The following is a 57,312-nucleotide window of genomic DNA, read 5'->3' on the forward strand; positions in this document are numbered from 1 at the left end:
GACTCTGGTATTTCAAAGACCATCAGTATGAGTACTCTGTCCATATTTTAGTGATTTTTTTTAAAAAAATGAATTAGGTCCAAAATGTTCTTCACTTGGTGAATCATTAGGTTTATAGCTAAATCAATTCTCAGAATCTTTGCAAATTTTCAGAACTTGAATTCATCTAACTTTGCCTTTAAAAATTTGTGGTCATCTGAGGCAACCTGGTATAATAGAAAGAATGACTTTGGAGCCAGCAAATCTGCCCTGAAATAATAATGTCTAATAATTGACATCTAATAATATCTAATGATATATACACATCTCACTTTAAGGATGGAAAAGCACTTTGCCTATATAACTTTATTTGATGGTGCTATTATTATAATACAGATGAAGAAACTAAGAATTAAATAATTTGCTAAATAATCACATTGACTTAGTGTCTTAATTAGTGTCTGAGGCAGGATTCAATTTCTAGTAAAATCCACAACCCTATATACTACCTCAAAACTCCTATTACTATCTGAATATAAGCTCTAGGAGGATAAGAACTGTTTTTCTGACCCTCATTTTTCCTCATCAGTAAAATGAAGGGAGTACATGATCTTTATAGGTCCTTCGAAATCTCTAACTTTGATCCTATGATTACCTACACCAGAAAAGAATTAGTTCCCCAAAGACCTGTCAATGTTTAATCAAATAGAAAGAAAATAAAAAGAAAGAAAACAGAGGGAATTAAAACTAGGTAGGAAATTAAATCTGGGGCTAAGGAATTTCCCATAGTTTATCACTGTTTGACAATAGTCATTAACCTTGCTACATCTACTCATGATGAAGTGTTGGAATAGAGCTCGTAGGGAAAGAAAAGAACTGAAAGGAATGACTAGAGCTGCTACCCCTTCCCCGATTAGTGGCTATTCTAACTTGTAGAATTAATATTTTGAACCCACTAATGTCTTGGGACCCCAAGAGTTCCAGGGTCACTTTGAATAAGACTTAGACCTCAGATAATTCACAAATTGAATAGTCAAATGAATTAGTATATAAATATTATGTAAATGTCAAGTACTATTGTTATTATAACTATTGTCTTTGGAAGAAAGAAGAATGTATTAATTACTACTTAACGAAACTTAAACATTTTTTATCTAAGCAGTCAGGACCTTGTCATTTCTTTCTTCATATTGATATTATATAAGCGCTCTATCCATTGTGTCACCTAACTACCTCCACAATACTTTCAAGTGTTCTTAACAACTAGAGTACAAATACAGTCATAATACCTTGATGTTGGTTAGCTAAAGAAGTTTGACAATAACTGTAAGCAACAGTACTCTCTTATTAAATTTTATCCTATTTTTTATTTTGCAGGAAAAAGGAAACTGGCCTTTTTCTGGGGATTTAAGCATACTTAAGTTCCTTCAATTCTGATACTATACCTTGGAAAAACACAAAATGAAAAAATGATGGTGTTCAGAGAAGGGAGAAATAAAAGTAGACTTAAAGAAGGAGGGACTGAAAGGATTGTTATGTGCACAGGTTTTCTGGATGCTTTCTTCAAGATGCCTTCCAAGGCCTGAGGATGGATCATTATACTGACTGCCAGTCTTGACAAATTTTTTTTCTTTCTTTTTTCTTTTCTTTTCTTTTTTCTTTTTTTCTTTCCTAGAAGAAACAAAGGATCATTAGTAGTTTGTGAGTGCAGTACCAGGTGTGAATAGAATGCCAGATGTGAAAAGACTTGCTGAATTAATGGATCTGTAAATGGGAATGATCCCAGATGGAATTTTTGATGGAAGTGATGTAGGTCATATTAAGGTCCACTCAGAATCTTTGATCGCAACTCTACTTTATTCTAAAGTTCCTAGACCAGCTTCAATTTGGCTAGAATATTCCCAGTTTAAAAAAAAAATCATATCAACATAGACAGCTGCAAATTGAAAAGTATCAGACAGTTTTTGCTGTGGGATTCAGAGGTTCAGCATGAAGCTCTTGGCAATGATGTGTTGCTAAATGTTTATAACCAGCTTTCTGCTGGATATACTTTTAAGTTTAATCTGCATTATAAACATTTCCCATTACCTTCTTAAGTCTAGAATCTAAATAATAAAATAGCAAATCATGTTTGACTTGTAGGTTTGCCAATTTCCTAGGTATGAGTGTTCATATTAAAAATTTAACAATTGATTATTGCAAGTTAGTTCAAGCTGACTCCAATACACTGTTGGTTGTAAGTGTGGAATAAGGCAAAGTGAACATATCGAAGAAGGCATTGGCAGGGATGTTTTTTTTTTTTTAAATCATTTTTATCTATTGCATTTAAAAGTTATTGCTTTCTTTGTAATGTCTTTGACTATCAGTCTTATTCATAGCAAAAAAAAAAAACTACTCAATACAAATACAAGAAGAATAAAATACAATAAATGCAATACTAATAGTCTGTACTGGAAGACTAAATGTCTATTTACAAAGTGGTTTTTCATAGATTATCTTCTGAACATCACAATATCACTGTGATATGGGTGGGAAGATTCTTATAGCAGTTTTAGAGAGAAGACAACACACAGCTAGAGATATGTCCAAGCTCACATAATTAAATAAACAGGGGCAGATTATCTTGGACATTTCAGAATCTTAGAGTTTGTAGATGGTAGCAAATTTTCAAATATGAAAAATAATCTCAACAAATTAATTTGGTGAATGATTTTCTTTCAATAGCTTATCTCCTTTTTTCCCCCTGCCCACACCTTCTCCAACTTATTCAACAAGCATTTATTAAGTATTTACTATGTTCTAAGTGTTAGAGAAACAAAAGCAAGAATTTCTCAGAACCTTTCACTAGTTACTAAAATTTCACAAATGGAACTAGAAGTTCTCAATCTAGGGTCCATGAACTTAAATACATTTTGACAACTAGATTTAAACACAATTGGTTTCCTTGTAATTTTATTTTATTTATTTTAAAACATATTTTGAAAAGGGGCCACACACTTGACTAGACTGACAAAAGAGTTTATGACACAAAGAAAGGTTGAGATCCTCTGGGTGTAGACGCCAATCCTTTAATTTTACAGAGGAGGAAACTGATTCCTAGAAAAGGAAAGAAACTAGAACAAGATCACTGACCTTGTTATTACAAGAATAAGATGTATATGTGACCATGGCTACTATGAGCATTTGCATGGGTTTTTAGAAATGTAACTCCAGGAAACATTAATAGATCTATTTGGCATTTTGCCTATTCCTTTAAAAAAAAAAAGACTATGGGTCTGATTTGAGGGGAACAGTAAAAAATTAACAAGGTTGGAGACTTTGGTCTCCAATCTGTGAAAGAGTTACTGGGCTAGAATTATATTGCTAGTCTAGCACCACATAGTTTATATTCAAAACAAATAAAACATTTCCCTTGTCACTAGTCCTTTAGGTTACACTCATCAGTTTAACTCCTTCCTACTAGATGTTTCACATCTAATTTCACAAAAGACCATCACAAATAGTGAAATGAGTAAATCCATTTATCTTATTGCTTAGATAAAAATGCAAGATACCATGGTTTAGCTCCTAAATGAGAGGGGCAGAAGGGAGAATTTGGCTGGCTTTGTTGGGAGAAACTTAAAGATGAAGAACAGAATTTGAATTTGGGAGAAAGAAGAGAGGCAATGAAGAGTTCTAAGGGTGGAAAACTATATGAAAAGAAGAATGAAGAAAGGAAGAGAGGAATCAACTATTTATAGACTATTCAAACAACAAATACTTAGCTCCATGCTAAGGAGATTCAGAAGTATAAAGGGGTCCCTACCCTCCAGCAACCTATAATCTAGTTGGTGGAGTCTAGGAAAGATAGGACTGATGATCATGAAACAATTAGTAAACAATATAAGACAATGTGGGGCAGCTAGGTGGTTGGAATGCCAGACTTGGAATCAGGTCTTCTCTGAGTTCAAATCTGACTTCAGACACTTAAAGCTGTGTGTACTCCTTAACCTAATAGTTTGCCTCAGTTTCCTCATCTATAAAATGAGCTGGAGAAGAAAATGATAAATCATTCTAGCATCCTTGCCAAGAATACTCACAAAGAATATGATTGAAAAAAATATATAGTTACAATTGGGTGGTACTGACTGAGGGCTTAGAGATGAAATATTTAATAAGGATAACAAAAGCATAACATATTTAACCAAATCAGATTGTTGTCTTAGGGAGGGAAGTGGTGAAAAAGAGAGAAAAATTTTAAATACAAACTTTTACAAAAATGTATGTTGAAAACTTATATGTATTTGGAAAAATAAAATACTATTAGAAAAAGAAATAGAAGCATAGAGTCTCAGGGTAGGAAGAAGTATTAAAAATCTTCTAGGTTAAGGGTTCCCCATGTTTTTTCAGAATGTCTGACTTTCAGCAAACCTTCCTGGACACACACACACACACACACACACACACACTTTAAAGAATATGGTGCCTTTTTGAGGGGGGGGAAATCTTCTAAGAGACTGCAATCTAAGAGGGAACAGGTAGGTGGTGCTAAAAGTCCAGGATCAACCCAGATGAGGACAATTCATCAGAACTGAGAAGTAGAGGGTTAACACATTTTTTTCATATTTCTGGCATTTAATTCAGGGTTAGGCCACTGATTTCTATGCCTTTGCATTGAAGTATTTTTGGGGGGTGTCCCTCCGCTGGAGAGCTTCTGAGGTTTCCTCCAATTCTCAAATTCTGTGATTCTTTTAATGGACTTCTTGTGTACCCCTGAAATACTTAACACATAATAAACAAGAAATTCTGTTTGGACCTAATTTAATTGAATTGTTATTCATCCTGAAATATCTTACAATTCACCCATATATTCAACTGAGTTTAAGAATGTAAGATATCAAAAATATCCAGTGTTTAATTTAAGCTAGGGTAGGCCATCTGAAACCAAAGGAAAACTGTTGGATTTTGTTTGATTCCATGATTCTACTCTTCAAAAGCTATGTTTTGAATGGGCCATTTTGAAACTAGGGAACAACTGGAGTTGTTTAGATGGCCGCTAAGAAATGGGAAGAAGTTCCATACTTCAAAGTTTGTGTTAAATGATAGCTGGCTAAGAAAAAAGATCTAGGCACTCAATAAAAAATAAGCTAGTTTTCTGAGAGGCAGTTTAATATAGAGCAGAGATGTCAAACAGAAATGAGAGAGACCATTAATCCTATATATGTCTACTTGTTGGCAGCATATTGAATTAATTTTTAAAATATAGTTTATGTTATATTTTTAGTTATTTTGTTTAATGTTTCCTAGTTACATTTTAATATGGTTTGGTTACAATAGGAGAGTAACACATTTTGTCTATTTGATAGAGAACTAATCTACAGTTAGGAAGACCTAAATTCAAGTCTTTTCATGGTACCAGCTTATCACTTATTCTTATAATAAGCGCCAAAAGCATTTTCACATTAATATTTCCTTATTGCAATATTTACATTACCAAAGGTTACTAAAGCATTTTCAGAATGGCTCATTCCATATATTCTGTGTATTATCTGTCTAGCTACTTTTATTCTTGTTGAAGACTCCCTTTCTTTTCTTTTTTTTTAATAATATTTTATTTCTCTAATTACATATAAAGATGATTTTCAACATTCATTTTTTTTCTAAGGAGTTCCAAATGTATGATCCTGAGTCAGTCACTTCACCCCTCAGTGCTCTAGGTTATGCCCTATTAATGTAAAGTACAGAGCAAGTACTGATCTGCATTTAGTAGAAGTTTCTCTACAATGTTGAAATCATAGAACTAGTAAAAAATTTTTTTGATTTTTAAAAAGTTAAAAATCAATTTGTTTAATAACTCTTCAACCAGGAGAAATATGTTGATGTAAATGGCTATTTGACCAAAGTCCACAAGGTGCACCAGTATGTGAGGTTCTAAAGCATTCTCTCTGAAGCTGGTGAGGAGGGAGGGAGTGCTTCACAGAGATCACAAATTCAGGGCTTGTGTCACTTTGAGCTTCAGTCACTAGTATATGGGAGTTGGGTTGCCATAATAATCTCTCCCCCAAATTTGGGTTTCTCTATTGTAACTTGACTGAAAGCATAGTTGCCTCTCACAGTTAAATCCTAGTACTATTGGGGACGGAAGTTTGAACCTGCCCCATTTTTATAAATTGGATCAATTAATTTTTTTGTAGATAACCTAACATACCTTTCTCCTAGAGTCTAATCATAGTGTTGTGTAGAAAGGTGAAGAATTTACAGATTAAGCACATATTAATCAGAGACTGTTAGTTAAAGTAAATCAGGCCTATAGGCCCCAGTCAGGTGATTTTAGACAAAGCCTCAACTGCATTCCATTGTCCAAAGAAGAGATTAAGGGCAGAAGCTGTTTATCACCCTGTCTACTGCATTCCACTGACCAAATAGGGGAATAAAGGTTTATGTGACCAATCGCAACATATAGAGGGTGGGATTTTGGAGGTTTTTTTGAAATGTATAAAAGCTGTGAAGATTTTCAAGAGAGTGGCTCTCTCCTGCTATGAATTTGGCTCACAGACCAAGATGGGGTCTGCTTCTGGAGATTCTAATAAATAATTTTGCTTTCTATGAGTGATCTCTGTAGTAGCCACTTTGGGTAGATCTTTTTGTCTCAAACAGTGGGATGAGACTTGAAGCAGAAATTCTATCAGCTTTAGCCCTATTACAACTCAGGATGCTGAACTCAAGTGATTCATCAATCTCTATCCCCATATCTTACAGTGGGGACTACAGATATGAATCACAGCTACAGTTGTGACTATTTGACAGGTTTAGAAACATATCTAATAATGAGATATTCCAGGCTAACTGCAAGGGATGATTCATCAATTTTCTTCTTCCATGTCACCTTTACTCTGCCATTTTCTTCACTGCCTTCCTTCTGCGATTCAATCTCTGTCCCTTGAACTCTGAATTTGAAGAAGTATCTCCATAGTTCTCTCTCTGGATATGGATGGCATTTTCTATTCCAAGTCTATTGGAATTGTCTTAGATCATCACATTGCTGAGAAGACCTAAGTCTATCATGGTTGTAAATCATATAATTTTGTTGTTTCCAAATACAATATTCTTGGTACTGTTCACTTCACTCAGCATCAGTTTATGACGGAGTTATTTATTAAAAAAATATTGTTTTCAGAAAAGCCTGAAACAATTTACACAATCAGCTTGCTCATCATTTCTTATGGAACAGTAATATTCCACTACCTTCATATACTATAACTTATTCGGCCATTCCCCAATTGATGAGCATCCACTTAATTTCCATTGAGGACTTCCTCTTTCATTCAGATTTTCATTAGAGGTTGAATGGAAACAAGGATAGGCCAGAAACCCATCATTACTTTACTATCCATCATTACTCTACTTTTCATTTACTTCTCCCTACCCTAATGATATGTAAGCTCCTTGAAGACAAGAACTTTGTATGTTTTCCTCAATATCCTTAGAAGCTAGGACAGTAACTGGCAGATGCTAGGCATTTAACAAATGCTTGTTGAATTGAATTTTCAGCAGTGATAAAAAGCTAGTGAAGGACATGTAGAAATTACTGTGAAAAGTGAAATTCCAGAATAATTTATTATTTTCCACTATTGAGTCAATAATCATCTTCATTTTTCATAGATAATCTAGAAGTGAACATGTCACAGTTTGCAAGTAAAATGACCTATGATAGTATGTCTTTTCTCAAAAGAAATTTACTCACCTTCAAACAACTGACTTACTCTGGCAAGCAATTCCCTGAAATCCAGGTCCACAGGCACACATGCATTCCCCATCCAACAGCATTGTGGTTCCTCCATTTTGACAGGGCTGGCACTTGTGGACACTGAACTCACTAAGATAGTCATTTACAGCTCTTTCCAAATTTTGTTTCTTTTCATGTGCATCTTTCATTCTCACTGGAACCAAATTACCTATTGGAGATAGCTATAGATAAAATAAACAACACATAAAAAATGTTATATAAAACCTTAAAGTGCTAAATAAATGCTATTTATCAACAACAACATTATTATTACTGTTATTGTCATGGACTGTGGGGAGCCGGCACTAATCTACAGGTGATAAGGCCATCAGGCCATACAGGTGATAAGGCCACATTCCAAAAGACTGCCCTAACCTTGAATAGGAATCTCTTAATCACATCATGGAGTTTCCTACATGACAAAGACCACCTTAACCTTGAATAGGCAGATATCTAGACATCTCCTAATCACATCCTGGAGCTTTCTACGTGACCAAAGACACCTGATCAGCTCATCGTTGGGTGGGAAACCAATCCTTTGTCTAGGACCCCCACCCTGTACTAAGTTTGCCCCACCCTGTTTCCTATTGCTATACATACCTGTACTATTGCACCAATTAAAACAAGGCTTGATCAGATTGTTTTGTCTTGCCTCCTTCTGTGCGTTCCCTCTCTCTTGCCCTGATCTCTTTTCTTCCAGGGTCCACACACTCTGCCTTGTCGGCCGAGGCAATGGACCTGGTTTTGGAATCCTAGGATTTAGAGCTGGAAGGGATCTTATAGATAAACTCATCTACCAATCTCATTTTACAAAGTTGGAAACTGAGACCAAGATAAGTTAGATGATTCCCCCAAGTTTAACATAATAAAAGAAGAACCAGAATTTGAATTCTATTCCTCTAACTAAAGAGTCATGTGCTCCTTCTTTTGCAATAGGCTGTCTCTTGTGATCTTGCGGTTTCCCCCAGGTTCTAGCCTAATTTTTTTTTTTTTCCTGAGGCAGTTGGAGTTAAGTGACTTGCCCAGGGTCACACGGCTAGGAAGTGTTAAGTGTCTGAGGCCAGATTTGTACTAAGGTCCTCCTGACTTCAGGACTGGTGTTCTATCCACTGCACGACCTAGCTACCTTCCTCTCCCCGCCTAAACATTCTTTAAACATATATTAAATATTTAATGAATATTTAAGTGAATGCTATATGTGTGGATTAAGTATTTCTTTTTGTTTGTTATTCATGGTATATTCAATTTATAGGTAGTTTAGAAATTGAAGGGTTTCAAAATTCCTTGCATCACTGCATTGTTGGTTTTTAAAATAGTATTTTATTTTTCAAGCTGATTTCAGAAAAGCCTACAAAGCCTTACTGATGCTAAGTAAAGTGAGCAGAACCAAGAGAATGTGTACACAGTAACAAGAAGATTATGTGATGATCAACTGTGATGGACTTGGCTTTTTTCAACTACAGAGAGAATCTAGACAATTCCAATAGATTTGTGATGGAAAGTGCCATTCCCCATCCAGAGATAGAATTAGGGAGACCAAATGTGGATCAAAAAATAGTATTTTCACCTTTTTGTTTGTTTGTTTGTTTGTTGTTATTGCTTTGCTTAATTTTTTTCTCATGGTTTATTATGCCTTATTTATGCTTCAAAAAGCAACTATTCCCTTCCTACACAAACAAAAAACTACATAAATAGATTGTATTCTACCCCTCTGGCAGATGTCTTCTTTCCCTGTGGGTCCTATGCTCTACACTAGCAAGTCACTTAACCCTGTTTTCCTTAGTTTTGTTATTTATAAAATGAATCAGAGAAAGAAATGGCCATCCATTCTAGTGTCTTTGCCAAGAAAACCCCAAATGGGGTCACAAAGAATGAGACCCACCTGAAAATGATTTAACAATAACAACATCAAAACATGGAAATTGATGAGATCACTACTGAGAAATTCATCACAGGCTCATAGATTTAGAGGGGATAGGAATGGAAGAGATCACCAAGTCTAATCCTTCATTGAGTTCATGAAGGTAAACAGTTGAGCCCAAATCACAAGAAAGAATGAATTCCAATAGTTCTTTTTGGGAAGTTCATTAGTTCTTTCTGGAAACTCTCTTTTAGAGCATTAAATGACCTCTCGTAGCAAAAATACATTAATAAACTTCATGATCATGAGCAATTTACATATACTTTTCTTCCCAGTATGGTCAATTACTTATTCCTAACTTAGTGAAACGGGTGGGAAACAAAGCCTACCAATGAAAGGAATGAACTACCAATCACATGACTAGAGAAGGGAAAACTTCTCCAATGTCACATTTTCTAGATTACATAATGGTAAACATAAAAACTGTGTTCAAAATTCACTTAACTGACATAGCTTTGAGATTAAGGCCACACTTCATTCTGTTGAATTCAACTTAAAAAAAGTGCCTACAACATTTGATGCCCTGGGCTAGGCACTGGAAGATGCAAAGACAAAATTAAAATACTCTGTGCCCCCAAGCAATTTACATCCTACAAAAGTCTTCAATTAAATTCTATCAGAGAAATAATTTTAAATCTGTACCCAAAGTTTTCTGCATATAAAAATTGATATATGGGAAATATACAGAAGCTACTGTACTGTCTTATTTCCTGGGGTTTATTAGGTGAAGAAAAAACTATTTCTTTTGAAGAAATAATCACTTTTGTTTTAAAATAATGTATAATACAGTTCTGCCAGAAAAGATTTATTTTGCTTTTTTTCTTAGTAGGTAAAAAGTCAGAAGCAGAGGTATATTATGGTAGAGGGGAATCTTGTTAGATTATGTGGTTTCTGTGGTCCTTTCTGACCCTGGAATTCTGGGGGAGGTCCTTTGGGGACTGAGCTCCATAAAACAAAGGAACATAGAATTCTAAAAGTCTTTCTGGAATCCAAGCTATTTAAGAGAGGAGAAAAATACAACCTCCTGTCCTTAAATTCCTTCAAGACATAATTATTGTGTTGTTGAAATTGTGACCTTAGAGATGACGCAGGGGTCCATCAATTTAAGTTTTCTATGAATTAAACCATAGGATGGAGACTTTCAACTCTGTTATATTTACTTGATAGAAAGAAAGATTCTTTCCCAAGCTGCCACATTGCCAGAAACAGTGTAAACAAAGACTGGAGCTGTATTGATTTCCTCAGAAGAGGAATTTATTCTGCTTTACTCTTCAGAGGAAAATGAGAGCCAGTGAAACCAGGACACAGGAACACAGGGGCCATGGAAACCATACAATTTGGTTAAATGCATCAACAATGTTTGAAGAGATAAAAATGAAAGGTATGCAATGAAGAACTAATTCTGAGGAATGCAAACCCCATAAAGTATAAGGACCCTACCAAGGAAATGACAATTTTCATGGTCCTGCAGTTATAGAAGAGATTACCGAGGAACAGTGCATTTTCCTGACTAGTTTATCCTTCTGTTAAACAAGAAAACTTCATTACCTACCTTTTATTTTTCAAGCTGAAGATGGTTGGAGATTGTATTATCCTATTTATCAAGACATAACAGAGCCTATTACCCTGCCAGACTGTATTAGGTGTAGGAGGTACAAAGATGAAAATGAAATAATGAGTGCCCTTAAGGAGCTTACATTTCACAGAAGACAACTTTTTAACTTTTAAATATTATAAAATATAAAATAAACAAAAGGTGGGGGAGTGACCTTGGCAGGTAGGAGGATCAAATAAGATCCTGTGTTGATTTTCACAATCAAGCTAAGCTTTGAATCAATCAAGCTTTGAAAGAAACTAGGTATTCTAAGAGGTGGAAGCAAGGAGGGGGATTGCATCCCAGGTAGCATAAAGGCAGATGGAGATAAGAGATGAAATGTAGTGCCAGAGGAATAGTAAGTGGCCAGTCTGACTGTACTGTACAATGCTTGAAGGGAAATAATGTATAGCAGTAATATATGTAAAAGATGGGAAGTTTTACTTCTTACACCAGGTAAGGCAAGAAATAAGATGGTGTAGCTCTGTTAACTTTATCAAATAAGAATATTTCTTTAAGTTCTAAGAATTATGAAGAAATTAAAGTTATCAATACTTATTGAGAAAATATTCTACATCACTATTGATTAGAAAATTGCAAATTAAAATAATTCTGAGGTACTGCCTTATATCTATCAGATTGGCTAATATGAGAGAAAAGGAAAATGATAAATGTTTAGAAAGGATCTAGGAAAATTGGGACATTAATGCATTGTTGGTAGAGTTGTGAACTGATCCAACCATTCTGGAGAGCAATTTGGAATTTGCCCAAAAGGCTATAAAATTGTGCATACCTTTTAGTTCAGCAGAATCTCTACTGGATCTGTAGTCCAAAGAGATCATAAAAATTGGAAAAGACCAACATTTACAAAATGTTTATAGCAGCTCTCTGTAGTGACAAAGAATTGGAAATCAAGGGGATGCTCATCAATTGGGCAATGGTTGAACAAGTTATGGTACATGAATGTGATGGAACAACACCATTATTCTATAAGAAATGATGAGCAGGCGGATTTCAGAAAAGTTTGGAAAGACTTACATGAACTGATGCTAAATGAAGTGAATAGAATCAGGAGAACATTGTACAAAGTAATAGCAATATTGTGTGATGATCACCTATCATAGATTTAGCTTTTCTCAGCAATATGTAATCCGAGATTACTCCAATAGAATTGGGATGGAAAATGTCATTCAAGTCCAGAGAAAGAACTATGGAATCTGAATGCATCAATTTTTACTTTTTTTGCTTGTGGTTTTTCCCTTTTGTGCTGATTCTTTTGCAAAGTGACTAATGTAGAAATATGTTTGCTATGATGGTATATGTATAATCATATTGCTTGCCATCTTGGGGAGAGAAGAAAAAAGTGGAAATAAAAAATCTTATAAAAGTAAATATTGAAAACCATATTTACATGTAATTGGAAAAATATTAAATTGGGAAAGAGTTCTGAAAATCATTAATTAAAAGTGCAGAATAGATGTGAAGAATTCCATCTTTATTGAAAAAAAATCAATCAAAGTATAAGCTAAATATTAAAGTATTCTCCTTCCCTTTTACTCTTTGACTAGAGAGTTGACATTAAGAGTTTCAAAAATTCAGAAGATTTGGACTTTCTATCAGTGATGGATAGTAAGAATGTCCCTGAAATAATAATGGCTCAAAGAAACATATACATCAGGAGCCAAGGTCAGAAAAGCAGTTTCAGGACTCTATAAGCAGGACCTACAAGAACCCATAATCTCAAAGTTCAACAAAGTACTGGATATTGGAGGAATACTCAGGAAGTTAAAAAAAAAAAAAAAAAAAGATTTCCATTGAGCCAGAAGATGTGAATTCCTTCTTTGCCACATGTGATCTCTAAGCTTGAGTCCACTTTTCCCTTTGACTCTCTGGTACTTTTGGGAGGTTGTGTCACAGACTTTTGGAGTAAAGTTTTATACCAATTGCTCTTATCATATTACCTTAGTACATATTTCTAAAAGGCAATTAATTTTGGCTAGCTAATTGATATTAGTTTCATGATCAATAGGTACCCTACCATCAAGACTTATGAGTAATAATGTTAAAAATCAACTCCAAAAGCACAAGGTTACTTCTAGAATCTTGAGGGGAAAAGGAGTAGCCATTCTGTAGCAGTCATTAAAACTAATAGAGATTCAACATGATGTGATGAAAAAGAACACAAACTTCTCTGAGAGTGAATTTCGTAATTTAATTTGTAAAGCAGGCATAATTATATTTATACTTGCTTCCTCACAGACTTGGGAAAACAGTGCTTTGTAAACCTTTAAGGATTAGATAAGTGTGAATTATCACAAATTGTCTGGAAAGGCAATGGGATCCTCTGTAAAAACAGAATAAAATCCCTTAAAATCTGTTCCAGCCTTTAGATTCCATGAGTCTGTGACTTGAGCACCCTCAAAACACTCCATTCTACTTTATGAGAATATGTATAGAAATACTTCATCAGAAATAATGCATTCCTTACCCTTTGATTGATGAGTACAGGTGCTTTCTCTAAGGAGGAGCTCCAGTTGAGAAAATCAGTCACATTAATTGCCTGAGGTCCTCGAAACAGCTTTTCCTTCAGTTGAGTGGCATATTCTCTAGTTCCTCCTTCTATGAGTGAAATAACATCTTCTATCACATGTTTGTGGCTCTTGTCATCTGCAGAGAGGGAGAGCAAGAGTATCATAATCTTTCATAAATTGAACCAGTCATTAAATAAGGAGTTTATGGAATATAAGGGAAATATGTGGAATGATAATTAAATATATGTAATGGGAATAATAGGATAATAATATGTTAAAAATAATAAAATATAAGGAAATTATCCCAAATCTTGACAATTTGATTGAGATGGCCTTTGAAGATTTCAAATCTTTTTGGATCTATATATACATACTATCAGTGCATGTCTCAATAAGTCATCATTCTAACCTGGCAAATAGTGGACATTAACATAGGTATTGGAGAATGATCTGAAAACACAAGCTGAAGTTTATTAAATATCTCAAAATTATAATAGTAATATAAATAAACCAAAAATTGAGCTGATGGGTCCCTGGCAAAGGAGGCAGGAGTAGGGAGGTAAATGTATTTCTTTCTAGGCTATTCTTTTGGAAATTCTTTCTGAAGATCCAGTTCTGGTAAGTTCAGGAAATCAGTGCTTAATGGACCTGAGACTAGGTTTTAGTGAATACTCTGTGATAAAGCAGCTTTGGTCATTTTCAGTCCTGCTCTCATGTTTTGGTTGGCTTTCATGGCTGTCTAGGTAACCTTATTTTCATCTCCACAGCCTTGATGACTCCAATAACCACCATATATTTCCTATCCCAGTACAACAAAGAGATCTAAGGGCAAGTATTCAGAGATATTTCTCATACTGTGGGCTTGCCTTGTACCATCTACATGATGATTGTGTTTCCAACTTAAGGATTTTGGAGTTATCTTCTAGTTTGTTTTTTTTTTTTTGTTTTTTAACTGAGTAGCAGATCCATTAGCTTAGCAAAGCTGGAAAATATGTGGCTATGTAGCAGTCCAGGATGGATGAATAGCTGATGGCAATAGGGTATAAATGGTTCATGATAACAGTTTGGGAAATAAAAAATATCTATCTCTAATAGCCAGTCAGTCTTATTGTCCTTAGCTACATTGTGCCTTTAGATGGCTTTCACATATACTTTCATATATACTATTACATAGCACAGGATATGTTTTATATGCCCTTATTGGACAGGATCATGAAAGTAGATAAATGATGGTGGAAATTATTGATATAAACTAGAAATTCTTGATAGAGATCAGCAAAAATCATGATGGAGCATTAAGAAACAGTATAGCCTAGTTCTTGCCTAAACTCCTTTCACAAAGATTTTAAAAGATCCCTATTGAGCTGGGTTGGAAATTTTAAGGGGAAATCACAGTGGGCCATTTTTCCAGGTCAAGATTAGGAATTAAATTAATAAGCAAAGCATCAAGAGACAAACCGTGAAACAGGGATTCAAATCCTGGTCTCAGACTAAGGGTAAGTCTACAACTCTGAAACTCTAATCATAATTGAGGATTTTGGATTTAATCTGTGGGCAGATGCAGAAGAGTGGCCAACAATTATGTTGTAATTCTACAGTATCTATCATGGACTCAGCCTAGAGGTAAGTGAGTAGGTCAGGCATTTTAGCACCAGGAGTCAATCTATATAGCTCAGTAAGACTGAGCTTACATTTCCTTCCAACTAGCTGATAAAAGTGTACAGAGACTGTTTCTAACACAAAGTTCTAATATAAGAAGTAAGACTAGAAGAATAAATAAACAAACAAATGAAGAAACAAACAAAAAAACCCTCCCATTATTAAGAATTATTATAGTGCTGGAAGAACACAAGCTACAAATCTAGAAAAAGGAGAAGAAATTCAAAATATCCACAAGCAAAGCTTCAAAAGCATAGCTTGGTTGCAAGATCAACAAGAATTTTTATAAGAAATAAAGCAAGATTTCCCACTTCCCCCACCAAAGTTTTAAAAACAATATTACAAATGAAATGAGAGTGCTAAAAGAAAATTAAAAAAGAGAGATTTAGAGGAAATACCTGAAAGAAGAATTAGTGACTTAATACAATAGATACAAAACTCTACTCAAATAACAGACTCTTAGAAATCAAGCAATAGTTAATGACAATATGAGACAATAAGAAATATGGAAACAAAATCAAAAGGCCAAAAAAATGAAAGAAAATATGTTACCTCATAAAAGACAGCTGACTTGAAATACATATCAAGGAGACATCATTTAGTAAACATTCAACTTCCTGAAAACTATGATCCAAACAAGAACTTGAATGTCATTTAGTATTCAAAAAAGTCATGAAATAAAATTTCCTATATCTATTAGAATAAAAGTAATGTGTAAAGTGTAAAAGTAATGTGACAAGTATTCTATTTGTCACCTCCTGAAAGGAAATCTAAAATGAAAGTTCCCAGAAATATTATTGCTGAAATCCAAAATATTATGAGCAGCCAGAGAGAAAAAATTCACATACAGAGATAGCACAATCAGAATTAAACAAGATTTGACAGCTACTACTATAAAGAAGCAGAAATCTTGGCATACGTATTCAAAAAGACAAAAAGATATGGATTTACAATAAAAATTAATTAGAACAAAAATCTACAGCAGAAAAAAAGTAGAGCTTTAATGAAACAGAAGACTTCCATATATTTCTTTCTTTTTTTTCCCCTAAGGCAATTGGGGTAAAGTGACTTGCCCAGGGTCACACAGCTAGACAGTGTTAAGTGTCTGAGGTCAAATTTGAATTCAGGTCCTCCTGATTTCAGGGGTGGTGCTCTATCCACTACACCAATTAGCTGCCCCTTCCATATATTTGTGATGAGAAGATCAGTAGAAACTTTAAAATACAAAAGAATCAATAAGAACAGAAAAAAGTCAATATGAGTGAACATTCAGAATGAACTAAATACCAGAATGAAGACATATATACATTCCAGTGAGGAGAGGGGGACTGATACAAGTATTCCCTTAGAAATGTTATCAGAAGTTATAAAAGTAGTTAAATAAGATAGAGAGCCTAGGAGTAGTTTTTTTTTGTTTTTTGTTTTTTTTTTTAATGGTCTGTTGATCTTCAAAGAAAGGAAAGGGAGAGAGAAAAAGAGGTTAAAAAGATTGATACATTTTTCTTTCTTATAGTTTTATTACTGACTTTTGTTTTAACATATTATTTTCCCTTAATCCTTGCCCCAATTTCCAACTGAACAACAAAAAAACTTGAACAAAATCATTCAATAGATTAAACACATTTGACAGCATGCACCTTGTTATCTCTTCATTGTCCTCATCTCTCTACTGAGATGAGGAGAGTATATTTCCTTATCAGTTCTCCAGGACTAAGATAATTTATTATAGCTCTTCAGCAATTGTTCATTAGTATTATTTTTTAACATATATTTTATTTTCATGGTTCTGCTTTCTTCACTCTGAATAACTTTATATAAATCGTCCCATGTTTGTCCTAATTTCCCACATTTGTCATACCAGTATTTGCTCATATATAATGATCTATTTGGCCATTCCACATTTAATGGGGACCTGTTTCATTTGAAAAAAAAAATATTGCCATAAAAGATGATGCTATGAATATTTCATAATATATAGGACATTCTTAGGATAACACTAATAGTGGAATTATTGCATCAAAGCAGCTGGGAAGTAAACCCCTGAGGATGACTCAACCTTGAGACTGGCAGGATGATTGCCAAACCCTTGTCTGGAATCACCACATCATGAGTCGCAGTCACTCTGTTTATTTCCCTCCTAGCTCATTCTCTGGTCTATTCTATCTACACACCACCTGTCTTGCTGCTGTATGGTTATCTTTCCTTCCACTTTTCCCCTTCTCTTTAGCTGCTGTCCTCCCCTACTAAAATGTAAGCATTTCAAGGGTAAGAATAATTTTTCTTGGTTTTATATTTCTCAGAATTTCACACAGTGCCTGGTAACAAGATAAGTGCTTTATCTATCTATCTATCTATTATCTATCATCTTTCTGTCTGTATAAGGATATAAACAATTTAGGGTATCTATTTAAGGGCATGAACAAATTTGCAAATTTTCTACCTCATCCTACATTTTCTAGATAATGTTTGTTACTATTTCATATATATATATTATTATACATATATTATTGGCAATATAATGAAACCTACTTTTCCCATTATATGTCTCTTCTTTATCTTCCTTCTATTACTCTACCATTGTTTCTGCAAAAGTGAAAATTGACTACCCAAGCCTGAGGATTTTTTGTATTTTTTTTCATATATGGGTTGTCATAGACAAAGAATTCATTGCATGATTGCAAAATTGCCAGTGATAGCCCTTAATCTTAAGAAGGCTGGTCCTTAAGTGACAAACACTATTTATTGCCAAGACAGTACCTGATATGTTTTAGCTAGCTAGAACCTGCTAGAGCTTGTGTTGAAGGGACATAGTCTCTGAGAACCTAAGGTGGCTTCCACATAAAACTTTTGTGAAGATGACAACCTTCTAAACCTTCTAAAACTGGTCCATCCAAGGAGAGTTGGATAAAGCATGTATTAAGCCCTTAATATGTGCCAGACACAGGTATATTCACCTTTTTTCCATTTTCTTTTTTTTCTCTCATGGTTTTGTCTTTTGTTCTGATTTTTCTCTCCCATGATTCATAAAGAAATATGTAAAAAACATCTATAACCAAAAGCCAAAAACCAAAAAAATTTGCCAGAGCTTGGGATAGTGATAAGCATTGGGAGGTATAAAAATAGCCAAGTAAGCCTCAAGAAGCTTACATTCAAATGGAGAAATGTAACACAAAAGAGGAGTTAAAAGTATGGGGAGAAAAATTTGGATGGAAGCATTTATTGCTGGTGGTGGGAAGTAGCATGAAAATCTAGTCCTGAACAAGATAAGGTGGAATCTTACCTATCAGAACCTTGGCAGGGTCTAAGGTTCTTGGAATTGAAGGTGGAAAGATCAGAATGGGGGGGAAGGGGGGGAGGGGGGGACATAGTTTGTAAATTGTGTCTGGAAAGTGTCCAAAGAAACTGATTAACTATACTATAGCTCCTTATCTCCAACTGAATCAATAAATTTGGTGCTTGAAATTTGAGTTTAAAAGAGGGCATTGAAAATCTTTCTGAGCTCCGCACTGTTTAAATAGTGACTCTTTCCTGTGAGGAAGTAGTGATCCAGAAGACAGTTTGAAAGGCAAGATACTATGAAAGCCAAAAGGAGGAACTCCACATGAAGTGCAATTCATAAATAGCTCTTTTTGGAACAGAAACCCTAAGAAGTCTTTCATCTAATGGCATAGCATTGATACCTAGTACAGATTCACTGTACTATCTTAAATAGGTTATCAAGGCAGCAGCTCACTCTATCCCTTCTGGACTAATCATTTCCTCTCCAACAAAGCCTTAAAACTCCCTGAAATACAGCTAATTTATAGGATCACAGATTTTAAGAAAAAAGGAAACTTTGGAATTATCAAGTTAAACCCTCTCATTTTGAAATTTAGGAAATTGAGTTCCAGAGGAGTTAACTAACATACCCCAAGTAAGTATAAAAGTTAGTATCATGGCTAGAATTTGAACCTAGCTCTTTTCATTTCAAAACTCATATTCTTTCTACTGTTCCTTCCTTCTGCAGATGTTTGGTTCAACTATTAAAGAAGTTCCATTTCTTGACTCCTTTTCTAGAGGCTCCAGAAAGAGGTTCCCTAGCATGGCTTGGAGCTTTCTTATAGTCTGAACTTGTACCTTGTAAGGAAGAAATAGGGAAGTGGGGGAAGTAGTATTTTGATTTCCAGTGGAATGAATAAAGAATTTTGGGGACATGACATCTGTGGGTATGGGGTCAACATGTGCCATAGTTAAAGACAACGAATAGGAACAAATACAGAGAGATTGCCTGGGGGAAGAGGGCATAGTTCATGCCATTACAGGGCCATTAAGGTATTTACAACAGGGAAGATAAATCCAAAGAGCTAGAAAGATGTCTGGAATTGAAACTGGAGCAATGGTCAAGCCAGCTTCTCTCCTTGCTCATTTGATGAGAATATGACATATGAAAATATCTTCCCTATCAATGGAAATCCCTACTTTATTCACTCCTTTTGCATGAAATCACTAAAAATACCATTAAAGTGAAAATAATATATTGATGGGGTACACAAGAAATCATTATCAATCCTTCACTTCATCTCAAATTTGTTATCAGACAACTTGGAAGAGTAAGGTAAGAATTGGATTTGAGACAGGTAACTTTTGAGATGGAGATATATCATGGAGATGAAAAAGACTAGAAGAAAGAGCTCTAGGTATGTGAGGCTTGAGACAAGTAAATTTTGAGTCAGGGAGAGGGCTGCAAAATCCCCAAGAAGTCAGATTAACAACTATTTATTAAGTGTTTATTGTATACTAGGCAACTTGATAAAAATTCTGAGGTTAAAAAACAAGAACAGTTCCTGCTCTCAATTAGCTTATGTGCCTGCCCTTGAAATCTGGGATAGGGAGAAAGAACTGATACTTTAACACAAGCCAGAGTGATGGCAGAGAAATTTAAAAAGTAATGCAGTGAGTTGGACAAACCTGGGACTTCTTACCCCAAACTACAGCACAATGAGGCAAACAGAACATTTAACCTACAGTCAGATAGATCTGATTTCCAAAATTGCCTTAGGCACTTACTAGCTGTATACACATGGGCAAATCATTTAACCTCTACCTCAGTTTCTTTATCTGTAAAATAGAGACAATAATATACCAACTTTCCTAGGCTTTTGTGAGGATCAAGTGAGATATTTGTAAAACACTTAACACACTGCCTGGCACATAATAAGTACTTAATAAATCCTTGTTTCTTTACTTGTACTGTCAGTGATTTCCTGTCAGATCCTATACAAAGTATTTTAACTTTTAAGTGGTTCTGTTCTGGTGTAAATCCAGAGAGACATTCTGACCCAGTTCCAAAAGCATAAAAATGTTGAGAGGGAAGAAAAGGTGGTAGGGATTCTTATTTCCAGAGAAAGGACGCAGATACATGGTGACACACAGTAGCCTGGATAGAGCCATACTTACCTAATTGCCTTGTATTTACTGCTGAACAATCAGAATGGTGTATGTTGGTTTGGAAATCAATTATACTGTGATAAGAAAAATCGAAATCATACCCAAGGCATTTCCGCACATCATGTACTTCAAGACCTACAAAAAGAATTCATTTGAATATTCCTGGAGGATTTATACATTAAACCAAATTCAAATTGTAATGCCAAAGGTCACTTTTAATGGGGTGACCAGTTCCTCCATTTGTCCTATTTCGTATTCTGCCTTAAGGTTATGACCATCCCCTCTTAATGGTTGAGATAAAGGTGTTATAGACATTCCTTAATGTCATTAGAATGTCATAGAATAGCATCTATGAGGCTATCCCCACCTAGGTCTCTGCATTATGTCAATGTTCTTGTTATTCCATAAAAGGCTTGCTGTCCGGGGCTAGACTCTTTGAGATGATCGTCTCATCTAGCCCTGGGATCCAGTGGTCCCAGTATTTCTCTCCATTTAATAAACTATTGAATTGGTCTCTAATCTCTGTCTTGCTCAGTTTCTTTTGGCATTACAAAATAACCTCTGACTTTGCTACTTGGAAAGAAAAAAAAAAGATTTATTTTGCTTCTGGGGAGTCATTGCTGCCTATAAAGGCATCATGGCTATCTTTCTGCACCTTCTCTTATTAGCATCACTCAGTCGTATTCAATGGAATTCTGTTGCTTGCCAATTTAATGGTGAATAGCAAACCTTGTTCAGCCATTCTTAGGCAGCAAAGGCATTGGATTTGGAATGAGGAAGGAGTGGCGGAGGGGCTATACTGAACCAGGGCATGGTATCATGGACACAAAATATAGTTCACGTCTAGAGAGGGGAATGCAAGAGAGAAGCAAGATAATGGACTTATAGCACTGGACCCAGAGGGAGGAAGATTGACATTCAAATTCCAAATCAGACACTGTGATCTTGGGCAAGCCATTTGGCCCTCAATTTCCTTATCTTCACAATGAAGGGATTGATTTTAATGACCTCTAACAAACCTTCCACTTCTAAATTTTATATCCTTTTTCATAGGTTTTTGTAGGAAAAATAATATGGATCATAACTTCATAGGAAACCCTATGATCCCATTTCTTCTGGATCATTTAGATCTTATTTTATACATGAGAAAACTGAAGCATAGAGAGAGAGGATATAGCATTTCCAGCAGTTTATGGAGATTTTAAATCTCCATATTCAATTTATCTCAAGACTCTCTCAAACTCTCTCATTTCAAACTCAATTTATCCAAGAAAGAGCTCATTCACTTTCTTCCCAATCTCATGTCTCTTCCAAACTCTCTTATTTCTGTCACTTTCCTTACAATCACCCAAGGTTCAGCATCTTGATGTCATCTTGCCTAGTTCCCCAAATCCTGTACAACTAATCCGTGGCCACATCTTTTTGGTTCTTCCTTCATAATACCCTTTGCATCTGTCTTCTCTCTACTCACACAGCCACCACTTCTTTTCTGGTACTCATCACTACACATCTGGATTATTGAAATAGCATCCTAATTGTTCTCCTTGACTTATCTACACCCTCTGTAATCCATCCATTCTTCACAATACTGCTAAATGTTTTTCTAAAGGGTGCTTCTGACATTGTCACCTCACCCTCACCTCAAACTAAATGAACTCGAATTCCATCCTATTCTTTTTGGTAATGTAAATTTATCTCTTTGTCTTTTAAAGCTCTTCACAGCCTATCTTTCCTACCTTATTATACATCACTCTCTGCCTGAATTCTGCATTATTTACTTAGCAGTGTGCTTGCTGCAACCCTTCCCTCCCATAGAAAGTAAGCTCTGAGAGGGCAAAAACTGATTTGGTAATGAATTTGTGTATATATAGTACTTAACAGTGTTCATTGAGTTTAGCTGAATTGGACAATATTCAATGTCCTACATGCTATTCTGTCAGTAAGCATTTATTAAACACCTATTACATACTATGCATGGGAATACAAGGAAAAGAAAAAGATAGTCCTTGCCCTTGAGGAACTTACAAATCCAACAAGAAAACAAATTATACAAAAAAGCTATTTAGAGGATAAGTTGGAAGTAATTAACAGAGGGAAGAAATTAGAATCAAGAATGATTGGGAAAAACTTCCTGTAAGAGATGGGGTATAAACTGGGACTTGAAGAAAACCAGGGAAATCATGAGGATGTAATCAAAGCAGTCTGTTGCTTAATAAAATAGATTTTAAAAAACTATGGGTTCTATAAAACTTCTTTCATCTTTTTTAATTGTATTTTTCTGGGAACAGTTTTGTTATCTGCTAAATGTTAAACAAGCTTCAGTTGCATATGTTTCACAATATTCTCTCGAGGCTCTGCTGGGAGGTCCATGACCAAATTGAAGAATTTCCAGGAGATAGTCTATTCTCCATTTGATTGATAAAGTTATTGAGCAGAGTATGCAAACGTATTTCTCCTCTTTCAGAAAATCAAGATAGTAGAACTTGTCTGCTGGAAACTTTGCCTTGCCCTTTTTTTTTTTTTTTTTTTTTTTTTGGGGGGGGAGGTGTGAAAGTAATCAGTGAATGTGGCTATGGCCAATTTCTGGTCTAAAAAACCAACAGAGACCAACATTAGACCTACCTCTCTTGCGCATTTCTTCTTTGTCTAATACGTATATCAATTCATATTTTCCTCCTATATTCCCAGAGCTACTGTAATGAGTGCCATACATTTCCAAGAACCCAAAATATTCTCCCTTTTCATAGTTGGTAGGCAGAGATTTTAAGTCATCCAGGAAAGTACTTTTCAACATAAAATCTCGATTTCGCATTTGGAATCTTCCAAGCTGAACCTCTCCTTTTACATGTAAAAAAATTTTTGCCTGCATTATAAAGTGGACAAAGAAGAGAAATGTGAATCAATTGCCATCATTTTTAAGATAAGTAATCAAAATCTAAGCACATTTCCATGAACATTTTATTCACAGGATTTTAGAGCTATAAAGGACCTCACTGACAATAAGATGCAGTTGAGAAACCCAAGACTCAGAAAAACTAAAATTTAATTTCAATTACATTTAAGTAGTTGTAAGTTGGTAAGAGGTTTTAAGTATGATTTTGACTACATTTCAGTTGACAAAGTTCCTTAGAGGTGGCATGTCACTTGAGAATTATTTTTATTATTTTGTGAGGCAAAGTTAAGTGACTTGCCCAGGGTCACATAGCTAGTGTCAAGTGTCTGAGTTGGTATTTGAACTCAGGTCTTCTTGACTCCAAGACAAGTACTCCACCTATTGTACCACCTAGCAGCCCCTCACTGGATAAAAAAGTATTAAAGCCAATTTACAGAAGACCAAAACGAGATTTGGAGCTTGCAGTGATTACACAAGGAGAAAGACTCTCAATAAATACTAAACTAAAATATGAAACATTTGTGAATGTCAAGTCAATATTACAGAGAAAATGTTCTAAAGAGGCACTTGTGCGTGGATAGGAGTGAGAATCCTTTGACTCAGAATGGATGTTTGTAGTCTAAAGGATTAGTGATGGTGAGAACTACCACTGGAGCTTCCCTTCCAAGTTCAGTTCTCCTTCCATTATAGCATGCTACCAACTTGAGTGACTTGTTCAAAGCTGCCAGCTAGTTAGCAAAGGCAGCTCTAGAATTCAGGTCTCAGGTACCATTTTGATATTTCTTCCATTAGTTTAATCACCTTTTATTTTTGAGGAGAGAGAGGAAGGAGAAGGAGATAGAAACTATTGGGTACTTTCTGGGTTTTTTTTTTTACACACTGTTCTTCTTCACATACTCCAGATTGGTTTTTTATTGCTTTTATTGGCTCAAAATGTTCCAAATTTCATTTCTGTACCTTTGTATTGGGCATCTCCTATGTTCTGAGGGCTTTCTCTTCTCATTTCCCTAACTCAGAATCTTTGGTTTCATTCAAAGATTACTTTAATCACCATCTCCTAATTGAGGTCTTTCCTAATATTCCCTAATATATAGTTACTAATGTCTCCCTTTTCCTCCTTCCTTGAAATTATCTTGTAAGTATGTGACATATTTTTATATACTTATTTGTGTATGTATTTTCTCCTGTGACTGACTTAAAGAAGAATCTTGTTGATTGATGGATGGATTGATTTCTAAAAGAAATGAAATTAGTTATCCAAGTTCAGGCAGTTAGCTAGGGATCTGGAATTTTAATTTTAGGGGGAGGAAAGAGGGAAAGAAAGGCAGGAGAAAAAGGAGGAGTAGAGAGAAAAGGAAGAGTGAAAGGAAAGAGGGAGAGAAAGAAGGGAAAGGAAGGCAGAAGAGAAAAGTGAGAAAAAAGGAGAGAAAGAAGTGGAGGGAAGAAGAGAGAAGGGAATGAGGGAATGTAAGAGGGAGTAGAGAAAAAAGAAAGAGGAAAATGAAGGCAATAGAGAAAGGAGAGGGTGAGAAAAGGCAGAGAAAGATGGGGGAGAGAGGAAAAAACAAGAAGGAGAGAACAAAAAGGAAGAAGGAAGAGGAGGGAGAGGAAAGGGTATAAAAAAAAAAGAAAGGCAGGCAGTAGACAGAGAAAAAAGTAGGGAAAGAAGAGAAAGGAAGGAGAAAAGAAGGGAGAAGAAGGAGGCCAAAAGAGAAGGGAAAAGTAGGACAATGCTAGTACATGTGTAGAAAAGCATAAGCTAACAACTTGGCAGTGAAGAATTCCCAGGGACCTTAACAATTGTCAAAGCAGAAATTTTGTGGCAGTGACAGAAGACTTTGCAATCCAAATATCTTGTTTCTATCTGTCTTAAGTGTGAGCTGGACCCGTTCATAGTTTTCCTGATATAGTTGTAGTTGGCACACATTATGTACAGAGATCTTTGAGTTTTGGACTCTGGACATAGAGTTTCAGGCAACTGGTCAGCCACACATGACTTCTGAGCCTGCAGGATGATGGGACTACCTGATGGGAATGAGTGTCATCAGTTCCAAAAATGTTTCAGGGAAGAAGAATTCACACTGTGCACAGAGTGAGTCATGTGAAATTAATGCTTCATTCTGCTGATTCCAATTCCAATTTATAACTGAGCCTCAAAGATACACAAAACATATTCTAATCCCCAGATCAGATTGCAAAGCATGAGTAATGTACTGGGTTTTTATGAAGGGTTCTCCCAAGTGTCCATGTTTGTATTTTTCTGAAGAATTAAATTAGAAGATGCCAAATTTGACTAGTTTATGATGCAGATTTATCAGTAGGGATTTTCTATTGGCATCTGAGGTACTCATTGTTTGGGATCTAAGAGCTATACTTGCATTATTATTGCCATTAAGATGCTATATAGTTATTGGGGAAAGTCTCAAGGTAAGAGAGCTTTTGGAGAAAGAACATTTGATATTTATCTCAAAGTGATTAGATCCACTTTTATCATAAAAACTCAGCATACACACAAACACACATAAGAAACATACATACAACACACACAAGATTCTTTAAAGGCACAGGTTGGACTAAATGGCTGAAACCTTGAACAATTTTAAAACTTGTGAAATAGGAAATATGAGATATGAGGAAGGCATAAGACTGGTTGTTTTTGGATTGAATCTCATTGCCTTATGCTCATAAACAACAAATGAATATTCTTTCTTCTTTATAATGAATTACAGTGAATCATCAGTAATTGCACACCATCTTTTATAAATATCTTGTTACTATTAGCTTATAAAATATTTAATAGATAGTCAGTGTCAGTGTTAGAATAGTATGTGATCATAGTCCCTGGTCAATATACCTGAACCCTGACATATGGTTGACAAACTTCAGTGAATGACAAAATCAGAGTTTAATGATGTTTGCTATTCTGAGTCAAACCAACTCTGAGTCAAAGAAAATTGCACCCTTGTTTACAAAAAGGGAGTAATCTCTCTTTGTGTCATTCTAGCTGCAATATTTACTTTTTTCACCAGTAATGCATATTCTAGTTTAATGTTTTTGAATATTTTTCTGTTTTTTTTTTTTTTTTTTTTTTTTTTCCAGCTCTAGATAGTAAAAATCACTGAAGCAATTCTCAGGTGACCTAGTAGATAGAATATTGAACTTGTACTCAGGAAGTCCTGAGTTCAAATTCAGCCTCAGACACTTACTAATTGTATAAACCTTAAAAAAGGGAATAGTAGATAAGAATACCAGACTTAGATAAGGAAGACCTTGAGTCTCAGGCACTTATTAGCTATGAGATCCTGAACAAGTCTCTTAACCCTGTTTATCTTAGTTTCCTCACCTATAAAATGAACTGGAGAAGGAAATGACAAGCGATTCCAGTATCTTTGACAAGAAAACCCCAAATAGGATTACAAGGAGTCAGGAGGTGACTGCAATGACTCAATAACAACAAAACCAAAACTCTCAACAAGTCACTTAACCTGTGTTTGCCTCAGTTTCCTCATCTGTAAAATGGGAAAACTAATACTGGTTACCTCCCAGGATTGTTGTGAGGATAATAAGATAAGATCTGTACAGAGTTTGGCATAGTTTAAAATTCTATATAAAAGTTATAATAATTAATGTTATTATAGATTATTATTATAGTTGGTTTAAAAACATTCCATATTGTGTACTTTCTTCATCCTACCTTGTCTGAGGCATAGTATTTGATAAGGTGGAGGCTTTCATTTTTTGAGTATCTAAATCGAAATGTTAGACCAGAATTTTGTGCCTTATCCTTTTGGCTAGACTCTCCTTCAGATGCTGCTTTTTCAGAGTCTCCATCCCCAGCTTCTTCTGCCCCAGGAACTTCGTCTTTAGGTGTTTCAGATTTTGGAGGTCTAGCTTCAGCTTCCCCAAATTCTGGAGCATTAGAATCAAATGATTTTACAGTATCGATTAAATTCAAAAGGCCTTCAGTAAATGTGAGTTTTAGAGACAGTCCAATGCCAAAACTTGTTCTCCTTTCTCTGAATGTCTCTAATATTTCAAGTACGTGTTCTTCATAAGTCTCTGTTCTGAATCTTTTTTCTGCTTTGGTCTGAAATAAAGAAAAACAACTGGTTATTTTGAAATCAAAAGAAAAAAGTAAGTAGATGATGTTTTCTTTGCTAATTTAACATTCATTTGGTATTTGTAGGGCTAATAAACATTAAAATGTGATCTCCCTCTATGGATCTTTTTAAAAAAAGGACAGGACATTATTATTTCTCACACAGTCCAGGCAGAAATCAGGAAAATGGACTACATGACCTTTCTCAGTACATTACAGATCTATTTTTTGTATCAGGTATGCTCAAAAAAAAAAAAAAAAAAAAAAATCCTCCTGAATCAGCATGGAAGAGAAGGTATACTATATAGGTTTTTTTTTTTTCCTTTTTCCTTCATCATTCTTCTCTTTCTTCTTTACCTCACCCTTTTCCATTCCAAGGTGACATAAGGTACAAGAAAAATGAGTTTTGTACAAACAAATGCTAATGGTAATCCTGATGTCACAAGGAGTCACCAAAAAGGTTTTTGACACCTACATTTGTATGGGATCCATAACTAATTTGATGTTCCATTTCCCATTTCCAAACTTTCTTCAAGTAGTCCCTCATTTCTTTCTTGAACTTTTTTCCTTTCTACCTCCACTGTTATAAGAGTTTTCTTAATAAACTTAATCCATAGTGGGCATAAACCCCAGAGAAAATCTAGAAAAAAAACATTAAGTACTCCTTACTCCTTATCTGAAGTATAGTTCTAGAAAAGTTATACAAATCTCTAAAAAAGACACTAGGATCTCAGATTTCAGTGACAGCTTGTTTAAGGCTGTTTTCTACTCTAGTTTGGTACAACATGATAAGACTGTATTAGCTATTAGTCAATTAGTCATTAGTCATTAGTCAATGAGTGAATATTGAAGTACATTCACAAGATGTTAGAAAAAAGTGGATATTGAGATAAAAGGGCAGGGTAATAACTACAGACTCATTACTCTAAGTCAAGCAATGAATCTCAAGATAATCACCATTTAAGCATTACTCATCACATTATAGGTTTTATCATTTCTACCAATCATCGTAATTTCTTCTCATTATTCTAAAATAGTTGGTGATGGATTTCTTAAATTTATTGAAGAAGTTCAGTTCATCATAAAATGATTGCTTTCGATTATGGCTGATTTGAAGATTTTTTTTCTGAGATCGTAATAAATTGAATGTAAGAACTATTGGGCATTCAACTAATTATTTCTCTTGTTTGCAAAATTTCACTCAATATTTTTTCATGAAATTTATTTAATTAAGGCCTTTTTTGATGTCTTTAGAACTAGATTCTGAGAAGTTACAGGATGATTTGGTAGGATCTGTGGAGAGACTTACATCATAGTTTAGAGTTGCCACATTCCAGGGTTTACGATAATAGATCCCAGTATTTCCATCTCGAACTCTCTCACATACACCATGGAAATATTCATTGTCAAAGGGAGTGTCCAAAGGATCCATCCCTAAAATGTTGATCCTGAGAACAGAAGAGATAGTAAATTTACTAGAGTAGCCTTTACCACTCTTAACTCTAAAGAATATTTCATAAGTCTATCATCACTATCATCATGATACACTCAGGAAGAAAATTATTTAAGGACCTTTTTTCCCTCATTTTAGGGTCTCTAGTAGTAAAGTTGGATCAAATAAGACCCTAAACTATTTGAGAATTAAAAAATGCCTTCAGTGAACAATAGCAAAAGCACACTAAAGAAAAGCACTAGGAGAAATGGGCTCTGATTCCTAACTGCTCTAACTTGAATCTCACCTCTTCTTGAAAGCAACTTAAACTGTGAGACTGGAATGCCAACTCTGTAAATTATTTGCAAACAGTACATCCCTGGGGCACAATCTAACATGTGTGTGTTAGGTTTCATCTATGAATCAATTCTGGTACTTCTTCCTTTCCTCTCTGCACTTTCTTTAAACATGTGTCTTCTCCTCCAGCTGTCTCATTGCACATCAAGGACCTCATTTTTGTTTCCAGGACTGTATTAAACATAGTGTACTTTCCGGCATTCCAACAGGAACACTGAAATTCCAGTTTGCTGGCAAAAAGTTCATATGTTTCCCCTTTCTCTGGCCCCAATTTCCAACTTTTTTGGGAGAACTTTCTTTCAGAAAATAGGAATTTTGTTAATATAAAAAGATTATGTGCTGATTCATAAGATTAAAGGCTGTATACTACATATAATTGACTATGTTTGGCATTCTGCACAAAGTCATTTCTTTGTAAAAAGTATATAGTATTAATTTAGAAGAATGAAATTATTACTACAGTCTTTGAATCATTCATTATAGTGTCTGGGGCTGATTAGTTCACTTGCTTAGGATGGAGAGCTAATAAGTTTTCATCTCCTTCTTTCCTCCATGCATGTTCATTCTACTGAATTTAACTTTCATCTTTATACAGATGACTCACAGATATATACACATTTGTATATATACATATGTGTTTATATATCTATATAGATACATATTCAGTCTTAGATTCTCCCCTGAGCTTCAGTCCCACATCACCAATTGCTTATTAGATATTTCAAGAAATATCCTGGAGACATCACCAACTTAAACATGTCCAAAACTGAACTCATTTTTCCCTCAAATCTTCCCTTCTTCCAAACTTTATATTCTTATAAAGAGACAACAACATTCTTCTGGTCTTCCAGTTTGTAATTTCAGCATTATCCTTCATTTCTCATCCTTCCTCGTTCTACATCTCTAATCAGTTTCCATATTTGAGATTTCCATGTTTTCTCTTGAATCCTATCCCTTTTTTCTATTCATATAGCTACCATCTTAGTTCAGACTCTCTTGCCTCAATGATTGAAACACCTTCCAAATTGGTTTCCCTTCAATCGACCCTACATAAAATTACCAAAGAAATTTTCCTTAATTACAGATTTGACCATGTGACACTTGCTCTGATCTCAGTCAACTTCAGTGTTTTCCTATTGCCTCTAGGATAAAAATATTGCCTGCTCTGTTAAACCCTTCATAAAAAGCCCTTCATAACCTGTTTCTACTCTACCCTCACAGTCCTGAAGGATGTTACTTTTCCTTTTGCACTCTGTGATCCAGCAAACTGGCCTTCTCTCTGTTTTTCACAGCCAGCAATCACTCCATCTGCCCCGTCAATGCCTTTCCACAGATGGAACACATTCTCTCCTCACTTCCATTGCACAGAGTCCCTTTCTTTAAGAGGTAGCTCAAGCACCATCTTTTGCATGAAGCTGTTCCTGATTCTTCCCAAATGCTAATACCCTCCCTCTCAAACTACTTTATTATCTACTACTTTTCATATATTTATTTTCTCTAAGTATTAATTTTGTACATGTTTGTATATGTCTCCCCCCACCTAGAATGTAAGTTCCTCATAAGAAGACATGGTTTCATTTTTTGCATTTATATTCTAATGACTAGCACAGGGCCTGCCATACAGTAGGCATTTAATAAACAATTATTTACTGATTAGATTGGCATAGGAAAAAAATGCAAAGCTGTACACCTGCAGTTTCTCCCTGAGGCAGCTGTATCACAAATCATGTCACTAATCATAAGGACAACTTGGCAAGGAATGTGGCTAAATTGGGACGGGCTTACCATCAATGCTACAGAAACATTAAAAAAGCCTGTGCTACTGACATCCAGTTAGCAATATTATATTCATCTGGACAGCATGTTTCAGGAAAGCTTTAAATCATCAGAAAGAAGCTGAGTTTTCCTTTTCTCTCTAACCAACTAGTGATATCTATTACATTTTAAAAGTGGCTCAGTTAAGGAGATAGAATTTGTACAACATTCTAAAGACTGACCGAGAAGTAAAAAATACATCTCCTAAAAAAGCCCTTTTGAGAATAATGATAGCCTTTATAGAGTACCTTAATATTTGCAAAGTATTTTATGAATGTCATCCCATTTGATCCTCACAATAAGCCTGGGCCATAAATGCTATTATAATTATTATTTTATGTTTAGAAAGAACATTTATTGAAGGTCAGAATTCATGAATAGACATTTTAAACAAAAGCAATAATCTTGCCATTCATATTAAAGCTTTATGAAAGAAAATCAACAATTGATAAATTGTTTTAATTTTTTAAAATTCTTTTATTTTAAAATTATATTTAAATTTTGACAATTACAGATTTTATTGTTAAGAAATGAAACATGAGTGGGTCTCATAAGACATTTTAGCACCTCTATCTTTATGGATACAAACCATATTGTTATCACCTTTCATTAACTTCAGTAACAGTAAGATTACTTGCCATAGCTGATATTATTATACCCAATTTACATGATGAGGAAACTGAAGCTGAGAGAGATTAATTGACTTGTCCCAGGTCACAGAACTAGAAATCATCTGAAGCCAGATTTGAACTGAGGTCTTCTTAGCTTAGAATTCTATTCATTGAACTACTAAACTGCCTTGGAATACAAACAATAAGAGATTTAATGTCAAATGGAGGGAAGAAAAATTGAGCACCACAGGACTTTAAACCTGGAAGCAATCTCAGAAGTCATCTAGTCCAACCCACTTTAAAAAAAAAAATAGGAAACTGACTTTCTACACAGAGGTAGAATGATTTGCCACAGTTCACACAGATAGACAAAGCAGGTGGTCCCACTGAAATCTTCCCACTGAAATGGTGCTAGGTTATGGAATTTTGTTTATAGGTACAGTATATCACAGAGTTATTGTGAGAAGTGCTTCATAAAATATTTATATTTATTTATAAAATATATACATAAATTATAAAATATAAAGATAATATATTTCAAATACTATAATATAGTTAAAGTGCTTTGCTAAATCTACACAAATGTCAACTATCATTATTATCAGGATGAAGACTAGACCTGCAAATAATCCTTTACCAATGCTGATGGGCATTCCTCTGCTACTTACTATTTTAGAGAGCAGGAACACCAAGAGATTAAATGATTTACCCAACATTATACAGTCAGATTATGTCAGAAGCAGGACTGGAATCCAGATGTTCCTTAGTTTTAAAGTTGGCTCTCTATCCATTATACCATGGTACTTCTCACATAATTGTTATTATATGAATGGGAATTATCATTCTCATTGTGGGGTTCAGTAACCAAAAAAATCAAAGTAAAGAGAAAAAGGAAGGCATTCCAAACAAGGGGAATGGAGTGATATGAGCAGATATGGAGAAGGAAAGGAATATGGTATGTCTGGGAGCACAGTGGCCAGTATGGTTGGATCCATATGAGATCTTGCTATGAATCTCATCAAAACTCATCAGAGGTAACATTTGATTTTACTGCTACAGAACCAGCCAGACTAGTCTACAGTGAGATAGTTTGATTTTCTAGGTAATGTGAAAATTTAGCACGTATGGAATGCCATCTTTGGGGAGAGGAAACCCCTGTCTGCTCTGGATAGCACTTGGTGTGAGCCTGTGTTCCCATCTGCATTCCAACTCACCAGTTTCCCAGGTGAACTAGAGGGGAATCTTCCTGGGCTTGATCCACAGGGGAGTTTTAAAGCTTGGAGTACAAGGAAAGCATTCTTTGCATATCATACATAATTTCATCTGGTTTGAATTTGTGTGTTTTCAATGAATACAAGATGGTGTGTGGGGGATTACACTAAATGTTTTTGAAAATCTTTGAAGGCTATAAGGCAAGGGTCTCTCAGAGTTGCAACCCAACTCTCCCAGAATCCTTGTTCAATTGGAAAAGCAGTTCACTGGGAGAAAAAATATAGGATACAATTATCCTATACTTTTTCCCCCAGTGAAGTGACAAATGTTGAGAACTTTGATCTATGAAAAAAAGATTTGGTTGTATGTGACAACTGACAAGATAAAATTTGGAGACATTGTCCAGATTGCAAAGTGTAGATATGTAGCTTACTATCATGGTTGTAGAAACTTTCACCATCATCATTATTCTTGTTATTGTTACTTTATGTCTGTTAGTGCAGACATTTAGAAGGCACCATGTAAGAATAGTAATCAGAGTAAATAAAGAAAAACTTTAATGGTATGTACTAAATTATTATAAATGTAACTGTAAAATGACCCCTTTTGACTTGTAATCCCTTTTTAAATATTAGTTCTAGTTTTTCCACTTGACATATCTAATTCAATAGCCAAGTCCCTGCTTTAAAATCTCATTTTAAAATAAAATATTACATATCAGTTCTGCTTTGAAGTGGAGGAAGTAACTACAGGTCTTTTGTTGGAGTGGAGATGGGGGTGGGGGTTGAGGCAGTAATATGATATAATGAAATGGAATCCAGAGATATCAGGTTTAGCGCTGGCTCTGCAAATGAATAGATGGAAGCCTTAGGCAAATCACAAAGCATCTCTGTATTTCAGTTTTCTCATCCTTAAAATGGGATAATGAATGAATGGATGGATGGATGGATGACAAGCATGTATTAAGTACTTAATATGTACTTAGTATTCAACTAAATGCTAGATATACAAATAAAAGAGCAAAATAATTCCTGACCTCAGAGAACTTATATTTTAATGAGGAAGACAATATTTTAAAGGAATCATAACCAAGGAAGAGAGTCAAAGAAAGTCACAAAAATGGCATATAGAGCAATAGAGCACTTGAGGGAATAGCAGTAGGATTATAAAATTATAATGATATGAGGTGTATGAAAAGATCTTAAAAAGAATAAATCATTATGTAAATACAAAATCTTTCATTCAAAAAGATGCTATGGACTCAGTTCTGCTATTTATGTATTCCCATAAAGCACTAAGCTATACAAAATTAAGCAACAAAAGCCATGACTTATGGGGGAAATGGGGTTAAAGATGCAACAATCAAATATTTCATCAATGGCACTTTTTAAAAAGATAAAAATATAAGGAAAAGGGTAGCACAACTTTCTACTTACTAAATGATTAAGAAATACACAAATACTGCAATAAATTCCTTGGCATCAATGGCCCCAATTAGCTTGTATTTTTTTGTTTATTTAAGAAAACAATAAATTGCCTGAGAATCACAACAAAGTATTTTCATCTTTTTTATTGTTTTCTTGCTTGTTTTTTTCTTCCTCATTTTCCCCCTTTTGATTTGATTTTTCTTGTGCAGAATGATAAATGTGGACATATGTTTAGAAGAATTGCATATGTTTAACCTATATTGAATTACTTGATGCTAGGGGAGGTGGGGATGGGAAGAAGGGAGAAAAATTTGGAACACAAGGTTTTTCAAGGGTGAATGTTGAAAACTATCTCTGCGTGTATTTTGAAAAAATCAAAAGCTATAAAAAGAAAAGAATACAGTGAAAAGGAAGGTAACATGAATCAAAAATCATGGAATCTGAGTCTGAATCCTTGCTCATGGCATTTATCTGTGTGATTTCAAACAAATCACTTAACCTCATTGAGGTTCAGGTGGTACATTTGTAAATTGAAAAGATTGGATCCAGTGATATCTGGTGTCCTTTCTACTTAGAGATTTGTGATGCTATGGTCCTAAGAAAAGCAGCTGTAGTGTTGGGGGGAAAGTCTAGAATTTAGCTTATGAAGGTCTCGGTGGGATCCCTGATTCTACTGCTTTTTAGCTAGATAATCCTAAGCAAGTCATAGAACTTCTTTGAGAATGTTTTCTCACTTGTAAAATGGGGCTAATACTTTTTGCCTTTTTTCTTCTTTTTTATATAAAGCTTTATTATTATTATTATTATTATTTTTGCTGGAGCATTTGGGATTAATTGGCTTGCTTATGGTCACACAGCTAGGAAGTGTTAAGTGTTTGAGAGTCACATTTGAACTCAGGTCCTTCTGATTTCAGGGCTGGTGCTCTATCCACTGCGCCATGTAGCTGCCCCAAGCTTTTTTATTTTCAAAACACATGCATAGATAATTTTTAACATCTACCCTTGAAAAACCTTGTGTTCCAATTTTTTTCCTTCCTCCCTTCTCCCCACTTTCTCTCCTAGATAGCAAGTAATACAATATGTTAAATACGTGCGATTCTTCTGCATACATTTCTGCAATTATTGTGCTGCACAAGAAAAAGCACATCAAAAAGGGGAAAAAAATGAGAAAGAAAACAAAATACAAGCAAATAACAACAAAAAGAGTGAAAAGGCTATGCTGTGATCCACCCTTAGTTCCCACAGTCCTCTCACTGGATGTGGATGACTCTCTTCATCGCAAGACCACTGGAACTGGCCTGAATCACCTTACTATTGAAAAGAGCTACATCCATCAGAATTGATCATTGTATAATCTTGTTGTACCCATACATAGTGATTTTGATTCTATTCACTTCACTCAGCATGAGTTCATGTAAGTCAGTCTCTCCAGGCCTCTCTGAAATCATCCTCCTGATCATTTCTTACAGAATAGTAATATTCCTTAACATTCATATGCCATAACTTATTCAGCCATTCTCCAATTGATGGGCATCCACTCAGTTTCCAGTTTCTGGCCACTACAAAGAGACCTGCCACAAACATTTTTGCACATACAGGTCCCTTTCCCTTCTTTAAGATTTCTTTGGGATATAAGCCAAGTAGCCAATAAATATTGTTGTCCATGTGAGTTCCTTTCCCTCCTTTCAGATCTCTTTGGGATATAGATCCAGTAGAGACACTGATGGATCAGAGGGAATGCACAGTTTGATGAGGCTAATACTGACCATCTCACAAGGCTACCATGAAGATTAAATCACATATTCTCTGGCACTTTGTAAATTTGTAAATCAAAAAGCATGAAAAGTCTAATTGTTATTGCTATATTCAATTATTTCAATCATGTCCAATTCTTCACAACCCCATTCTAGGTTTTCTTGACAAAGATACTGAAACGGTTTGCCATTTCCTTCTTCAGCTTATTTTACAAATAAGGAAACTGAGGCAAACAGGATTGAGTGACTTGCCCTGAAATCACATGTATGGTAAATGTTGAGGCTGGATTTGAACTTAGGAAGATGAATTTTCCTGACTCTAGGCCTGACACTCTATTCACTCTATTATTAGTTGCCCTTTGGCCAAACTACAATGTTTGTTTCTTTCTTCTTCTTCTCCTTCTTCTTCTCCTTCTTCTTCTTCTTTTTCTTCTTCTTCTTCTTCTTCCTTCTTTCTTCTTCCTCCTTCTTCCTCCTTCTTCCTCCTTCTTCTCCTTCTTTCTTCTTCTTCTTCTTCTTCTTCTTCTTCTTCTTCTTCTTCTTTCTTCTTCTTTCTTCTTTCTTCTTCTTCTTCTTCTTCTTTCTTCTTCTTCTTCTTCTTCTTCTTCTTCTTCTTCTTCTTCTTCTTCTTCTTCTTCTTCTTCTTCTTCTTCTTCTTCTTCTTCTTCTTCTTCTTCTTCTTCTTCTTCTTCTTCTTCTTCTTCTTCTTCTTCTTCTTCTTCTTCTTCTTCTTCTTCTTCTTCTTCTTCTTCTTCTTCTTCTTCTTCTTCTTCTTCTTCTTCTTCTTCTTCTTCTTCTTCTTCTTCTTCTTCTTCTTCTTCTTCTTCTTCTTCTTCTTCTTCTTCTTCTTCTTCTTCTTCTTCTTCTTCTTCTTCTTCTTCTTCTTGAAACAATTAACCTGTGAAGGAAATCAAAAATGCAGGCAGACAAAAATATAGAGTTTGGGAATTCTATGTAATGGTTCATAGTCATTTCCCAGAGTTCTTTCACTGGGTGTAACTGGTTCAGTTCATTACTGCTCTATTGGAACTGATTTGATTCATCTCATTGCTGAGTATGGCCAAGTCCATCAGAATTGGTCATCATATAGTATTGTTGTTGAAGTATATAATGATCTCCTGGTCCTGCTCATTTCACTCAGCATCAGTTCAGTAAGTCTCTCCAGGCCTTTCTGAAATCATCCTGCTGGTCATTTCTTACAGAACAGTAATATTCCATAATATTCATATACCACAATTTATTCAGCCATTCTCCAACTGATGGGCATCCACTCAGTTTCCAATTTCTGGCCACTACAAAGAGACCTGCCACAAACATTTTTGTACATACAGGTCCCTTTCCCTTCTTTAAGATTTCTTTGGGATATAAGCCCACAAGCTACAATGTTTCAAGAATCAAATGGCTCTTAGCTGTACCAGATCTAAAACTATATTATATTATAAAGCAGCAGTCATCAAAATCAATTGATACTGATTAAGAAATAGATTAGTTGATCAGTGGAACAGGTTAGGTTCACAAGACACAATAGTCAATCTAGTCGCAGGGGTCCTCAAACTACAGCCTGTGGGCCAGATGCAGCAGCTGAGGATGATTATCCCCCTCACCCAGTACTATGAAGTTTCTTTATTTAAAGGCCCACAAAACAAAGGTTTTGTTTTTACTATAGTCTGGCCCTCTAACAGTCTGAGGGACAGTGAACTGGTCCCCTATTTTAAAAGTTTGAGGACCCCTGAAGTGTTTGATAAACCCAAAGACCACAGCTTCTGGGATAAGAATTATTTGACAAAAATTGCTGGGGAAATTGGAAAATAATAAAGCAGAAACTAGACATTGACCCACATCTAACACCATTCCCAAGGTAAGGTCGAAATGGGGTCATGATTTAGAAATAAAGAGTGACATTATAAGCAACATGGAAAAGCAAAGGATATGGGGCAATTAGGTGGCTCAGTGAATAGAGTACCAGTCCTGAAGTTAGGAATACCTGAGTTCAAATCTAATCTTGGACACTTTATGTTTCCCAGCTGTGTAACCCTACCTGGGCAAGTCACTTAACCCCAATTGCCTCAGGAAAAAAAAAAATCAAAGAACAGTCTACCTCTCAGTCTAGAGATCTGTGAAAAGGGAAGGAATTTATGACCAAAGAAGAAGTAGAGTACAATGTGAAATGCAAAATGGATAATTTTGATTGTATTAAATTTAAAAGTTTTTGAAAAAGCAATGCAGACAGGATTAGAAGGAAAGCAGAAAACTAGAAAAAAATCTTTATATCCAAGGGTTCTGATAAAGGCCTCATTTCTAAAATATAGAGAGAATTGACTCAAATTAATGAGAATATAAGCCATTCTCCAATTGATAAATGGTCAAAGGATATGAACAGTCAATTTTCAGATGAAAAAATTAAAACCATTTTAGTCATATGAAAAAATGCTGAAAATTACTATTGATAAGAGAAATGGGGTACCACTACACACCTCTCAGATTGGCTACAATGACAGGAAAAGATAATGATAAATGTTGGTGGGGATGTGAGAAAACTGGGGCACTAATGCATTATTGGTGGAATTGTGAACTGGTCCAACCATTCTGGAGAATAATATGGAACTGTGCACACCCTGTGATCCAGCAGTGTTTTTACTGGGCCTTTATTCCAAAGAGATCATAAAAAAGGAAAAAGGACCCACATGTACAAAAATGTTTGTAGCAGCTCTTTTTTGTAGTGGCCAGAAACTGGAAACTGAGTGGATGCCCATCAATTGGAGAACAGCTGAATAAGTGATGGTGTGTGAATATTATGGAATATTATTGTTCTGTCAGAAATGACCACCAGTACGATTTCAGAAAAGCCTGGAGAGATTTACATGAACTGATGTTAAGTGAAGTGAGCAAAACCAGGAGATCATTATATATGGCAACAAGAAGACTATACAATGATTAATTCTGATGGATGTGGCTCTCTTCAACAATGAGATGATTCAGGCCAATTCTAATAGACATGTCATGGAGAGAGCTATCTACATACAGAGAGAGGATTATGGGGACTGAATTTGGATCACAATATAGTATTTTCACTTTTTTTTACTGTTGTTTGCTTACTTTTTGTTTTTGTTTTATTTTCTCATTTCCCCTCTTTTTGATGTGATTTTTCTTGTGCAGCATATTTGAGGAAATATGTATAGAAGAATTATACATGTTTAATATATATTGGATTACTTGTTGTCTAGGAGAGGGGTGGAGGAAAGGAGGGAGAAACATTTGGAATACAAGGTTTTGCCAGGGTAAATGTTGAAAAATATCTTTGCATGCATTTTGAAAACAAAAAGCTATTTAAAAAAAAAAGAGGATCCAATGTCTCAGACAGTAAACTTTCAATTTATGTTGCTGAGAACAAGACTGCCATGTAACTTCCTCACTAACTGTATCCATACCATGCCACACGCATTCTAGCCTTTCTCTTACTCCTGCTGCCCCTTGGACTCTTTTCCCCTGGATACAGAGCTCTGATAGATGAGCCTTCACTTTACTTTGCCTGGAAAGAGGCCATCGCATGCCTTTCAGTCCATCTCTATGCCATGGTGCTACATGTGTATTATCAACTTGTTCTTCTTTCTTCCTATTTCCTAACTCTAGCTTCCTCCCCAACATGCAACATTTTCCCCTAATAAAATATAAGCTCTTTAGAAGGTAAATGAGGACTTTCTTACACATTTGTATTTTTATTCCCAGCATTTAGCATAGTGTCTCATACATAGCAAGTACTTAAATTCTTCATGAAAAATATTTTCATTTAGGAAAATGCTAATGATTATATGTATTTTTTGTTTAGGGCTATTATATAGACAAATACCATTTAGGATCCTTTGCTAGTTATGTGAAAATGTGTAAAGTAAAGCAACGTTGTGAGGAAAAAATAGTTCTATCACTAGACCACCTTAATTACACTTTCAGGAAAGTGGCCAAAGAATGAAATAAAAAGGTCATGAAACATCATGGATGTGGGAGATGTGATACATCTGTAAAATGAGCTGGAAAAAGAAATAGCAAATCATTTCAGTATCTCTGCCAAGAAAAACCCTAAATGGGGTCATAAAGAATTGGATGTGACTGAACAACAGAAGGAGTATCAGATGTTATTTGATTCAACCTCCTTAACAGCAATAAGATGGCACAGTTGATAAAGTGCTACCCCACACTAAGAGCCAGGAATACTCATCTCCATGAGTTCAAATCTGGTCTCAGATACTTCCTAACGATGTGACTCTGAACAAGTCACTTAATCCTATTTGCCTTAGTTTTCTCATCTGTAAAATGAGTTGGAGAAGGAAATGGCAAAACTAGTCCAGTATCTTTGCCAAAAAAAACCCCAAATGGGGTCTTGAAAAGTCAGTCAGAAATGATTACTAAATGATGTTGAGGAGCAAAGCATTTGGAGGGGGTGTGCTTGCATATGTACTTAACTTAATATGACACTATATAATCCTTATCTGTTTGCTAACTAAATAATATATGAGCTACCATTCCCAATTTAAAAAAAAAAATAAATTAGAAACAAACAAACCCCAAACTATTAATTCCTTGAGGGAGGGAAGACTGTCAAACTAACTAGTTTAATAATCTAAGTAGCCAACCTATCAAACTAACTAGTTGATAAGCATCTTCATTTGTTGCACTCTAGACTTATTAGATGATGATGGTCCTATCAAAGCTGTCTAGGAATTAGGGGATATACTTGGATGTAGCCAGCATAAATAGACCCTAAACCTTACTTTGTCCTAGAAAATTGAGCTTCCTCCAAATCTCAGCTCAAGAACTCACCATTTTCTACATAAATCTTTCTTGATTTTCCCAGCCTTTAATGCCTTTCCTGACAAACTACTTAGTGCTTTTTTTGTATATAAATGTATGTACATGGTGTCTTCCTCACCTTCTTGTGAGGAGACCTCAGACATTTACTAGTAATAGCTCTTTAAGTCACTTAACATTTCTAAGCCTCAAGCCTCAGTTTCCTCACCTGTAAAATTAGGATAATAATAGCACCTACCTCATAAAGTTGTGACAATTAAATGAGTTAACATATGTAGAGTGTTTTGCAAACACACTATGTGTTTGCAAACTAACTAAATCTTAGTATTATTATTAAAAACTCTTTTCATGATAATTTTGTAAAGTAAATTGTGCAGGCATTATTATTCACATTTTACCAATGAGGAAACTGAGTCTTAGACTAAGGGACTTGCTCAGAACTACACAAATAGTAAAAGTCAAAGTTGAAATTTGAACTTGTTTTGTGTGTGTGTGTGTGTGTGTGTGTGTGTGTGTGTATTTGGTGAAAAAGGATATGTTCTTCCTGGGGCCCTAAGTGGCCAGTGAACTGGGATTTAAGCCAAGTTGTTTCAAGCACAAGGGACTTAACCTCTGCATGGGCCACCAAGGGCTGAGGAACCCTGGCTCTTTGTTTTTACCCTGGAGGATTCCATTTTATCTCCACGGCGACCTGGCTCTGGAGAGAACAGTTTGTTTTGTCTATGGAGTGATTTGTCTTTTTCCCAGAGATAATGTTCACCTAACAAGGAAATATTTATTTCCTCTGTAATTTAAGTGGATACTGACCCATATCCAGCTGTCCGACCAAGTTCAGACAATTCTGTCTCACTACGGCAGGGAGAACGTGGATCTTTTTCACAATTGTCTTCATCAGAAAAATCTCCACAGTCATTGTCTTCATTACATAGAAGTCTCTTTTTAATGCATCGACCTAAATCAGGAAACAATAATGACTTGATATGTTGTGAGATAATTTATATTACATAAAGTAGAATAAAATATCTTTGATGCTTTATTATTTTAGAATTCCATCTGTATCACACTGAGGGAGGCCATAACTCTCCATCTGCTGTATCATAGGGGAATATCATGTTCATATCCATCCAGGTGTACATGATAAGTTGCATACAAGCACATTCATACACAAACATACTGAACTCCAAAGACATCCAGTGTCCTTGATTAATAAAATTGAAGGACAGTACAGATAAGTTTGAACTCTTTGGATGAGTTACATCAAAGTTATGGACTTTAGAATTTCTGGTTAAACTAGTTTAATTTCTTTCACTTATATACAAATATCCCAGAACTTACAAGAAACAATCCATGTTCAAGAACATCAGTCAAGCAATTTATTCCACACTGGTGAATTGAAGTGAGAGAAATAATACCTGTTTCACATTTAAAATCATTTCCACAGTCATCTTCTTCTCTACAAATACTACTAGATTCACAGCTACGCCTGTCTCCCAAAGATAGTAGGCACCGTTTCCCACCAAACTGGCCAAAACCCTCAATGGTCCGTGAACGATACTGTTAAGAAAAAAAAAAGACAAATCTTTGAAAAATATGAGGAGGTTATGAATATTACTAAAAGTATTCATACAACTATCAGGAAAACCAATGTGAAATTCAAAAACCAGTATGAAATAGGATAAAAGCAGCAGAAATGAGCTTTCATGTTGTATATACAGACTGTTTCTTGGAGGTAATCTTTAAGGATTTAAAAATGCCTATTCTGTATATTATATTGTTTCTACCTTTTCCAATGGAGTTTCACTGCAAAGAAATAGTGAAATAAATTTAAATTACTATCTATTTTTTGGGTCCGTGTCATAATTGAGCTAGTTAGTATCTCAATATTACACTGAGAAGGAAAAACAACAACAACAACGTGCTATTGGGATTAGAGTGGGTACAGCAGGGGCAATAATTGTCATTACTATGTCTTACCATTTCTTTTTGGCAAGGATTGCATGAAGACCATTGACTCCAGGAGCTCAAGCTACAGTCTACAGGAGCAGGGGCCCCAGCTTCTCTTGGTAACCTCTTGAATGTGACTTCTGAACGTCTGAGAAAAGCAAATATGTGAAAGCAGCATCAAAAAATGCCACTGGGTTAGTTTTATCTTTATAATATATTTCCAGGACCATTATACACTTCAACAATAATACTATATGAGGATCAATTCTGATGGAAGTGGCCATCTTTGACAATGAGAGGATCCAATTCAGTTCCAATTGATCAGTGGTGAACAGAACCAGCTATACCCAACAAAAGAACACTGGGAAATGAGTGTGGACCACAACATAGCATTTGCACTCTTTCTGTTTTTGTTTTCCTCTGTCTGTCTTTGTGTCTTTTCTGTTTTCTCTGCCTCTATTTCTCTCTGCCTCTTTCTGTCTCTCTGTCTCTGTCTCTGTCTCTGTCTCTCTCTCTCTTTCTCTGTCCGTCTTTGTCTGTCTGCCTATGTCTCTGTCTCTGAATCTATCTCTGTCTCTCTGTTTCTATCTCTCCCTGTCTCTCTCCCTTTCACTCACTTTCTTATGCTCTCTCTCTCTTCCCCTTAGCTCCATGTACAATATGTTGAAATTAAAAGAATATTAGACACTACCTAATGTGTTATTTTGGAAATAGACATGCTCATTATTTGTTGATTTGAATTGCATTCACTAGGAAGCAGACTAGCTAGGTTTTCTACCAATTAACTACATGATTCACTTCAGAAGCAATAGAAAGCAAAAGACAAATTACTTAAACTTTTTGGGATTCAGTTTCTTGGTTTTTTTTTATTTTAAAAACTTAAATATACATAAAGATATAAGTATTTACATATAGAAAAACTTCATGATTCTTCTTTGATACTGATAGTATAGTATTCTCTTAAGACAATGATAATCACTCATTCCTTCTTCAATTTTCTTTCTTTTTTTATTTCTATTGTAGAATCTCAGAACTGGAGGATCTCAGAACTTTCATCACCTCATTATTGGACTAAGTAATAATCTTCTGACTGATATATCTCAAATCTCTTCCACTCCTCACTCTATCCTCCAATCAGCTGCCAAAGTGATTTTCCTAAAGTGCTCTTCGGACCATGGCACATTCCCCAGTTCACTAAATAGCAGTGTAGTCTATTACCTCTCATATTACAATGCAATTTTCAGTTTGACTTTTAAAACCTTTTTTTCAACCTTGCCTTTTTCTATCTTTCTTGTCTTAGTATTTATTTTCCTCTTAATTATTGAGGATTCAGGAGCAATTATTCTCTTCAGTTGATTAATCAATGATCAATCAACAAATATTTATTAAGTACCTACTATGTGCCACTAGAGATACAAAAAGAGGCAAAAAGACAGTCCCTACCCTCAACAAGCTCACAACTGAATGGGGAAAATGACAAACAGCAACAACAAAAGAACAAGCTATATATAAGCTAGATTGAAAATAATTACTATCTAATTGTCCTCCTTGAATTATCTAGTAATTTACTTATCCATGTACATGCTGTGTTCTACAATAGTCCTTAGGTTTCTTGAATGCAGGGATGGCATTTCATTTTTTTTATTTTGTAGCCCACATAGGACACGTTATTGTATGTGCCTTAAAAAAATATTTTTAAATTAAAATGAATAATAGGTTAAAAGTACAAAGACTGTGAAGGTTTTTTGAAGCTGAATGTATTCCATAAATGTTAAAAAGATTAGTACTCATGTATCTCCTTCACTTCTTCCTCCTGTTCCCAGCTTCCCACTCCAGTGAACTCATTTCTCATCTGGCAAAAATCCTCTCTTTGCTTGCTTCAAGTTTTTCCATATGTAAATCATTCACCACCTGCCCATCTCCCTGCTGTGCTGTTAGGATTAATGAAGACATGTTTATAAAATACTTTTGCTATCCCAAAATGAAATGTGCTAATCAAGTACAAATTATTCTCTAAATATTTAAATCTCAGCTGGAAAATCATTGCTGAGATCAAAGTGAAATGCATCAACACAGCAGGTGAATACATCTTTGATCTAGCAATGAATGCATGACAGAGGAATGAGATGTCATCAATGGGTGCTCTGCCTTCTCAGGCTTCCCAAGAAGGGGAGAAGGGGGCAGGAATTGTGGCAGGAATTCAGTAGAAATATAAGCTCTTTGCTGTACTCTTATGAAAAGCTGATCAATAGGTGGACTCAGGGAGGGGATTCTCTGCAGTGTGAAGGATCTAGAAGGGACTTCAAAGTCCATTTACTCCAGTGCTCTCATTTGGAGGATGAGAAAAATAATGCCCAGAATAATGGTTAAGTAATTTGTCCAAGGTTACAGTATGTGGATGAGTAAAGATATGAAGTTTGGTCTGCTCACTGTATACACACTGCTCTTTTCATACTGTACCACAATGATGGTAAATGGAAGAATTTAGTTCTGTGTGGGAAAAATTCAGATCTAATTCAATTTATTCAATCAAAGTAAGATTCAATAAGTAGTTATTTAGTGCCTACTAAAGACAGCTGTGTGAAACAGTGGGTAAAGCCTGGAGTGAGGAAGACCTGAATCAATATATGGCCTTAAATATTTACTTGTTGGATGAATGTGAACCCATCATTTAACATCTTTTTGCCTCAGTATTCTGAATTATAAAATGCAGATAACAATAGCATCTACTTCCTGGGATTGCTTGACAATTAAATGAAATATTTATAAAGCATTTGGTCATTGCTTGGTACATAGCAGACACTTAATAAATGCTTATTTCCTTCCTTCCTACTATATTCCAGGCACTGTGCTGCACAATGTCCTTTGTAAGACATGGTCCCTGCCCCAAGGAGTTTCCATTCCAATAGGAAAGCTAACAGACAAATAAATCTGATTAAGATGATAAAAGAGTAAAATGCTATGGGCGATGGAGTGATTGCTTCCAGCTGGGGTGGGAGTGGGTAGTGAATCCAAAAAATCTTCTTTATTCTGTTCATTTCATTTTGTATGAATCTTTCCAGGTTTTTCTGAAATCTGTCTATTTACCCATTTCTTGTTGCACAATTGTATTCCATTATATTAATATACCACAGCTTGTTCAGCTTTTGATGGACATCCTTTCATTTTCTAATATTTGCCACCATGAAAAGGGCTGCTATAAATATGTTTGTATATGTAAATTTTTTTCCTTTTTTGATTTCTTTGGGATACAGACCCAATAGTGATATTGCTGGATCAAAAGGTATATACAATTTTACTGCCCTTTGGGCATAATTCCAAATTGTTTTCTAGAATGATGATTAGTTCACAATTCCAGTTATAGTGCTTTAGTGTACCAATTTTCATATGCCTTCATATGCTTATAGATAGCTTTGATTTCTTCATCTAAAACTTGCCTATTTATATCCTTTCACCATTTATTAATTGGGAAATGGCTTGTGTTCTTATAAATTTGACTCAGTTCTCTACATATTTGAGAAATGAGGACTTTATCAGAGGCACTTGCTATAAAGATTGCTTCCTAGCTTTAACTTTTCTTCTAATCTTGGTTGCATTGATTTTGTTTATACAAAAGTTTTTTTATTAAATATAATAAAAATTATCTATTTTGCATTTCATAATTCTCTCTGTTGTTTGTCATGAATTCTTCCTCTCCCCATAGATTTAACAGATAGACTATTCCTGGTTCTTCTCATTTTCTTATGTTATTACCCTTTAACCAGAAAAAACATTCTACACAGACAGCATCAGCTACATGGTGTGATAATCAAATATGAATGACTTAGCTGTTTTTCAGCAACACAATGATTTCAAGACAAATACAAGATACTTATGAAAGAAAATGTTATCCATATTCAGATAAAGAACTGATGGACTCTGAATGTAGATTGAAGCATACTTTTTTCACTTCATTCCTTTTTGTATTTTTTCTTTTGATCTGTTTCTTCTTTCATAACTATCAATAATAAGAAAATATCATTTATATGATAACACATGTATAACCTATATCAAATTGTCTATCATTTTCAGAAGAGGGAAGGAGAGGGCGTGAGATTTGGAATTTAAAATCTCATAAAAATGAATGCTAAACATTATCTTGATCTGTAATTGGGGAAAACATTATTGAAAAAAAAGAAAATGAAGGCTTCTTTGAAGAGACAGCTCTTGAATAAGATCTTGCCTTAGATGAATAGAATTTTGACAAATGGAAATTGGTTTTTTGGCAAAGGAAGAACGTTTACCAGAAGTCACTATCAGAATACAAAGCATGTGGTGTGAATTCAATAAATGTTTTTTGAAATGAAATGGCAACAATGAAATATTGGTGTTTTAGATGTTTGATTCAGAGCTATGACCACAGCTTTTCTTTTTGTCAGTATTTGGGATATGTCCAAGATGAATTTTCTTTTAAATGGTTCAAGTCAAACCCAAATATTTATTAAATGCTTTCTATATACCAGGCATTTGTGAAGCTGGAAAGACAAAAAAGAGTCCTTCCTCTTATGGATCCCAGGGGAGATAGTGTGAAAATGAACTATAAACAAATGATAAATACAACAGAAATTGAAGACAATCTCTGAAGGAGGGGGACCAGCATCAAGACACCAGGAAAAAATTCTTGGAGAAGGTAAGACATTAACTAAGATTTGAAGAAAATATATAGGAAACTGAGCCAAATTAATAAAAATAAGAGTCATTTTCCAGCAAATAAAACATCAAAAAAAAAAAAAAACAAGCACTTTTTAGAAGAAAATCAGTTATTAATAATCTTATGAAAAAAAGCTCTAAATCACTACTGATTAGAGAAATGCAAATTAAAACAACTCCAAACTACCACCTGACACATAACCTATCTAATATGACAGAAAAGGAAAATGATAAATGCTAGAGGGGATGTGGAAAAATTAGGATACTAATATATTGTTGATGGAGTTGTGAACTGATCTGACCATTCTGGAGAACAATTTGGAACTATATCCAAAGAATTATAAAACTGCAGATACTTTGACCAAGTAATACCACTACTATGTATTTCAAAGGGATCAAAGAAAAAAGTTCAGTTTCCTCATCTAGAAAATGGGAATAATCATAACAGGATTATTGTGGTATCAAATGAGATCATGCTCATAAATGCAAACTACTTTTATTATTAGGAGTGCACAGTATTATAAAGCTGTATATTATTAGTGTGAGCTATTATTATTAGGGAATGGAATAGGAATCTGACTAATAATTTCAAAAGTAGAGAGAATTTCCAGATGAAAAAACACTATCTATCAATGCAAACTGGCACCTTTTCTGCAATTTCTAGTGTGGTCTTTTCTGTTTTTTATGTCCTAGACCTCTTTGGAAATCAGATGAAGCCTGTATATACCTTCTCAAAGTAAGGTTTTTAAATATGTAAAATAAAATACATAGGATTACAAAGAGAGTTACCTAAAGGATAGAGAGGTTAAGTTACTTGTCTGGAGTCACATAGATTGTGTGAAAAGCAGAGCTAGAACCCAAATCTTTTTGGCTCAAATGAGAATTCTCTATTCACTATCCCATGCTGACTCTGATTGCTATTTTTAGGAACATATACTGAACTATGTGTGTGGGTGTGTTCTTAATTGCTTTTTAAATGTAATAAAATGTCAGTAATCATGCACTTCTCCCTCCCCTTGCTAGGTTTCCAAATAGAAACCTACGGGTAATGAGACTTAAAGCCAAAGAAAGCTTTGTGGTGCAGCTGCTTGGGTCGGGAGCGCCAAGCTCAGGGGGCCTTCTCTCCTCCTTGGAGCAGCTGAACATGGCAGGCAGCAAGGGTGAAGGACTTCAAAGGCAGTGTAGTCTTCCCAGGGCATGCATGATATCTCACGTCTGCTCAGCAGGGCACTGCACAGCCTGCAATCTGGACTGTTCAAATTGGTTTTTCTATTTAAGAAAGGGTCAAGGTAAATACATGAGGTTCAAATGATAGTGAATCCCTTCTCCTACCCTCTTCTGGTAAGCAAGGTACCTCAGCAAATGAAAATATTTTCCAAATGAGAAAATCATTCTTTGACAGAGAACGGGGAGCACAATGATTGAATGAAAGATTCATTCTAACAGTTTAAAAAAGGACATGGAAAAAAGGTATACAATGTTTTTTCGTATAATAGAATGTATTTCGTATTTCGTATATTCGTATTTCGTATAATAGAAGTAAAAATAAAACAAAACACATCTGATTGGATATTTTCATATACATTGAAACTTCTCATAAATCATTCTTTATAGAATGGAATTGGGTAGGAAGGAGACACATTTGAATCCTAGTCCAGAAGGTTTAGTTACTAACGTCCTTAAAGATACATCTGATTATGCAGCTGAGTAGCACAGTCTATAGTAGTGGGCTTGGAATCAGAGAAACCCTGAGCAAGCCACTTAACCTGTCAGCTTCAATTTCCTTATCTGCAGAATAAAGCACCTATCTTTCAAGGTTTTTTCAAATTTTATTTTAAAGGAGAAGTTGAGATATTTGTAAAGAGTTTTGCAAACTTTAAAGCACTATGAATTCTATTATTTTATGTGGTGGCCTCACCTATACAATGGCTCCCTATTATGGACTAGTAATACTGGAGAACTTCAATGTTCTTTTAATGATTATAATCTTAGCTTTGGCAACATGAAAAATAATCACTCATCATTCGATTCGATTCTCAATTTTGGAAGGCAGGAAAATATATCTGCCTAGACCTCCTGGAAAGAAAAGTTAACCTTTGCTGCCATTATTTATTCTCTTCTCCCTTGGAATGTAAGATCCTTGAAGGCAGAGATTGTTTTTGTGTTTGTGTTCCCAGTATCTAGAATAGCACTGTGTACATGTAGGTGCTTGATAAATGTGAGTTGAATTTAATTGAATTCCCCTTAATTACTTACTTTAGTACTTAATTTATTGAGTGCTTACTATAAACAAAACACTGTAAAATGAATCACACTCAGATAGAAAGAAGGAAAAATTATTTTCTTCATTCACCCCCAAAACACTGTCAATTCAAGGTCTGCCTTGTATTGCTCAGAGAAGTCAGTAATAAAAGATGTTAGAAAAGAGTGGAATTTCTATCTCAACTGATAAAAATTAAATGGCCAAAAATATTTGGCGAGGACCATATTTATAAAAGGGTTCAAACCTTTCTACCTTATTGGTCAGAATTTTCCTCTTAGGAATAAAAAACTTAGCCTAGTACATGTAGACTGTTCAACTAATCTCCTGACAGTTGGACTGACCAAATTTTGGACTTATCCAGAGTGTAAGATTTGCATTATTATGCAAATAATGTCACAAAGACTTAAAATCTGTAATTTGCCTCTCTTGGAAAAAGTAACTTATAAAACCAAAACTTGCTGCCAGGCATATATATATATATATATATATATATATGTATATGTATATGCGTGTGTGTGTGTATATGTATATGTATATGTGTGTGTGTGTGTATGTGTGTATACAGATAAAACACCTTATATATGCTGATAACTAATATGTAGACTAGGTCTGCAGGTCTAGCACATCTTGATTTGGGGTCAATAATGATCACTTACAACTTGATAAAAGAGGGTTCACCTCCAATGGCATGTCTTTCTAGAAGCCTTTCTTGATCTTCCCAGATAGAACTATCCTTTCTCTTTCCAAATTCACATTGCATTTTGTTGCAACTTACATGCACTTCCATAATTTTGTATGGCACTTCCTTATTTCTCAACTATTTAATTATTAGATTATAAACTCTATGAGGACAAGATCATGTGTTTGATGCAGTGATGGATTTAGCATCGCAGGTCCCAGTATCATTTCCAGGCTTTGCTGTTTATGAGCCTTTCTAATCTTCTGTAAGCTATTTTATCTCTCTAGGTCACAGGATCTGCAACTCTAAAGTAAAAGTTTTGTATGACATCAGTTCCAAAATTCTTTCCAGTTCTGAATCTATGATTTTAGGGGCAGCTGGTGACACAATGGATACAGCTGTAAGGTTGAAATCAGGAAAACCTGAATTCTATTCTGATCTTGGACACTTACTAGCTGTATGATCCTGGACAAATTATTCTGTTTGCCTGTTCCTTCGTTTATAAAATTGGGACAATAATCACGCCTACATCCCAGGGTTCTTGTAAATATCAAATGAAATTATACTTGCTAAGTGCTTAATACAATGCCTGGCACATAGTGAGTGCTTTATAAATGTTAACTATTATTCAAGACAACTGAGGATGTATACTTTGCCATTGGACCCAGCTAGGTCTGGAGAGGAAAGTGAGGCAGGTGACCTTGCACAGCCCTCTCTCACTTCAGTCCAATTCACTTGCATGTCATAGTATCACCTTCCTGATGTCCTGGTCCTCTTTGAGAACAATGGACAAAGAACAATAGCCATTATACTGTTATTTTTTTGGGGGGTGGGATCTAGGATAGCATGTTGTACAGAGTAGATGCCTAATGAGTATTTGAATGCCATTGATAGTCGTACTAGATATATATAATATATTCACATAGTAACTAGAAAGATGGAAGTAGCTTTTTTTTATGATAAACAAAAGTTCCGTAATTTCACCTACCCTTTTCTATTCCTTGAATGTTTTCCAGTCAGATAGATATAATGCATATAAACTTAACCAAACTTGCCTCTTTTTAACTATGATATCACTGTGAGATAAAAGCACTATCTTCTATCTTATTTCAAATTATGCTTACACATTTTCATCTTTCTCTGAAGTCCTCTTTTATGTATATATATTCAACAATGTCATAGAAGGTTCTGATGCTCTGTGAATCCTAGATAGGAATTTCTGATCAATTATATCCCAATAATGTCATGACATCCTCAAATGTCTTTTGAACTTTCAGTTAAATTGTGAAGTGGTTGTTGTTTCTTCTCTCTTTATAGCTATTAAAAGGGATGGTATTTCTCATATAAGCAGAAGGATCTTCTGGGTAAGTAGTCCTGGTTTAGTTTAGTTCAGAGAAAAATTATGTACAAATATGTAATAGGCAGGTATTGCAGAGACAAAGATGAAAATCAACATGGCCCTTGACCTTAATTTATGGTACACTCAACGAAAGGATGTTTTTATCGATTAAGTGGAATTGGAGGCATCAGAATTCCCATCTGTTTTATGGTTGTATAATTGGATTTGGGGATTGACTGTTTTCAAGGGGAAGTCAAGGTGGAGTGATCACATGTATTGACTAGAGGAGCCTTTTTAAGGTCTTTCATCTGACTACATTTCATAAAATACATAATTGAAAAGGACAATATAATTCATTTGAGATATAATGGGATATCAGAAGAATATAACTCCTGGTGGGCTGGGCTTTTTGTCTTTGTATATATAGTTCTCTGCACAAGACAGTGACACTTCCTAAATCCTTGTTGGTTGATCAATTAATCTTTGCACAGTTGGAGATATAAAAAGAGTTTGTACAAACTGAAATAGGTCTAACATTGCAGAGGTTATTGTTGTGCCAAAGTTCCCTTTTAATGTCATGACCCAGTTTCTCCAATTGTCCTATTTTAGTTATTCTGCCTCAGGTTATAACCTTTCCCTCTTAATGTTTGACTAGATAAAGGTCTATCTCAGTTGCTCTGGCCCAAAACCTCAGGCTATAATCATTCCCTTTTAAATGGTTGATGAGATAAAGGTTTTATATTTTTAGGTTATAGACATTCCTTCTTATGTTTGACAGGATAAATGTTTATCCATTTTAGATGTCATTAGAATATCAGTAACCTTCCTCCATTGTGAGTGAAGAATAGTGGGTAAAGCTCAGGGTCTAAATTCAGGGGTCCTCAAACTACGGCCCGCAGGCCAGATGCAGCAGCTGAGAACGATTATTCCTCTCACCCTGGGCTATGAAGTTTCTTTATTTAAAGGCCTACAAAACAAAGTTTTTGTTTTTACTATAGTCTGGCCCTCCCACAGTCTGAGGGACAGTGAACTGTCTCCCTATTTAAAAAGTTTGAGGACCCCATTTTAGAGTTGACATCAGAGATTTCTTAATTGTGTGACTCTGAGATATCACTTAACTATGTTTGCCTTAGTTTTCTCATCTGTAAAATAAGCTAGAGAAGGAAATGGCAAACTACTCCAGTATTTTTGCCAAAAAATTACCCAAATGACATAATGAAGACTTGGACTTGACTGAAATGAATGAACAACAAAACTCCCCCAAGTTCTTCAAACATATTATGAAAATATCTCAGAAAAAACAATAAATTTCCTCAAAGCCACTTCTCTCACTTTTTAAGGTAAGGTTTCAAGTTTAGGGAATATGAACTAAAACTGATTCACAGTATTACTCCTTTACCTGTGGAGAGCCTTTAGTGAGGAAAACTCAGAATCAGAGCAGAAGCATAAGGCCAGGGAGTCATAGCATTATAGAGGGCTTAACTTCACTTAAGTTTCTTATGGGTGTGTCTAAATTGCTCATCTGACAGTGACCAAAATTTATTAATTACTGACCCAGGCTACTATATTAGAATACTTCACTCCTCGTGGCTTTTACAGGTCTCCGGAGGAAAGAGGTCCCAATCGATTAGTTCTCCCCCCAGAAACTCTCTCCTCTTGCTCCTGGAGATTAATCTCTATGATTTACAGCAGTCCTCTACTTAGATAAAAATTACTTTGTTTGCTTCCTCTAAGAATACTAACATTCCTATAAGATCAACTTGGCCTTTACCCTGCCTTCCCTGCCTCCTAGTCTATGATCCTGCAATTCTAATGATTTTTCTTCTCAGTCATTCTGCTCTTAGAACTGTCTGCAAGTTCCAATGGACTGGTAATGGAGAGGTCCATCTGCACCTGAGTGTGAATCACAACATAGTATTTTTACTTTTTCTTGTTGTTTTCTTGCTTTTGGTTTTATTTCTCATTATTTTTCCTTTTTGATACAATTTTTCTTGTACAGCATGATGATTGTGGAAATACATATGGAAGAATTGCTCATGTTTAACATAGATTACTTGCTGTCTAAGGGAGTGGGTGGGGGGAAGGGAAGAAAAATTTTGGAACACAAGGTTTTGCAAAGGTAAATGTTGGAAACTATATATTTTGAAAATAAAAAGCTTTAATTTTTTTTAAAAAAAGGAACTGTTTGTAGATTGTGATATAATCAACCATTCTTACTTTCTGGATATATTCTTTATTCCCTTCTCCCTTCTCCTCTTAACATAGTCCATTCAGTTTAAGAACACTGCCTTAGGGCCAAGCTGTCTTGAATGGTGAGTAATTAAATGTCAAATCACCCAAGCCACCATATCTAGCTTGCCAGGTGCCAAATGCATATATAGATTATTATTTATCATTTATTACATTGTTCAGAAACATTATTATACTATTTAGATCCAATTTATGTGATTAGCAATTGTTTCTAATGGGCAACTAGATGGCACAGTGGATAGCGCACCAGCCCTGAAGTCAGGAGGACCAGAGTTCAAATATAGCCTCAAACACTTAACACTTCCTAGCTGTGAAATTCTGGGCAAGTCACTTAACCCCAATTGCTTCAGGGGAAAAAAAAGAAATTGTTTGTATGAGAATATCACCCTGATTTCAATAGTAACTCTCCAAGAATGTTGGAGAGGGCTAAAAGGAATTTTTGGTATCCCAGGAATGTTTCTATTTACTAATCGTCATCTCAGTCGATTTTGCTTTCAAATTGCTTTCTCAGAAAAATGCTTTATTGAGAATACATAATTATTGTATGGGTTCCTTTGTCTAAATCTTATAAATATGAATCTTCCAGAGTCCAAAGAGGAGAACTATACCTCTTTTCCCATTGGTTTTCCCCCTATCAAATATCCTGATACATTTCTTTGGAAAACTACTTTAAAGTAGATGGATATCACAGTGGATAGAGCACAGGCCCTGAAATCAGGAGAACCTGATTTCAAATTTGGCCTCAGACATGTAACATTTCCTAGCTGTGTGACCCTGGACAGTTGCCTCACAAAATAAATATTAATAGAAAACTTATTTGGATTTTGAGAGTTTGTTCTTAAGATCAACATCTGAGAATGTTAATCAAATTAATAATCCTGGAAATAATATGGCAATCAACTATCTCGTGGTTTTGCTCACCATCCCTGTGACCATCTATCCTTCCTTTGTCCCTGTTCTCTCCTAAGTGGTGTCTCTCTCCGTTAGACCGTAATTTCTCATGTTCAGTGACTTTCTTCCTTTTGTATTTGTTTCTCCTGATCCTCAAACATGCTTAATAAATGCTATTTTTTTTTTTCATTCATTGACTCCTATTGGCAGAGTTGTGGTCCTAGAAGGTGTTATTAGTCATTTAAGATTTGGGCATTTGAGATTGCAAATTTAAATATGAAAGACATATTAGAGATCATTGAGTTCAACCCTATCATTTTGGTGTTTAGTCGATTTTGTCATGTCTGACTCAGTTTTCTTGGCAAAGACACTGAAATAGGGGGGCAGCTACATGGCACAATGGATAGAGCACCAGCCCTGGAGTCAGGAGGACCAGCATTAAAATACAGTCTCCAACATTTTAACACTTGCTAGTTGTAGATCCTAGACAAGTCACTTAACCCTAATTGCCTTCCTTCACCTCCAAGAAAAAAAAAAAAGAATGTACGTGGAAGTGGTTTGCCATTTCCTTCTCCAGCTCATTTTACAGATGAAGAAACTAGAAAAAAGAGTCACACAGCTTGCAAGTGTCTAAGGCCAGATTAGGACTCAGGAAGAGGCATATTTTGGACTCCAGACTGGCATTCTATCCACTGTCACCTAGCTGCCTCTCATTTTATAGGTGAGGAAACTAAGTGTCAGAAAAATAAAATAGCTCTTCCAAGATTTTTTTCAATTTCTCTGTTTCTGTTAAAGGCACTGCCCCCCTTTCTGTCACCCAAGTTTTTAACCTGAGGGTAATCCTCAACTCTTTTTCTATGCCTTTTCTTCTCCTTATCTATACAGTTATTTAATGTCTCAACAATTCTACTTCTACAATCTTTCTTATCTATCACCTTCTTTCCATTCATTCCCTGGTTTAAGCAGAAATCACCTCTAGCTCAGACTATTATAACAGCCTCCTAATCAGTCCTTAATCTCTAGTCTGTTTCCTGCAATGGGACTCTCCCCTCAGTCTTGACTCCCAGAATTCTTATCATCCTCTAAGGCTCAATTCAGATGCTACTGCCTCCTTTGGGAAACCTTCTGCAATCTCCCCACTTGCCAATACTGTTTTTCCTTCTCAAATAACATGAATCATACAGTACAACAAGCTCTTGGGGTCTAGGAATGTTATCATTTTTATCTTTTATGATTCTGGGGATCACCTAGACCTTGCACTTATTGGATCAGAGGTAGCTAGATTTAGAGTTAGAAAGGACTTCATGTCCTACTTAATCCAATCCTCATATTATGGAGGAAGACAGAAGATTAAATGAAGCCCAAAGTCATGTGACAGGACTGAGATTTGAATCAGGGCAGATGTTTAATAAATGTTTAGTTGGATTAAATGAAATGAGAACTATCTAGCAAAGGGAAAAAGTGATGGGCTCACCTTGTCATAGATCCATCCATCAAAAGACTTATTTCCAAAATCCATATTAGAAATCTGAATCTCTGATCAAGGGACATGCTGCTTGTCTCTTAGGAAGTTACCAAAAGAGTAGTTGTGATTGATTTTGTAATCTATTTATCTTTGGTGGGAAGGACAGAGTACTCTCAAAGTATTTCCTGTCACTGGTCAGTCATTGCTGATTTCTGTTAGAGGGCTCCAAAGTCCAGTCAAAGAAAAGTGAATGGCCTGTTACTATAATCTTCTGAAGATTTGAAAAATGAGATTTCTATATCTTGGTTCTAACTTAGTTGAGATGTTGGGCCTCTCTAGTTCTGTACAATATTTCTGATTTTCTGTGGCCTCTTTAGAGTGTTCTAATATATGGTAGGCAGCTGGGTAGTGCAGTGTTGGGCCTGGAGTTAGGATAGCTCATCTTTCTGAGTTCAAATCTAGATTCAGATGCTTACTAGCTGTGTGACTCTGGGCCAGTCACTTAACCCTATT

The 57,312-nt window shown here is 35.2% G+C and overlaps 1 protein-coding gene across 2 annotated transcripts; it reads right to left on the reverse strand.

The window, feature by feature from the left end:
* Positions 1 to 1,326: 1,326 nt before the first annotated feature.
* Positions 1,327 to 56,932, reverse strand: C9 (complement C9). 2 transcript variants are annotated; one of them, XM_003759932.3, is made up of 11 exons: positions 56,809 to 56,932; positions 43,254 to 43,371; positions 42,692 to 42,833; positions 42,087 to 42,231; positions 29,178 to 29,316; positions 27,464 to 27,856; positions 23,499 to 23,739; positions 20,886 to 21,011; positions 13,748 to 13,926; positions 7,703 to 7,926; positions 1,327 to 1,650 (listed from the first exon to the last, which is right to left on the reverse strand). In XM_003759932.3, the coding sequence occupies exons 1-10, from the start codon at positions 56,883 to 56,885 to the stop codon at positions 7,705 to 7,707; spliced, it is 1,782 nt and encodes a 593-aa protein (XP_003759980.1). In that variant the 5' UTR covers positions 56,886 to 56,932; the 3' UTR covers positions 1,327 to 1,650; positions 7,703 to 7,704. The 2 variants fall into 2 exon arrangements, with proteins under 2 accessions (XP_003759980.1, XP_031820274.1); XM_031964414.1 differs by lacking the exon at positions 1,327 to 1,650 and having other exon boundaries at positions 7,702 to 7,926.
* Positions 56,933 to 57,312: the final 380 nt, after the last annotated feature.

Source organism: Sarcophilus harrisii, chromosome 1 (assembly GCF_902635505.1).
Source record: "Sarcophilus harrisii chromosome 1, mSarHar1.11, whole genome shotgun sequence".
Classification (NCBI taxonomy): Eukaryota; Metazoa; Chordata; class Mammalia; order Dasyuromorphia; family Dasyuridae; genus Sarcophilus; species Sarcophilus harrisii.

Bases quoted from the DNA above. Each gene is read 5' to 3' on its own strand.
- C9 (XM_003759932.3), bottom strand. From the start codon at position 56,885: ATGTCCCTTGATCAGAGATTCAGATTTCTAATATGGATTTTGGAAATA. The intron at 42,834-43,253 runs GTAAGACATAGT...TTTTCTTAACAG, and splicing joins ATCCTTGCCAAAAAGAAATG to TATCGTTCACGGACCATTGA. The intron at 27,857-29,177 runs GTAAGTCTCTCC...TCTTTATTTCAG, and splicing joins TGGCAACTCTAAACTATGAT to ACCAAAGCAGAAAAAAGATT.